This window comes from Hetaerina americana, unplaced genomic scaffold, assembly GCF_022747635.1.
Source record: "Hetaerina americana unplaced genomic scaffold, ioHetAmer1.1.p SCAF_486, whole genome shotgun sequence".
In the NCBI taxonomy this organism is placed as follows: Eukaryota; Metazoa; Arthropoda; class Insecta; order Odonata; family Calopterygidae; genus Hetaerina; species Hetaerina americana.
Genome location: NW_027287080.1, coordinates 7,831 through 79,919, shown reverse-complemented (window position 1 = coordinate 79,919; position 72,089 = coordinate 7,831). Strand labels below are relative to the sequence as shown.

General features: G+C 38.1%; 2 protein-coding genes across 2 annotated transcripts in view; one reads left to right on the top strand and one right to left on the bottom strand.

Annotated features, from left to right (window-relative positions):
* LOC139693404 (uncharacterized) overlaps positions 1-56 on the top strand; it is a 16,501-nt gene extending 16,445 nt beyond the window's left edge. The window contains exon 6 of the mRNA XM_071591534.1: positions 1-56. This exon is cut by the window's left edge and continues 2,069 nt beyond it. The gene's annotated coding sequence lies outside the window, so the exon portion shown is untranslated.
* Positions 57-26,465: 26,409 nt separating this feature from the next.
* Positions 26,466-51,326, bottom strand: LOC139693403 (kunitz-type serine protease inhibitor A-like). The gene is made up of 5 exons (XM_071591533.1): positions 51,119-51,326; positions 36,781-36,985; positions 27,805-27,980; positions 27,246-27,428; positions 26,466-26,816 (listed from the first exon to the last, which is right to left on the bottom strand). Exons 1-5 carry the CDS (start codon positions 51,204-51,206, stop codon positions 26,809-26,811), a joined length of 660 nt encoding a protein of 219 aa, XP_071447634.1. The 5' UTR covers positions 51,207-51,326; the 3' UTR covers positions 26,466-26,808.
* Between the last annotated feature and the right edge of the window lie 20,763 nt (positions 51,327-72,089).

Genomic DNA, 72,089 nt, shown 5'->3' with positions numbered 1-72,089 from the left:
AGTCTGGAAAATATGGAAAGTTGGGAGAAATTAAGTCTTAGAGCTGGGAAATTGAGAAAGCATCTATGTTTTGAGATTTTTTTTGGAATGAAGTTTTCAAAAATACATGGTGCAAATCTCCAATAATATGGTTTAGTTGAATATTTTCATAATTGGAAATCATAAATGTATGGCTATACAGCTAGAGGTCTTGTAAGTTTAGCACTTTAGTGCTAAATTTTCACTCTGATAAGTGCCTACTTTAAACATTGCATTTAAGGCAGGAAAACTGGGAAAAATTAAGAGATTTTTAAATCCAGAACTGCAGCAACCCTTGGTAACATGTTGACTGTGTCTTCCTTTTAATTTATTTATATGCTACTGCTGTCAAAGAATTTTGATCAAAATTTGGTTGTGAATTTGTTACACTGCTGTTCCTATTATATAAGAGGCTTTTTGGCATTTTTAATATTGAAGTTCAATCAATGCAGTATAATTATTTGAATTATGCTACCCAGAAATCATCAAAAAACATGGCATCATTAAAAAATTTAGGTAGGTGAAATTATTAGACCCTTTTCCCAAAAACTATTTCCTGAAATAATTCATCTAAATTCCTTAAAACTCCATCCCACCAGCGGTAAATGTCCTAACAATCATATTTTACAAAATGTACATTTTGGAAATTAATGTTGCTCATTAAAATTTCTGGAACAATTTTTATCAACTTTTCATTTTATGAACTTTATTGATCTCATAAGTCAGATAATTCCTTTATGCTCTGGGATTATTAGTCTATAGGTATGTTTTGCCTGAGGTGAGGTAGAACCAGCAGTATGTACAAGTTTGACATTAGGGAAGGAAGGGAAAGATCTCAGGAGATATGCTACCCTACCTACCTAAAAACACACCTTCATTTTGCATGATAAATTTGACCGAAACCAGTAGATTATTTTCATGTCTATTGAAAGACATGGAAGGATATTAAGCAGTGCAGCTGAGACCAGAATTCCAGGGTGAGTACATACTTATTTACGCATAGCTACCTATTGTACCAGTGTCACCTGCACACTAGTTGGGAGCATGTGAAATCACCAGCTAAATATTGGAGTGGAGGGGAAGCAGAGGGTAATGAGAAATCAAGGGCCTGTTTTTCGAAGATACAAGTCTACAAGCCTTGAAATCAGTCTTACGTATAATATCAGACATTCATATTGGCATACTCATAAGTTAGTAACTGATACTACAGTCATTTATGACGATCAACTGACTCTGTATCAGCCAATTATAAGGACCTGTAAACTAACATTAGCTTTGAGAAATAGATTGAAGAAATGCACTGCCCTCTGATTGAATGTTGATTTAATGTGGAAATCATGAAGTACTAAAAGCTGTTCTCACCAAAATGGTTACATTGATTTAAAAATTACATGTATGAAAAAATGTATTGAAATTTCAGTCAACATAAAAATTACCATTTATTTCAATTTTATAATATTTATAATAGCTTACTGCCCGACAATTTCAATTTTCTCCATTAAAGGGTTTTGGAAAACCTGCTTGTGGAAATGAATTGAACGCCATAGAGATAACATTTTTGCCTTTTAAAAGTGCTGTAATAAACATGGATAAAAATTCACCCAAATATTTCCACAAATAGGAATGTTAACCTGCCCAGTGGGTGATCTCAAATTGGTATTATAATTACTGATTCTACTATTATGATGTGTAATGATTCATGAGTACATGCATGTGTATATAACACTTATCTATCTATATATCTAAGGTGTATATAACACTGGAGAACTTCTACCAATATAACATTGATATGTATGTATTCTCTTCATTTACTTCAATCAAGCTTTTGACACTGTGAAAAAAAATAGATAATTCATGCATTGAGAGATTTTAGTATTTCAGATAAAACCGATTAAATTGGTTTAAATGATGCTGAAGGAATACTGATTCAAAGCTTTTATTGGGAGTAGAGTAAGTAGTCTCTAAGATAACTTCACGAGTAAGGCAAGGGGATGCTCAGCTACATTATTCATCTTGGTTTAGCACAAAGTAATGAAAGAATTGAAACTGGGGGACCACTGTTCATAAATAGGAACATGGGTTTGCACTTGTAGATGGATTAGCTCTGATGCCAAAAAAATATGTATGAATGGTCTTAAGGAAATGTTTTACACCATGAATAACATTGGTAAAAGAATGGATCTCAATGTCAATGAAGAAAAGACAATATACATGAAAATATTATCCCTAAAGAGTATACATGCACTGCAAGACATTATTGGTAACTATGAAATTTGAGGGCGTCAAAAAGTTTACTTATGTAGGAGTCTCCAAGTCATTACATCTTGCACGGCTGGGCCACATAGAAAGAATGGACAAACAGAATTCCAAAATGGCTGCTCAGTAGCCAGATAGAAGATGAAAGGTGAAGAGAGCAAGCCTACATGAATGATGGCTGCAGCATGTTGAAGAAGATCTGAGGGCGAAGGATGGAGAAGGCGTGAAGGAGATTGGAATGCAGACACATAATAGAGGAAGTCAAGTCCCACCCTGGGCTATAAAGCTGTGGATGATAGTGAATCTCCTTACATTCCATCTATACCTTTCTGCTGACAGAGCAAGATAGGTTTGGATTGGATTATGGTGGTGTGATGGTGCAAATATTAGAAAATGGAAAGCAATAAGTAAAAATATTAATAATAAAGAATAAGTCCAACTGTGCAACTATTAATGTGGAGAAACTCAGCTACAAGTAATTATCACAGTGTGATATGCAAACTATGGTTTGAAATGCCCGGGCTTATTCGCGGTGGTGATCAAATTTGCCAATTGATAACCGGATCAAAATAAACGGATATCAGAGTAGATTTCATTTTTAAATAAATAAATAATGGTATCACATGCTTTAATTGGATGGTAATAATGGAGACAATGGTAAAGATTGTTTCAAAACTTTAAACATTGCCGTTTATCGTTCAGGAATAAAAATTATAAAAACATGAGTTCTTGTTAGGAGCTATGCCGGCGGTTGGTGTGAAACTCTACCAGGTTCGCCTAATTCATTTAACCTGACAGAGCAAGATTAGTTCGAATCAGCAAAGTTTCCATCGTCCCAATGTGTCAGAACTGGCTCACGAATGTCCCTAGGTCTGTGTGGTCTGACTAGTTTGGGCGCATCTTAAAAGCATGCGCCACAATGCCTAACCAGTTTTAAAGCAGATATAGCGTCGTTTCTGAATACAGGATTTAACTCCCGATGAGATAACGAGCAGAGCCAGATCATTTGCATAAGACATGTCTAGCGTTTTGCCTAACCGCCATTGGTTTAACACGCTTTGTATAGTCATTTGTTTGTTGTTTACATTTATTACCGAATGAATTCTTGTTCAGTAGATATAGGAGAATGAAGTTCACCGAATATTGATGATTCTACTGCGTGGACTGCATAAGCGATAATAGCTTTTTGATTAATTATAACCATTGATTCAATTTGTAAAGGAGACGCTTATTTGAGTCTTTGAACTTTTTTAATCAGTGTTTTCAGGGCATGGTTGAGTTTGAAGCGGTAATTTCTTTTCGTGTTATAATCTAAGGATTGCAAACATCAACGCAGCTGTTAAAAGGTTTGCGGCCGTTTTATTTTCTAATATTTCTCGTATCTCTTGAAACAGATTTTCTGCCATGGTTGGCATATCTTATTTAAAGATAGTACCCAACGGTGGTGATGTGGACATATTAAAGAAATATCCGGCAACTTTTATTTACTACGTTTCTTCCTTAGCCTCCTAAACCTGCATTCTAGTTGTTGGTTTCTCTGATTTCAGTTTTATTTATCTTCAAAATCCGAGAGTAAATAAAATTATTTTGCTCCAGATGAAAAGTCATGCCCAAGAACTGTCGCAATCGCAAGGATGAGTAATTTTTCATTACCTAGGTTTTAACTAGTTCAGATACAAGTTAAGTAACCTCTACATCTATTAATTTACATTGGTTATCCTAATAAAAATTAGTTCCTGGGTCATTATACATTTCATAAGGAAACAATATATTGTGCATTAGTCAATGAGAGAGAGAGAGATGACATGCATTTGCTACCCAGAACGCATGATTCTGAAGTTAATTCCCTTTAACATATTTTATTAACTGTCTTCAATGTGCATCAATTTTTATAGTTAACATCATATGAGAATGAGGTTATTTGCATGACAGGGATAAATAACAAAAAAATATTTTAGATTTTTCTTTACGTAATGCACAAAATTCATCGACCGAGTACAAAGGTTTAATAAGCAGGTATGCTTTAAGATTATGATTAAGTATTAGAAGGAGAAGCTTTCCAATCGTGAGGAAGCAGGTTAAAGAAATGGCTCCCTCGTAGTATGGCCCCTCATCCCTTAAATTAGACGATCTTGCCTCAATATGTATGTCAAGCTTAGTGTTTGTATGATGATGATGATGATGAATGGTTAGGTTTTGTTCGTATATATTCAGCAGCTAGTGGCATAATTCGCAACTCATTAAATGAGGCCTGGATGGGTTTCTCAAAGTCAATTGCAATATAGCTGTTATGGCCTTCTCTGGTTACTGAACTTAAATAATCGTTTGGCACTGGCTCGAGCCAGCCCAGGGCGCCATGAGATAACCTAGATTGAAACTTGAATCATAAAAACATTTTAGGATATTTAGGCCAGTGCTAAACTACAAATATCTCACCTGAAAGAAAGTTTTATGAAGTTAAGGTTTTAATTTGTTAATATATAAGGATTATTCAATCTGAACACTCAAGAAATTTATGCTGTTAGCAGAAAATAGGTCCTTGTCACAGAGCTGGCAGGATGGATTTTTGCCTAATAATAATAATGGACCTGAAGGAAAACAAATGAGGAAGTGATAGGTATGGTTGGCGAGGAAAGGGAATTGTTGGGAGAAATCACAAGGAGGCAGGAGAAATGCATGAAGGGTATAGTGATTGGCAGTGAGATGTTGAAGACTGGTAGAGGGAACAATGTTAAGCAAGATGGTTGTGTCCATCCAAAACCTACCTTAACGGGTAGATTACCTAATAATAATTACTGTGGAGTAAACTTTTTGTAGTAGCTCAGGATTGGCTTAGGCATTGATTAGAATGGTGATATCATCAGAAAAAATAATGCAACAATTTCAGAGCGTAAAAATCATTCGCCTTGACTGAGACTCGAACCCAGATCCCTCAATATCCGGTCGATATTGGACCGGTCCGATCCGGAAATTGTTGCATTAAAATGCACATTAGCGGATGACTCCGTTAAAAGTTACTGTTGCGGCATCTCCCGCAGTTTCTTTGGAATTTAGAAAAAATAATGGATTTGGAGTCAAAGATACAACCTGGCATTTCATTTATGTAGAGTAAAAGTAGCCAAGGACCCAGGATAGAGCCCTGAGGAACACCTAATATCTTTGTTAGCATATTTTTTAACTGATTGGTAGTTTGCTTTGTCATTTGTAGAATCATTAAGATAGGACATTTCAACTTCTTCATGTCTTCCCTGAAGATATGATCTGAACCATTTGTTTGAGATGCCCAAAATACCATTTTTTCAATTTCATTAGCCAAATGTTGTTTTACAGTGTCAAAAGCATTAGTAAGATCCAAGGCATACCCTCAGGGATATACACTTGTTGTCCATAGCATATAGTACATTTTCAATGAATTCCAGTGCTGTAGACATTTAACTTTCCTAAAACCATGTGATTGATTTGAAAAAGTGTTTTTCTATGAAGTTTACAACCATTTGCCTAAGTTTTTGGAGGACAAGAGATCGAACTTATAGGTCTGTAGTTTACTTCATCATTCACATAACCCTTTTTGTGTATTGGCATAACTGCTCAACTTCAGGCGTTATGGAAAAATAACTTCTGACAGTATGACCTAGGCCTATTTATAGTGGACCATTCACTAAAACATTGCCTCTAAGATAAAATCCTATATAAATTGGTGATTTTTACAATTGAATAACTGATCGTAGCAGTTTTCCACTTGGTTAAATTTATTTATGACTGGTTTCGTAAATAAAGTTTATCAAGTGGAAACGTGCCATGATCAGTTATTCAATATGCTCGACTTCCACCACATCACGCCTGAAGCTTTGCAATTTGATTTTCATAAATGTTCTGCATTTGCTAAATGGTTCTAAAGATGAATTTGACTTTTTATGTAATAACATATTTCATATCTAGCCTCTCCATAATATGTATCATCGTGTATATTTATGTGTAATATCTGTAAAGCTAAAACAATATACTTTCTTAATTAACTCCTAGCCTAATGACAAGCTAATTCAAGCTTTTTTCATATAATTTCTGTTCGACCGTTTTTAGATCAAGGATATTAAAATTTAAACTTAAGATAGAAAAAATATTTTAGTTCTTATTTAAAAATTTACCGGATGTGTCAGAATAAAAAGTAATTTTATAAAAAAATATTTAGCACAAAAAGTTTTAATGAAACACCAAATATTTGTTACAACTAATATACAACCTGTTCATGTATTGAATAATGGAGCATATATTGTAAAATTTTATATATTTATCTCTATCATAACAAAACTTTATTCTTAAATTTCCATTTGTTTATGAGATAAAATGCATAATATGAAAAGTACTTGTCACGCCATCAGCATTTGCTTTTGGCCAAACACTCCCCATGCAAGCCTTTATTGCATTTAATGTAGACAGTTCTAGATATTTTTTTATATTTTTAAAGCTGTGTATACAACAATTAGCCTCTTTTTGCATACTTTTGATGAACTGTCCCTCATTGAAACCCACTCTTTACCCAAATGCTCAGAGTTGCTGATTACAAATGATAGCCTTGACTGAGATTTCCAAGGTACTTCTTAATTTTCCTTGTATAGAATATAATTGTTCAAAACCTTCCTAGATATTATATTAAATGTGTCCTTCTTCCCATATTTTATGCTCTTTCTTTCATCCATGTAAGTACGTAGCATGATATCAGAAGTGCCAAACCCCCAATACATTCATTATAATGGAAAATTATTCCTGGTTTCTGCATATCATTTCCATGTATGTTAGTCTTAATTTCCTGATTTATCGCAGTTGCTCAATGTGACAGAAGAACAGGCAATTTTTTGGATCGTTTTTCCAAGGAACCACAGGTAAGAACAGGTCCTGACCAAGAGTATAATTTTTGCAATGTTACAATTTTCTTTTTGAAATTTAGTGGAAGAAATTTTCTATTTTTTTTCTCATAGTACCAGTTATATAGATTCCTTGAGTATAGTTTTTGAAGAAAAGGAATACAGATAAAGAAATTGTCAACCAATACATGATAACCTTTCTGAAAATAATTCCCTCTTTGCAAAAGTTTCATTGCCACAGTATATTCCACAATCCACGCTCTTGTATTTGAGCTTTGCCTGCTTTACAAGTTGATATTCTCTATATGAAGGATGCAAGGCAATAATTTGACACTGTTGCTCAGCATCCAGAATTTGACCTCTTATTGCTTAGGTTTCCTGTTAGGTAATTGCAATAAGGGTTATATATTTTTAGTTTTGGTTGTTCTATTGTTTGATTTTTTTCAAAAAAAGAATGGAAAATTTTGGCTAGCATTTCATCTCACCTAAAGTATCAGACTATGAATAGTAACTTTGGGGTAGAGGTACATGGCTGGCAGTTCATATGAAATGACAGAAGAAAAATGAAAGAGTGTAATCTACATAGCAAAACCTACAGATGTGAAGAGAAAAATATTCTGGATGAAAATTCAAGGACAGTTAGCTGCAACTGTTGGATGGTAAAAGATACTTACACTTACTTTTGTTAATGTCAAATAAATTATTTATAAAAAGCTTTCCCATTTTGCAAGAATAAACAAACATCATAATCAGTTTAACAGAGATAAATACTTAATATTTATTAAATAACTATTTTTAAACTGGGTTAAAAGTAGAGCTGGTATATCGACACCTTGAGTTTTTTAAGGAAAATATGGGAAGCTGATATATTGACACATTGACAAAGTGTCTAAGGGTTAAGTTAAATTTATGAAGACTACCATGTGCTTTTGCCTTTTCCAGGTTACCTGTGAGTTGCAAGAAGAATTAAATTCATGGATGATAGTGACTTGTTGATAAATTTACTGCATGTGAAATGAGTCAGCCCAACAAATACAATTTTCTTGCATGTATTGCTGAGATAGTTGTTGCCCTTTGATTTTGATTGGAAATATTTTCAAGGAGGGAGGCTGCCACGAAATGATGGAGGGAACATTAAATTGTGATTCTAAAACCTCATTTACATAAGGCTGGGAGATGTGCATATCAGGTTTCAAATTATTAGTCTAGTAATTCCAAAAACTCATACTTACCTACAGTTAACCAGTCTAACTTCATGACCTAAACAGTACTCAATTTTTCATATGTATATCCTAGGAAGTGGGATACAATGGTCACTTCAAGATGTGAAATTATTATAGATACAGGAACATTGCATTCCTTTAAAACCCTAACAAATTCACTGAATAAGAATTGGCCTTGATAGCTTAACTAACTGAAGCACTTTGCTGGTCAAGACAAATGATGTGTGCATTGCTAAATTTCCTATTTAAGCGACTCACTGTATATTCCACAGCTCTTAAATTCTTTATAGGCAGTCGTAAATAATTCCATCTAATGAAAACATCATTATTTGTTGTAAAAAATGAGTTTTCAGTTGATCATTTGGTTTGTAATTAGAAATTCCAAATCATCATTTAGGTTCTATGAGAGGAATCAAAGAGGAAAGAGGTTGTTATAAAAAAGGCATATGAATAGGTTTTAAAGTCATGCATGAAGAGAATTCCAAAGAAGGCATATATATATGATGAGGATTGTAAAGAATGTGCATTTGAACAGGATGTAAATGAAAGCCTGTAAAGGGCCATTTCTGAAGAGGATTTCGAAGAAGGCATACATGAAGAGGACATCCGTGAAGGCATATTTGAAGAGGACACCTGTGAAGGCATATATGAAGAGGACACCCTTAAAGGCATATATGAAGAGGACATCCCTGAAGGCATATATGAAGAGGACACCCATGAAGGCATATATGAAGAGGACACCCGTGAAGGCATATATGAAGAGGACACCCTTGAAGGCATATATGAAGAGGACACTCGTGAAGGCATACGTGAAGAGGACACCATGAAGGCATATATGAAGAGGACACCCTTGAAGGCATATATGAAGAGGACATCCCTGAAGGCATATATGAAGAGGACACCCGTGAAGGCATATATGAAGAGGACATCCCTGAAGGCATATATGAAGAGGACACCCTTGAAGGCATATATGAAGAGGACACTCGTGAAGGCATACGTGAAGAGGACACCATGAAGGCATATATGAAGAGGACACCCTTGAAGGCATATATGAAGAGGACATCCCTGAAGGCATATATGAAGAGGACACCCGTGAAGGCATATATGAAGAGGACACCCATGAAGGCATATATGAAGAGGACACCCGTGAAGGCATATATGAAGAGGACATCCTTGAAGGCATATATGAAGAGGACATCCCTGAAGGCATATATGAAGAGGACACCCATGAAGGCATATATGAAGAGGACACCCGTGAGGTCATCTGAGAAGGCTTATATGAAGAGGATTTCAATTAAAGCAAATATGAAGAGGGTATCAATAAATTCATATATGAAGAGACCATCTAAGAAAGCCTTTTTGAAGAGTATTTCAAAGAAGGCATGTATGAAGAGGCCATCAAAGAAGGCATTTATGAAGAGGATTTCAAATAAAGAATAATTAGGAACTTCTATCAAGGTATCTGGAGGACATAAAATGGCATGAAAGGCATGTATAAGTGGATTTGAAGTATTGCGCGTACTAAGGATTTTTGAAAGAAGACACATAAGGATGGTATGAAAAGTATCGAGAATAGTTTCTGCGAAATAGATTTATTTCAGAGTTTTAGCTACAATGCCTCAAAGTTCTTCCAACTATCTCTTGAGCATCAATACACTTTTGCCGGTGACTTTTTTATGACTCCAAAGCTACCTGATAGGTGGACTCCGGTTGGTCCTTAGGGTATGCATGCAAACTTCTTTAATGACACCTATGGTGGTGTCATTGAGGGAGTATTTCGCTTTTGCCAATAAGAAATGGTCTGCTGGTACCAAGTCTGGGTTGTTAGGGGGTTTAGGAAGGTATTTTATGCATTGCAGAAAGTCTTTGCAAGCAGACACTTGACTCAGCTTTTAGTCATCTATCAAGACCTTAGGACACATTTTGCATAAATATTTTCCCTCTTCAAATTTTCAATGATAATGTTGTGCACTGCTATCTTATTAATGCCAATATATGTGGTCATGCATACACTTAACTGATTATATGAATTCAGCACTTTTCTTACACGTTGTTCTTGGTTCATGATGGTGACGGCCGTTCAATGCAGAGCTTGTCCTCCACTCTTTCATGGCCACCTTTGAAGAGCTTGTGTTAATTAAAAACTACAGTTTGTGACATGCTTACATCCTTGAACACTTGGGGAATCATGCCCAATATATCTATACCCAATTTCTTCTGTCCAACAAAATATTTGATGGCTCACCGCTGTCCAATTTTTTGCTGCATTTTGAGCTTGCACCAAGTCACTTAACAGGGGTCAACTAAAAACACGATCTAGCTTGAATGAAAGCCCGCAGGTGATTGGTGCTTTGAGCATGTTGAAGGTCAGCCCCCACCACCAAGCCTAGGCGGTGCAAGGGCATTGCTATGTACTATCACGTCAGGAAAAAGTTATTCCCGATATGTTTTATAAAAAACTTGTATGAAAAAGGTTTTGAGGAGGTCACAATAAGATGCATTATAAAGAGGAAATAATGGAACCCATACAGAAGAAGTAATCTATGAAGAGGATTTCAAAGAAGGCATATATGAAGAGAATTAAAATGGAGGTACATGTGACTTGTTTGTAACATAATGGAGGAAATGAAGAGGATCTTTATTTAGGCACAGTTCTAAGGCATCTATTTAAGAAGGGGTTTAAAGGAAGGTATATATGAAGAGTAATTCAGTGATTGCACATCTGAAGTGTCATCCTGAGAAAATCCTTCATAAGACTTCATTTTCTTGTTTACTCTTAATTTTTACATATCAGTTGATTTCAGCTGTAAATGTTTACTTTTATTTTCTTTTGTTTGGCTTGGCAATGGCCTTGGATAAATACTTGCCTCATATTCCAAATTTTTTGTATCATTCAAAGTGAGATTAGAAAAACTGATTACTTGTAATTAGAATTCTAACTAATGATATATTTCTCATAGGAAAAAATTTTTATATATTCTTTCAAATTCCTTTACCTGTAAGATTCTAATTATTTTCTTATGCTTACATACCATTGTTCAGAATAATGATCTACCCCAGTGTTAACATTGTCTATAAAGTCTCTGTGTGGTACAAAAATGTATTTCCATAATTATATCTGAGCTAATATTATCACTTATATTTTTTCTGTGGTACTTGTTAAATATTTATTTCAGATAAAAATTTGTTTTGTTAATGCTATTCAGCCTTTATATTTGCCTTCTAAAAATTTTAAGATATGAGATAACATATAATTTTCTTGTAAAGTTAATTTAAGTTCATTTGTTGTATTTCTTTAGTTTATTTATTAAGTTATTCTGCTTTTAATAAGGTGCGCAATAAATGATTACATAAATACCTACATACATGCCTACTACACTACATTGCACTTAATGGAATGTCATAATGCTTAGAGCTCCAAAATGAAACATTTAACATATTTTTTAAATTAACTGGTGATGTAATATCTGTAGTGTATTGCTTATCTACTGTAAAAACTACATGTAATAATGTGGAGAAAATTAACTACATCAATATAATAACCTATGAACTACAAGAGTTTATGGTAGGCATCAGAAACCTAGCAAAACTTGATTTATATGTTTGACTTCAGAGTGGACTCATCGCCTACTATGTCCACTTATCGTACGTCTTATGACGCCTTATCACCTACTATGTCCACTATGTTCCGACACTTTGCTCCAAGGGATAATTGTTTAATGTCATTCTCTGTAATAATTTAATCTTTTATTTATCCAATGATTGCATTACATTACAACACCAAATAAATAGTATGTATATCACATATGCTTTGCTTAGTGATGAGCTTTTCAGTGTTCCATGCCAGATTATGCAGCAACTGTGAATTATGTTCTTTTGTATATATTCTTGGTAATTTTTATTAGGAAACTCTACTCTGTATTTTGTATAATAATTCCTGAAAGTAAATACTCTAATAACACCACATGTACTGCATATCTTCTGCATGGTAAGCCTGGTGTGATTGGAGCCATTGGAACACCAATAAAACCATATCCCCAATCAATGTAAGTATTTTGTTATGATTTTCGCTTATGTTACTCACTCTTTTTGTAAATTTTATTATATCAATTGGTACCCCTTTTCATATTTTTCTTAAATATTGGTCCTGTAAATATTGTAATGGGACCCATGTTTTTCAATTTGACTGATTGAATGAAAAACAAATGAGAACACATCATAAAAGATAAATGAAAAGAATAGTAAAAAATTACTCATGGTAATTGTAAGGAGCTCAGACTTGAATAACATTTGGAAAGAATACTTCCTAGAATGATGTGAATAATTGTCTTATTAGGTATCATCGTTGTGAACACCTCCATTTCAGCATGAAGTTCATTTTCCTGATTGAATTAGTAAACACGTATTCAATGTTGAGGTAAAATTTACTTTAAGCATATACTGCACTGTATTGTTGCTCATATTGCTCTCATTTCCTTATTGGCATGGTCATATTTCCAAATTCTATTTCAGGTAATTAAGGTATAGTCTTCTCATATGACTGTCTCTCAAGAGTTTAGGCTATTGTGAGGAGTTCTATGCCATATCTGTAATTCAGGGATTCTAGATTTAAACTATAAAAAATAAATAAGTGGCTACATTGATTTAATTTTTACCCACAAGAAGATATAGCACTTCCTGTATTTGATGGCATGTAAGATGGACTCCTTTTTTCCAGAATTATGTTAAAAAAATCTTGTGTCTTATATGTGATAGTTCAAATTACATATCCATACTAAAAAGACTACTTTTCCACAGATTTTTATAATAAGGTACAACGTGTTTCACAAACTTACGGAATTATCAGATACAAATTTACTTAACAAACAGTGTGAAAATATATACACTCAGGATGGATTGGGGGGGAGGGGAAGGAGGACCTGAGAGGGGTGGGGGCGATTGGGTGCTTTGAGGGGTTGGTTTGACCAATTCCAGGCTAGTTTCTCAAAAAGAAGTGGGGAGGAGGATGGGAACAATTGCTCATTACAAAGTGTCAAGTTGGGGTTTGCTATGTGCCTCCTTATCTCCATTTTCTCAAGAGCATCCTTTTTTAATCCTTTTGGGAGTATATGTAATATTTCTGGGATAAAGTCACTGCTGTGGTCAAATTCTTGTAGGTACTAAGCAAAGAGAGAGTTGGTATTCTTATTTTTGTGACACCACTCTGTCCTGAGCATATATATTCTCACACTGTTTGTCAAGTAAATTTGTATCTGATGATGCTGCAAGTTGGTGGAACGCTTTGTGCCTTACGATAAAAATCTGTGGAAAAGTAGTCTTTTTAGTATGGATATTAAATACTTCCATGTAGTGAAGCCTGAAAGAGGAGAACAAATTGCATGTGCTAAAATTCTGTACTGAATGTTATTTTTCCCCAGATGGTCAGTTCTACCTATTTTGATTCAATTATATTTTGATCATTACACTTACATGTATATAATATATATTCAATTGAGGAATTTTGTTTGGATTGTTATTATTAAGCTTATTGCTAGTATGTGATATGAACATGGTTGCTTGCTTCTGTGATGTTTAAAGAGGTTCAAGCAAGATAGTGAACGAACTGGTCATGTTTTATTTCAACTCATTATAACAAAACTTCCTGAAGATCTTATTGAGTGGAATTTTTGGTTCCATAAAAATTATACAAATAAATATAACAGCCAGCAAGAGATTAAGCTACACAATTCAATTCAAACTAAGTGTCCTAGACTACATGAAGAAGAATGGAAACAGTAATTATTTTTATATTTACATAAGTGATGGTGCCATGTATTTGGCTTTTCTGAAACTTAAAGTTGAAAAAGGAACTATAACTTAAGTTGCGGGAAGTATTGCACTTACGTTCAGACTATAAAAATTTTTCTCTTGTGTATATTCTGCTGGAATAGAGAAATACACAATAAAAATTAGCCAGAAGAATATGCCTTTTTTGCATGAAAGGTCCAATCTCTTGCAAGAGTAAGTACTCTGTTAAACCATATGATAACCAAGGACTGTAATTTATATTGAATGAGGTGTTCTGTACTGGGAATTAGTAAGGATATGGTTGAGGCTACCAGATCTTTCTCAGAAATTGGTGGGATGGCAATGTTAATTGGAGGCCCTTCCAGGTATGGAATGCTATTAATGACTTCTCTGGTCATTCACAAGGTATTTCCAGGCTATTGTATTTTCCTTTCACTCCGGTATTCGGATGAGCCAAGAGGATTTCTCTGCATAGGGCCTTGGCCCAACCGTTCTGAGCAGAGATGCTGGTGGACTATTACTCCAAAGTCGGGTTAATCCTATTCAACTACAGATAAGCTTACCTCATGGGATATGCTGACATCATCTACTTATGATCTACTATCATCCCATAGTCTGAAGGAAAGGTTTACTAATTACCACTTACCAGTTCTGCCTGTTCGAACTAACCCATAACATCCCATAGAAAGACAACCTCCTCCCTGAACAGTTGAAGAAAGGTAAGAATTGGGAGGTAATGTTCTTGGTATTATATTCTGTTGATATCTTTTAAATCCCTTGAATGAATTCTTAGGTAATCTACCAGTTAAGGTAGGTTTTGGATGTACACAAAAACCAATCTTTTACCAAAAACTTGGGATTTTGTTACTCCTACCAAAACAAAACCCAATATCCTACTCTACAACAAGTCCCTCTTCTATTCTGTGTACTTCCTTACTCCCTTCCTCCCGTCCATCATCCCTATTCCATTCTTGCCCTTTCCTCATTTGTCTAACACTGTCCTCTTTATCACAGTCTTCAACATCCAACTGCCACTCCAATATGCTTTACATCCATGTTTCCTAACTCATGATTTCTCCCAATAATCTTCTACCTCACCATTCCTCGTGTGTTCTCCTTTGGGTCCATTTTTCCTTATCCACCCCCACATATCAAAAGCCTTGAATCTATGAATAACTGATCATAGCACTTTTCCACTTGATAAAATTTATTTTATGACTGGGTGTTGATGTATTACATTATCATCAGGTCCTGATTTCTTTTTCATGTTGGCTATTAAGAGGCATTAAAGCATTTCATTTTTCAGCATGGACTAGAGAATATTTTCTTCATCAAAATAACATGTGATGTGTAATTGCCAGTGACACGTGTTTTGGATTCATGCCACTCTCAAAACATCAATAATTTTCTCATTCCTAACCTATTTTCCTAGGACAAAGGCCCATATTTTTTAACTTAAAAATGCTGGCAAAGGTATTTTAGCCAATAAGCAATATTCTCATGCAGTATATGAACATTATGGGATTCTGCGAGAAACTGGCATTAAATGTGATTATAGAATGGCATTGAGAATGTAAGTTTTGCCCTAGTTTGTAAGCAACTGCTAGAAATTTTGGCAGACTTGGGTTCTCACCTAAGGATGAGGAGGTAATTAGGCTAGAAATTCCTCAATATGTACTGATTCTGGTTTCACAGAAATTTTTGAACAAATATACAATATGACACACATTACAAAAGAGGATAAGTATAGAGAAGGGTTATAACTTAAAAAAAATTCATGTACATTAGCATTTAGAAAATTGTAAGATTCGCTAAAATGTGGGAGAGAAATATTCTTCAAAATCAAAGGTACTGGGCAGCAAAAACAATTGTTTCTTTTTGTCTATTTCACGATACATATGTACTTAAAAAATGTGTAAATGCACCATGAACTAATTTTTATTAAAAGGACATTTCATTAATTCGCGCCAAGGTTATGAAAATGGCAGCTAACATAATTAAAGCTTAAAAAATAAAGAATTACTTCCAATGATGACAGTACTCCTTACTGAATTTTATCAGCAGCAAAATAAATTGTTGTGACTAGAATTTTAAGTAAGACAAAACTGAGCTCATAAAAATCACCAACTGAAGTAAGGATGCATATAGTATTACAAAGTTAAATACAATAGCAGATTACAAAGTTAAATACAATAGCAGATTACAAAGTTCTCAATACAATAGCTGTTCCAGTGTAATTGTATCTGAGTATTTGTTTGGAGTAAACATTTGTACATCAGTACCGTTGTATACAATCTACAAATATAGAATAAATTTCAACAATAGCCAAGATCAATATCAAAAGACATGCACACAAGAAAATAACCTTTAATGTTAATAATAATGTGCTTTGATGTTAATAATCCTTTGATTATAACGCCGCAGAATATACAAAATGTTGCCCAATATTGTCTCCGTTATCCGATATTTTAAACCGTAAAAAAAACGAACAAATGACAATATGAAAGCGTGTTGGTAAAAAGCAATATAAAAATGACATTTTTATTAATAAGTGCATATGGCTCTCATCTTTGTCGTACCTTTTCATTGGGAGAAAAATATCAACTTTCACAAATACCACGAACATAAGCAGCTGCCAAAGAGCGTCTAGATGATCGAATGAAAATTATTCACGATCGATGTATGAAATATAAATTAGGAAGGAGTAAACATTAACCTATTAACCATCTGTTTTCGCTACTCAATTTTTGTGAATTAAAGAGGAGATTTTACCAAGGATTGGTCGTCATGTGCGCCCATGATCCAAACCAAAAAGTATTTATTTGGCAACGACAACGATTCATATCATAACTTTCACAATTATCTGAAATTGCGAGTATTAATGCAATGCAAATCAATGTAATGCACCAATTATTTAAAAATATTGGAAATGCAAGCGATCTGGTGAGGCTGCAGGCATTTAGGAGATCATTCAGAGAATACGGCATAGCAGACGGACGACTTCAACCATCACTGTGTAATAAAGAACTTGTTATATAACTTTTTATTTCATGAAATTTTGCATAAACCAGGAATGAATATTAAGAAGAATGTAATATATCATGTGGCGCAAAGGAATAATTAATTGCACACCATTGCGGCTAATATATACTGGAACACGTAAATGACGAAGTGCGACGACAGCAAATACTAGCGGGGGGCACCGAAAACGCTGAATATCCGGCGTTTCAGAAACTTAGTATCCGGCGAACATAACATGCCAGGAGGTATCCTCGTAGAAGGTTCCACTTGACTCACACTCCTGCCACTGCGGGAAATTCCCCCCCCCCCCCTCGCTCCCGCTGGACAATACCCCACTGGCAGAAAAAACTGGGAGGCGGAGTTAACAGAAAATATAAAAGGGCATCAGCCAATGCGGTAATATCTCCCACTCCTCATTCAGGAGAGCGGAAAAAATTATGATTGGCCAGTTTTCCCTGATGAGAGTCGAGCACACACCTACTTGACCAAAGGGCCAATAGGCCGCCTGGGACTGGTGGAGTGGTGTGAGGCAATTTCCACAGTACTGGGAGCAGGAGTCAAGTGGGACCTTCTACAAGGATACCTCCTAAAAGGATACCTCCTAACGTATTATGTTCGCCGGATACAAATCTCGGACAATCCCGATTTCTCAGCGTTTGCGGCACTTCTGGCAGCTCTTACGAGAGCTCTTCTCCGTTTTCGCGTTTTCCTTCGTATTTATCACCGTATTTTTAAATATACTACTGAGCTTTCCGGTTTTTAATTCCTTTAATTTTTAATGCCAGGATTAGGTAAATTGCATTGCCAGAACTACAGTTTTATACTGAGTTTATAAAATGAGCGTTGCTTTTTTTATGCTTTTTTAATCTCACATCAAATTCCCCTAGTTTCTCATTCATGACAATTATTACCCTTGGATTACGATCTTTCATAAATGTCATTTAAGTCGTAATTCGATATCCAAATGATGAATTTTCTTTGATAATTTTTTTGCGAGTTTGCGAAAGAAAATTTTCCACTTGGACTCGACCTGCATGAGCTAAAGTTACAATTAATACCACATTGTTGTAAGGTAAATAATACTGAATGACATACAATGTGTGAGGACTCTTATTTTAAAACAAGTTTCAAACGAGAGTTTATTTATATAGTATTCTTAAAGCGAATTATTTCAAATTAATGAGAAGTTATTAATAATGGTCATACTATTAAATATACTAAAGTTGCTAAATTGAAACTTAAACGCCCAAAGCAATTATTTATTTTTGCATAGTATTTTGCGCTCTGCAAAAAGAATATCCGACTTCAACAATCGCTGTTTAGTAATTACATTTTTTGACCTTTTTATTTCATGAATTACTGTACCTGGGATAAATAGTATGCAGGATGCGATCTATCATTTAGTGTGAAGGACTACGCAAATGCATTTCAGGCATATGAACTGAAACACGAAGTTCGACGGCAACCAGAAAGCCTCTGCAACCGACCGCAAACGTTGAATATCCGGCGTTTCAGAAACTTAGTATCCGGCGAACATAACATGCCAGGAGGTATCCTCGTAGAAGGTTCAATTTAACTCACACTCCTGCCACCGCGGGAAAATTCTCCCCCCCCTCGCTCGCGCCCGCAATGCGCCATTGGGAGGAGAAACTGGGAGGCGGAGTTAACAGAAAATATAAAAGGGCATCAGCCAATGCGGTGATATCTCCCACTCCTCATTCAGGAGAGCGGAAAAAATTATGATTGGCCAGTTTTCCCTGATGAGAGTCGAGGACACACCTACTTGACCAAAGGGCCAATAGGCCGCCTGGGGCTGGTGGACTGGTGTGAGGCAATTTCCGCAGTACCAGGAGCAGGAGTCAAGTCGTACCTTCTATGAGGATACCTCCTAGCGTATTATGTTCGCCGGATACTAACCTCAGAAAATTCCAATTTGCAGCGTTTTGTGTGTAGCTTTGTGTAGTTTTGTGTGTAGCTTTTGTGTCCCAGTGACTCGAACGTCATTTCGCATTTTCCTTCATATTTATCGCAGTATTGGAGATTATTCTTGTAGAATACATTATATATTTTTCTTTATTATGAATATTATGCCAAGTTTACGAACAATTTGATGAAATATAATGTTAGTCACTTAATTGTTAAGTTATTTTAATGACATTGCACATCATTTTTTCTTCGCCGTTGAAAATATACAGTAGGTCTATTCTTTTTTATCAACAAATTTTTTCTGAGACTACCAAAAATGTATTTGCTTAATTCTCGACGCTTTTAGTTGGAATTAACGATTGTTCTTAAAGCATTATTTTCCTTGAAAAAATGCAAAGGTGTTAAAATTGAGCAGTTTCCTATTGTTAAAGCATGAGTTGATGTATTTATTATTTCTTTCACAATTATTAGAATTCTAATTTTATTTTTGCCTTTACTGATAATCGCCAAAATTATCAAGCCCAGCTTATAAACAAAGCAATCAAGTCAATTTTATAAAACCATAAAAAATCCCACCTCCAAGGTTCGGAAAATAATAAAGTCTGTCTGGTGAGAAAAATTTATTTGCTAAGTTCATGCACAGAAAATTCATAAAATTGTTGTTGAAAGTAAATGCCAAGGATTTGAATAAGATATAATTCATGCGGCCATGTGAGAAGTCACTTCATTAGCCTGGCAGTGTGTATTACAGAACATACAGGCAAATCAAATGCCTTGAATGCATGAAATTTCACTCCAGTGCGGCTGTTGAAATCCTTCCATGGTGATCCCCTCGTTTCAATCCAATGTGGTGAGTATCGACAGCATTGATTCGGCTTTTGCGTAGTCCAATATGGTAAGTAGTAACAGCGTGACCGCACCACTGTTGACTGGAGCCAGCTGCATATTGGGTCATCATTGTGACGACACCTAAGGCAGAATGATGCCACGCAGGACACAAAAGTTTATATCATGTCCAAAGCACATCAGAACTATTTGAAATTAGATTATCAATCCAAGCAGTTGAATCAATCCTCCTTGGGATTTATTGCACACAGAGGATTATAAACTCAAATTATCATATTGCAGAGGTGTTAAGTGATAAGGGTGATATTTGGAAGTGAACAGCATGGCCTCCACTTCAAACATAGATCTTCTTCTGTGCCCCAACAGGGCCAGAGAATATATTATATCCAAACAGACAAGATATCATTACTCAAAGAGTAGGAGGTGTTTTCCAACCATTCTTGGTTAAGGCTGGACGGTTAGTAAAACTATATTTTTGGTGGAACATATGAGAATCATACACAGCACCTGAATACAAGATTTTGAGATAGCCTGAGGTGCCCTAAGCATTGTGACTCTCACACTCAATAAGGAAATGAAATAAGCTTCATGAATAAGTGGAAAAAAATCCAAAAAGAAAGTCCAGAGAAAATCACATGCGTCACAAACCTACAATGTAAAGGTTAAAGAATGTTAGCATCCCACTCATCTCAATATTTTAGTCATTTAATGTGCAAAGTCATGAACATCAGAGTAACAACAAGTTTCACATATTTCATTTCAGTCTGATAAGCTAACATGCAAAAATTATAATGCAAAGAACCTGTAAAATCAAAAAAAATATAAATAGGATAATATTGTAAAGATTTTATTGAACCCAATCACAAAAAATAAATTGCATGCACGTGAATGCTGATAGTAGATATGACTTCAGGAGTGAAATTTTAACTAAAACCTTGCTGTTGCTGTATTTTAAACTTTCACAGAGCTGAAGACTTGGCATCAAATTGCCTTCTATCACAAACCTTAGTGATGGAATGTATGGTAATATATAAGTATGAGTAATTAATTAGTTTCTGATACTTTGGCCAAGAATTTGAATCAACAAGGGAAAGTCTCAGTAACTCGTTTTTTAAAACTTTTTAACAAAACAAAATGTGAAAAAGCTGAAGTATCATATTAAGTACAATTTGAAAGCACAACTATTTTAAAATTTGGGTTATAAGAATAGATAGTACCTAATATTATTCTAATAAGGAGGTCTGTTACTTCAGTGCATTAAAAATTTAAATGGTCAATTCCTCTATCTATCAGTCAAAGGACAAGAAGCATTCTAATTGATACTGCCCTTGAGTCTACATACTCATCTACATATTGAGCACAAATTGATCTACAAATTGATTACCTCAAAAAAAGCCTCACACTGCCTTCCTCCCCCTCATACTGTCCCCAAACTCCCATCTTCCCACTCCCAGGAGCCCAGCATCTCTCTCCTTCTCTTTCTTTTTAGTCGATTTTCAGTAATCTGCAAAATAAGAAGCAGATTCTCATTAATGATATACTATCACAATGTAGGTTACACAACTAACAAATTGACCGATTATTAGTTTTAATTTTTATACCCAAAATTCATCAGAATTTCTTTATCAACAGGCCAAACAAGACTTTGATTGTTCTACGATTTCAATTAATTTTCATTGTTCTTCAATTGCATGAGAGGCTCTTTTATTTTGATTCACTAAAATCAAAGTTATTTATTCATAAAAAGATTTATCGCTGATTGAACTTAACAATGAAAATGCTAGGAAATGGTCAGCTTTTTATTTTAAATGACCAAATTTGGTTCATTCCATGGTACATGAAAAGGCATTTAAATTCCTGTAAATTCCTCCCAGCTGATTGGCAATTCACACACAATCACATTCATGAATATTAATGATATTTATATTTTTATATGACTAATGCACAGTGTAGAATGTCATAGTTCAGTGGATAAAGCACTGGGCTAATGACTGGAGGCTTAGGTTCAATTCCATTGGATGACTTTGAGCACTCTCAGCTTCTATCAACCTGTGAGTTTTTTGGGCATGAGATCTTCCTGGGAGGCGAGAGATGGCATAGGGAAAGGAACTGACTCCTTATCCTGAACCGAATTTCACCCTCATTTGGGCCTAGTATAGCTTTATCCTTACCTAGAAAACCAACCTTTAGGTTGATAACTGTAGTTATGTATACTATAAATTAGGAAGTATGTGTTGAGAGGCTTTGAAAAACATACACAAAATAGCACCCACGGTTGAATGGATGCAATGAAAGAACTTTTGGAAATTTCCATGAATTAGAGTCAATGGATGGATGCTATTGGACTCTTGACCACTGTTTTCGTGCATAACATTTTGATGTATCACTTCTTTTAAGCTGAGAAAGCATAGACAGATTAATATCATATGTATTTTCTTTGTGAGTAAATGCATTATAATTATTTTATTCATTTTCTAAAAAAATTATTTGAAATGGCAGAAATGTATGGATTCTAATGTTTCCATTTTATGACTTAACCAATTAAACATATAACGCCATAGACTCACTAAATTGATAGTGGAGACAATTTTAAATGTTCTTCTATAGTAATGGTAGAATGGTACTATTCAGTATAACCTTGAAAATCCCATGACACAAAAGATTATATTGTTTCAGAATGCATAACAGCACCACTGCACTCCATATAGGTCAGCAGCTAATCCTCCTTTCTCTATCCTTAACACTCGAAAATTTTCATAAATGATTTGTAATCAACATACTATATGTGACCTTAACTATCAAGCAGTTTCAATTATGTTAGCAAATGAAGAAAAAAGGTCCAATGGCACTTCATAAGGGATCACCTTCAACCTCAAGTTTTCTGCTGAATAATAGGTACCACCGTTCATGGCAGCCCCCTGAATATGTGTTTGCAATTAAATACTGAGCCTCAGTGCTTTCCAAAATCTTGAATTTCCAATGAAGTAAAATTTATAGAAACTAAAGATTTAATTTTTCATATCACTCAACAATTATCAACAGCTAAAAATGTATATCAAGAGTTTCTTCATAATGCAGGAGTCCAATTTTTAAATGTTTGGACATGCAATGATTCCCCCTGGTCAGTAAGAAGGGAGAGAACTCTCCAGCTCTGAGCAAATGAGATGTAAAAAATGTAAATATAACACCCTGACAGTTACAGAAATATAAACATCCAATGAAAATGATAAAATATATCATGCATACAGTCACGCAAGTATTTTCAGTTGAATCGGGTGCCTTCTACATTTTTAATTTTTTGGTCATTTCTAATCTACAAGGGTTGTCTAGGAAGTAACCTCCGTTTTCGTGTATTGTGAGAGTTAGCGGATGTAACCGAATGGTCGCTGTATTTATGCACAAAATAGGTCATAAACCTTTATTCACAGTGGTTGGAAGGTTGCGCCGCTTGTCATTTGTTTACAATAGCAAGTCAAAATGAACAATACAATATAAATTCCTGCGAAATGTGAAGTTTGTTCAGTGATAAGGTTTCTACTTATTAAAAACTTCAAAGCTGCTGACATTCATCAGGAAATTCAGGCCCTGTACGGACAAAATGTGATGAGTGACCAGAATTGTGTATCAGTGTTGTCGTTCGTTTAAGACTGAACATAAATGTCTATGATGATGGCAGAAGTGGCCGCCCATCAATGGTGAAAAATGGACTGCACCTGAGAGTTGATGAAAAAGTTAGTAAAAACTGGCATATTATGATATCTGAAATCTTTAGAAAGTTTCCCACATATTTCTACGACTCTGTTATATGGAAACTCAACTGAAAAGTTAGGCCACTACAGGTAGGCCTGTGTATGTTTTGTGCTCATCTCAATGAGGAACTTAAAAATGCTGTCATTGGTTGGCTGCGGTCTCAGGCAGAAGAATTAAATGCTGAAGGAATTTGTAACAGAAACCTTGGTTAAGGATATTAAGAAAAAACTCACTAAATGTTTAATAATGGGGCATGGTTTTGTATGGCATGGAAACATTGGTTATTGGAGCTAGATGATCATTGAACTACAGTTGTGGAGAAGGATGGAAAAGATAAAATAGACGGGAAGGAAAACAAACAACAGCCAACTCTCTTCCCCCCTCCAGCACGGTCATGGAGGGGGAGGAGAGGTGAATGTTGAAAGAAATACAAAGGAGGCAGCAAAGATGGGTACAGAGCATTTTGATTGACAAGGGTATTCTAAGGCTGGTATTGATAGGAAAATGCTTGGTTAGCAAGAAAGGAAACTAATAGGTACGTTGTACATTATGAAGGGAGGAAGGAAGTAAGAGGAACTGAAAAAGGTTTAATGTGGTGTAGGATGTCAGGGTGTGTTATGCTAGGATAGGCAAGGAAATGAAATGTAATGTAGTACTGTTTCATAATCTGTGTCCATCCAAAACCTATCTTCAATGGTAGAATATCAATAATAAGATATATCATGGTTAGGCACAGATTTATGAGCAGGGTAATGAATTTATGCAGTTTCCTAGGAGTAGCTGTGAATTCAGATCATAATTGAGCTAGAATGAAAAGTAGTGATGCATTCAAAAAGATAACACAGGGAAGACAGTTGATGAAAAAGAAAGTAGTCCTGGGATGATTAAAATACCATTAGGATGTAGAGAAAAACATGAGCAAGGACAGGGAGACAGGCACATTAGAGTAAAATTGGGAACATATCATAAAAAAGATATTGTAAGCTGCAAAGGAAGCTATGGGAACACCAATAAGGTAGGCACAAAGAAAATATGGATAAAAGATTAGGTGATTAGGAAAACAGAAAAGAGAAGGAAGTGGATAAATATAAATGAGTTAGAAGAAAGTACTAACAGTTGAAAAATAAACAGGTAGGAAACTAATTTGAAAAAATAAGTGTGTTGGAAATATTCAGTGCGAGGATGTGGAAATTTCAAAAAGGGAAAAACTGGTGCAGTATACAGGAGGATTAAAACACTATCAAGAAGTTAGCAGTGAAAATCTGTGATAATAATAAAAGATAAGTCAGATAAAAAATTGTTGAACAGAAAAGATCCAAGAGAAACGGAAGGAGTATATAGAAGATTTGTTTGGCAAAGACATGGTTAAACATATAAGAAGATAGCATTGGTCCAGGCATTCTTGATGACAAGATAGAAAGGGAATTTAAAAGGATTTGAAATAAAATAGGGCTAGAGGGGTAGATAGCATTCTTGCAGAACTACTTTAGGGTTTATGAAAAGGTAGGAGAAAGTTTTAATGGACTAATTCATTGTATTGTGAGGCAGGGATTTGGTTGGAAGTCTTTTTCTGATCAGTTTTAATTTCTTCACCAAAAAAGGGAAGGGAACCCTTATCCGAGGATTATAGAACATTAACTTTGATTCCATGTGTAACCAGAAATTTTTAAACTCCTCAAAAAGGGAGTTTAGAAAGGTTAAAAGTTTCCTCGTTGGAGCAGATGAACTGGAAATCACTGGCCAAATGGGAATATTTTCTTCAAGAATTTTCTCTTTTTTAAGGGAGTTTACAAATTTCCAACCATAGTTAGGAGTGTAAATTCAAGTGAGCTCTGTCTCCAGCTCAGCACTCCACCTTCCAAATACATCCTAGTTTCAATCGACATGACAAATCTTTTCACAAGTATCCTGCTTTTTGAAGCAGTGGTAGTGGCTGAAAAGTACTGAGAGTAAATAATGAAATTAGATTGTCCTAAAATCATGTAAGTGCATCTTCTAATGCCTGTTCTTTGTATGCTATGGCCATTTTCATTGAATTCTCCTGTTGCTTGACACCTGAAGTCTCAGAGTTTCATTTCTCACTAAGCTCTACCATTACATTACTATTCCACAGACATTTTACTCTTTTACCACGTAGTTTAAAAAAAAAATAGTGATGCAAACTTTTCTAAAATTTTCTTTTCTGAGACTCCACTTTTAGAGGAGAGGAACAAAATGCAGAATTCTGCGAACAACCAACACATATTTTTTCATTATTTATCATATCCTTCAGCTTCAATAAAAACAATTTCCACGTATGGTTTAATTTATCCAAAACAAATTCTCAGAGAGACAATGAATTACTTCCATAACATTTAACAAGGATTATAATGTTCTTTCTGGTTTCCTGCAAAAATTGTGAAATGGGTCGAGTCAAGTATTTTTTTCTATCAAAATACTTAGTAATTAAATTATTCTTACATTTAAAAGAAGTGGACATTGTGGTACCAAGGGAGTGACTATTGGAGGAGTTTTTAACATTTAACTACCTTCTTTTGACTTGGTTTTATTTTGGCCTTGTTACAGTCAGAAAATACAAACCCCCCCTGAGGGATGCATGACTAGAGGCAGGCAAAACGTAAGCTTGTTTCTATTGTTTGTTGTATATAGTTGTACATCTACTCACTGCCTGACCACTGCTCATTACATTTCCTTCTGCAAGGTCATCTGTGGGCAATCCATTGGAATCCCCTCAATATGGGTGGTTTGTCATGCACTGATTTAATAACCCATCAAGTAAATAGTATTATTTTATTATTTACATTCATTATTTTAACAAAAATAGCTTACATAATAATGGTCATCATATGATTCAACAATAATGAAAAATAGAAGGTGGGGATAAAATGAATGATGTCTTTGACAATGTCATGCCTTTTTCTGAAACTGGTGTTTCGGCATTAACATCAACTTCCAAGCGAGGAGATTCATCCATGCTCATGACTTATACCTCACCACCTTGCTTTACAAGAGCGAAATATTTTTCATGGAAGAATGTTCAATCTGTCTGCCATTTACAATGGCATTTCTCTGAAGTTCATTTGGCACTTAATACACATAGCAAGATTACTTCCACTTCTTTAGATACCTGGAATGAAAAATAATAATTCATCAACCATTACACAACTGAAATAATATAAAAAGGATTGAATAGAACTTTTTGGTCTTAAAATATTTCTCTTTTATGTCATTAACCTGTCTTTTTCTTTGGTGCTGTAACAGATGTTATATATGAGCCCCATGAATTAATGATAATATAGCTGATTCCACAGAGACTGCAAATAATAAGTTGAAATTGATTTTTGCTCTAAATATACTGGTTACTATCCACCACATACATGTTTGTGGCATTTTCATTTCTTTAGGTGAAACAACTTTTCAACTCATCTTTTTTATATTTAATTTTAAGTGACCAACTCATATGTAGCTGCTAATTACATACGTATTCTCAATTTCTATCACACATAATAGCTCCTAAGAATTAATGAATATCTGCAAAATAATAATAAGGACCCACCAGAGCAGATGCGCAGGCATGCTTCCTTGGATGCAAAATTGTTTTTGTTCCCATCACATCCTCCAAATTGGAATTCACGACAAGTTTTTGAGTACTGATCGTAACTCCACCTTGGTAAGAGAGCTCGGCAATGACCTCTGGCTGCTGGGGGTTGTTTGCAGGCTGCTTGTGAAATGGCCGTCACTAGAGAAAGGAAGTAAAGGCAAGATAAATGGAAATAGAATTGACTGTTTTTAAGGAAAGTGTGGTGCTAATTATTCTGCCAGCTAACCTATTGACAGCGATCGTGGGACTAGTTTAATCAAATATTAAAAATATGCCTGAGGGTACTAATCGTCGCAACAAAATCTCACCACTTGAATATTCATCTCCGCGTTCATGTATTTTCTCAATGGAAGCCTTTTAAACCAATTTGCTGATAGCTGTATGTTACTATACAGGATTTCATAAGCTTTTCTTAAGTCAAGAGTGATCACTACTTCCACCTTTAAGCAACTAACTTATTTATTGTTGTTCACATAGTATTCAACTAAATACTAGGCGGGATTGTGAGACTCACCTGCTGGGCAAACACACGACTTGCATCCTCTTACATCTGTGTCTGACTTTGGAGCGGTCCGGCAGCCTCTCGCCTCGCAACTTTCGCCCAGTGGAATACATTCGTCTGGTTTATGGCCCTTCCTCTTGATTACGGCTCCGCGGCATTTCTTCTCGCATTCATCTCTCGTCTTGAACCTTAAATGGCAAAAAATAAGTCATTCTAGATTAGTCACTCTCCCAAATCTTGGACGCAGGAGAGAGAATTATAGGACAAAATAGGTGAAAGCGGTTTTTCGATTGAAAAGATATTCAAAGTTGAACCACGGAGCTGTTGCAATGTTGGGACCTAGGGAACTTTCACACAAGACTGGCCCCTTCTACCACCATTGGCTATTTCAAAAGTTATTCCTTTTCATTCTTTTATTGTTAAATTACGCATAGAGCAAGAGGGAAACGCGCTCTGAGCAAAGACGAAAAGGGAAGGAAGAGAAATACAGAATTATGGGAAATCACGTCCCACAACAGCAGAGACATAAAAATAAGAGTGGGCTGTCTTTCTGTGGCTCTCAATTCGGATCGGAGAGAGGTCTGAGACCGCAGATCCTGTTTCAAAAAGCGAATAATGATTAGAAATCATATTAATAATGCATTTATCTCTGCAAAAGAGCTGTTAGTTGCCCTTTTTTTATTAGTTGCTACAAAATCTGCATTAAAAAATCATTTCCCCCTTTACTTTAGGTATCTTACTGTAAGTCATGCCTACAGTATTGCCGAATGTAATACTGTAGGAAGGGTTAAATGCTGTATGTATTGCATCCAGCATTTAACCCTGGAATAGTTCGCACACACAAGTAAGTGTCGTGGAAAATATCTACTACATATTAAGATAGATGACAATCTCTTATAAACTAAATATTGGTGATTAAATTTGTTGAACTTCACTGACAACACGTGACCTTTCCTAGGTGAACTCAACGAGCCGCATTTGTAACATCATTGTAACGGAGATGAAGCCTAAACTTTTTTTTGCAGGAAGGACGTGGACTTAGAGATAACTGTTCATATATTTTGTACATGGGAACAAGAAAGCATTTAAGTATTCCGCGGATTTGAGTACCTCAGACTACTTCTAAGTCGCGACATTAATGCCGTCAATAATTATTGCATATAACTCTCAGAGCAACTTTTCGAATTTAACTGTGAGAGCACTCATCAATGCTATAGAGAAGGATTTTACCATTATAATTCCAAATTGCATTAGGAAACATGCGTAAATCATACCGATCAAAGTTAATTGCCATCAACATCCAATATCTATTTATTTCAGCACTACTCGTCCTGTCACAACCATTACTGTTTTCAACGTAACGGAAAAATAATTTTTTTTCATAATTCATTTTCGTGGAATCAAAATAAAGATTCATTTGCACGATTATATAGGATACTTTTTGAAATGCATAGTTACGTGTACTGCATCCGAAGGTTATGATTCGAAAAATGCTGACGGGTCTACATTTTCTAGTCTGTTGTGAAAACACCTTTATCATGCAAGAATAATGCTCTCAGTACATAACTCCATGTCTAATTTTCTCCTACTACCCATGTTCGTGAGAATAATGCCGCCATGCAATGTAAAGAGATCGATTAAAAAACTCCGATTAAATATTGTTGTAAATTAATTTAAACCAAAGATTCGTCCATTTCATCCTTCATTCTATCGTCGACATTGATGGTTGGTTATAGATGCAATGAGCCTTAATGATAATAGATCAGATTTTTCTTGGAGTTAGATAATGAAATGAATTGCCCGGAAGAGTCGACCATCAGGGAAGTTGCTGTCAATGAAAACTTTAGCAACACCCGCCAGCAAATATCCAAATCTGCAGGAAAAAGTTTGAATTTATAAATAGAATCATGCGGAAACGATCGTACTCAGATTGAACAGTTTGTTAAGGCCCGGTTTACAATTAAGGTACCACATTTTTATCATATGATAATGACATCGCATTTATTTCCCCTCGGCTCTTGGAATTCCTTTTCGGACAAAACTAATATGGAAAATTTCTCACAATTTCCTAGTCGGATTTGGTAAAGTTTAGGACTAAAATTCAGGGAGTCACCCAGAAAAGCGTAAACTTGACCTAAGATGGTGTTGAAAAAACTCCAATTTCTCTTTCCCGATGTGTGAGGCCGAAAATTCTCCCATTACCACCAATTCCCCGATACACTCGCTCCTGTCGGGCCACATTGGAGCGCCAAGCACCTAATGGTTCGTGGACATCGGCGCACCATCCACCTAGTTCAAAGGCTCACTCAACTGTCGGCAAATTCTCTTTCCCTAATTAGCATTTCTATATTCGGAAGAGCGACCGTGTGCCTTTCACCATGCGGAAGCTCTCTTCCCTGGGATTCTTAACGCCTTCCTGAACCTTCCGGTTTCGAAAATCACCACAAGATAGAGAAAACGGAAGTGAGAATTAGAGAGGGAGAGAGAGAGAGAGATATATCTCCTGGCGACTGAGTGAGTGATTTAGGGGCGACGGTCTTGGGAAGACGTAGAACTAGTCAGCGAAAGAGATCTAGTTTGCCTAACGCCTAGGCTCTGATTGGTGAACGGGTTGATTCTACCTGAGGCCCTTCATGAAGTAAGGAATGCTTAGCTCAATATAATCACAATCGATGCAACAACTCGACGCGATATTCGACTAATGCCATCGGTAGTATAATCGCTGGAACTCACAGGAGAGAAGCGGAGCGAATTCCTTTCTTTGCGCCGCGTCGTTTCACGTATTAATCTCTTTTAAAACACGCCGCAAGGTTTCATTTTAAATGAGGATTCCAAGATTAATTTTAATCAAGCATTTTCTTGTCAGCAACTAACTTATAGTAACCAAATGGCATCTTGAGACTGCCAATGAACGAACAATAATAAGAAATGTTCGAGTTGTTTCATACACACGTTTCCTCATCGTATTGAGCTTCCTTGACGACATAATATCCAATCTCATTTTAAAAATGCTTGTATTAACTATAATTGATGCACCATCCATATAATCACCAATGAGTTGCAATTTTAGGCTACTTAGTGCAAGGGGAACAAGGGGGCGAGGTTAGTGTACCGGAGTGGCAAGGTGATTGACTTGGACCCACATTTTAGCAACCCTCAGCGCGTGACCCACATAACGTTCGTTACTTCTTCTTCGAGGTTCAAGGGCAATGTCCTTCGAGAAAGCTCTCCTCAGTCAGTCAGTCTCTCTCTCTCTCTCTCTCTCTTTCCTTGCTTCACTCTCAAGCACTCTCGCCCAGTCACGAGCACCTCACGTGCAAGGAACTCTGATCTGCTCTCGTGCACATGACCTGCCTATCGCCCGACTCGCAACACTATCGTTAAGCGGGATAAAGAGCAAATATTAACCGAAACACTAATCATCCTGAAACCTACCGTAAGTTTCTTAGATTGACCTCTAAAATGATATAGAGGAATGGTAGGAGAGAATATGTAAATACTTTAGACTACCGACGGAGAGCATGGACTAAAAATACTAGAGGGATGAAACAATTGGATTAGGATTGTGTCTACTCCAATGAAAACACATCCAATACTAATATTGATTGCATTAACTTTTGGCCATTTTGAATTATTGCGGAATATTTGATTTTGTCCTCTTCCCTTCACAATGAATCGATTCAACTTATTTTCAGGCAGACAGAGATTTATGCAATTGTGCATAGAAGTGGGTGTGCTGTAATTGGGTGCCGTAAGTTATTTTCATACTGAGGTTCTTACGATGAAAGTAGAATTTATATCTTTAAAGTTCTTACTTCCTATAGGATTCAAATAAGGAAATTTATTTGGCTTAATTTCATATTTAGGCTACAATGTAAATTTAAATTCATATCTATAAAAAAATTATTCATACATTACTTGCTTCGTTACGAAGCAAGTAATGAATGAAGTAATTCATTCATTGCTTGCAATATAGCGTTCATAATTCAATATTTTTAGATGATACAAGCCTGAAGTTTGCCTATGGTGTGATTTTTAGACCTCGGAAACAGCAGTTCTTCTCGTATACAGAAAGCGGCTATTTTCCATAAATTTTTATTAAATATTACTGTGTTTATGACTAAGTACGATGTGAGCTCTATCCTAACATCTGTCATAAATATTTGCGCAATGTTACTCTTATCGACTAGAAAACTATAAAAAATGTGTCTAATCATATTTATTCCAGAGGTTAAAGTAGTCAAAGCGCACATACAGTACAATTGGCGAACACAATTTCTTACTATTCTCACCATTTGAACATTCTCAGATCAAGTAAGCCAATGAAAAACATGAAATTAATGATCTATCTTCATGTGTCTTCTGATTTGGTGGCATTCACAACAATTCTGAAACGAGTCTGAAACAAAAATAAATAGCCTTTTTTCCTTTAAAAATCATTATAACCGAATTATTCCAATTAAATGCCTCCCCGAAAAAATACGCTGACTCAAAGTCTTCAGGAACAATGAATAAAGAGGCAATAATTAAAAATAAAATGCTATCTAAACCTATAGTATAGAGGACACTAAGTTAAATAGTTGATATTTGCATGCCAAACAGTATAGAATCGGTAGGCATCGACCTCTAAAATCTATAAAATTAATCTCTTCTAATGCAATTCACAATTTTGCATGGGTTTCAGACCTTCCCAAATCTATGTTCCCAATTTTCAACTCCGGAAGCAGGATCACTGTAGATGGAAGGAGTAAGAGTGAGAGAGAGAGAGATGTGTTTTTTTTTGCCGACTCATTGACCTACAGTCGAAAGTTTGAAACCTGCTTTTACGACGAAGACAGGTATTAAGGTCCTTGCTCTTCTCGAAAAAGTTTCGTTTAATACACATGGCCTTCTCGAGGTGATTAATGTTGGCCGCTGATTTATAACCCTGCTGTGGAGAGGAAAGGGTATGCTACTTTAGTCAAGATCGGGTACAAGAGAAAATTCAACGAACACACGTGAAGTGATTTTTAAAAGATAAAATAAAAATCAGAGGAAATAAAAATGGCAATTTCACTTAATTGCGTCCATAATCGTTTTAATTATCCTTTAAAAAGATAGTAACAAAGACGACGCGCGTCATGGGTCCACTTTAATGATTAAAATAAAATGATATTCCTGGCAGAAAATGGGAATTCCCGCAGTGAAATTTTTACACTGAATAACTTTGCAAGTTCTTTTGTTTTTTACAGTAACTACAATTGAATCGCCGAAGTACAAGATGCTCCAAGGATTCAATTCAATGATATTTTGTCACAGGCTAATACCCTACTCATTAAATGCTTTCATATCTCTCTGATTGTATCTCCCATATTCATTGCTTAAAAATGTTTAGAATGATAAACAGCGTCTTTGAAGAAATATTTTGAAAGGCATTCATAATACCGTTGCAATGGGCTCTTTTTATATATCGACTTTGAATTCACCGTTATTTGCTAATTTATTTCATTATCATGTTGACTAATACAAGAACTAACCGAAGCAAAAGTTTTTGTATGCATAATAAATAATTACTTTGTAATACTGGTAGATATATAGTATACTCAAATAATAATTTGCAACGACGCAATAATAAAAGTGGAAAATCATTGATTTTAATAAGGTATCCGTTTTAATCTATTGACCGAGTAAAACCACACTAAAATTTGACTAGTACCGGCAATTCGAAGAGTTTTTGATAATTCACCAGTACATTTCTAAAAACTTAAAGCAGTCATGCACTAAAAAATGATAGGCTGAAACCGGGTAAACGCAAACGTATTTAAATAAGATTTTCTGTTTTTATTCCCTTAAAATAAAACCAATTATGATTAAATAGTAATTCAATGCATTATCAATCCAAATATCAATCAATCCAAGTATCAAAGAACATGTGCCATGTAATAAAATACATTGAGCAGAGAAGACAGTTCTTGTGCAATCGCCGAGGATACGTTTTACTATGGCATTAATATTACATTTCGACGAGAGCGCGATGATTGGTCGAAAACGAAAAAAATCTTGCTCGTATTAAGCACTTTCTCTAAGCGATGAATGATTATGCATATCACTTTCGATCAGCTCATCTTATTTTGTCACGCGTGACGCAACATATGTGGTCGTCCTGTTCTACTTGGCGACTTCCTACGCGTGAAAAATTAGGAGAGGGTTAGTAACCTCACGGTGACGTACTTAAAAACCGTTGATCTCCGCGGTGACGCAGGCGTGACAGAACCGCGCGCTATTGGGCAAACTTAAAATAGAAAGTTGTACTCGTTTGGCTGAATCCACTCTTTATTACTTCGTAAACAAACCTAACCTCCGCTATCTTGTAAATGAAGGTGTTTCGCCTCAGTAAAAAGGAGAAACAGCATGAAAATAATCGGAACCAAGAAATAAAAATGGAGGATATAAATAGAATTAAAATTTCCTTCTCATTCGAAAGCGTTCGACTTTGATTTTGTTTTAGAAGTTGATACAATGTTGTTTGAAATATGGTGATGAAGAGTGAATTTCCAAAACGGTTTTTTATGGCTAACTTTCGAGAACTTAAGGGTTGACTGGAGAGAAAAAGAAGCAAGCAATAAAAATAAGGGTGTAAACTGAATTTCATAAGGTAGCTAATGCCTCTTTTAATACACGGAAAGGAGTATGTTTTCCTCATGTAACTTGGTTCGTGGAAGAATAACTTAATTGGCTATATCTTAACGGAATAGCGATTCCTGCATACTCTCAGACAGTGAAAACAATTTGGTACGGGCCATATTGTCCCTTTCTGAAAATTATATACGCAAGAATTCAATTCCACCAAGACTGCCCCCAGGAATGTATCTAATGAGATGAATTATTTGCATTAGATGCATTTATGTGATTAATTGATGATAATGAGGGCACCGTTCAGTGGTGAATTTGTTTAATTTTCCTCACACATTCACCGGCTGCCTTTTGAAACATTGGGATAGGACGTGTTCGTATAATGGTTGGAGTTTCTCGATATAATTTAAATAAATCTTAATGGCATGAAAAAAGTAGGACCTCAGAAAAATAAAATTTTATGTCGTAAAAGTCAAAGCTTGCTCTAGCTGAGGCTCAAAATTTTTCAGACGTAAGGGCAGGAAAGGACAAAACTTTCCAACTTGACAGGTATTGACGAAAAAATGAGTTGTTTGCCGAAAGGTGTCAAGTCAAAGGGAGATTTTAACGATCGTTTTCGAAGAGACCGAGCCCATTGAAATCTTGAATTAGATAATGAATGAAACGTGTTGAAATTCACATAAACTCATCGTTAAAGGCACTTGGACTTCGGCGCAAATAGAAAAGGTGGCCGGAAGAGATATTTCTACAGTTGATACCAGAACATAGTCATTTCTCAGCACCTCATACGAAGAGGTTTAATAAATAGAAACTATTTGTAATCCTGGACTATTTTCATGAAAATTAAATGAAATTAAAATGTTTCTGTTGGTAGAGATAACTTATAATCTGTTTGAATTTGTTAGTTGTATCCACTATGGAAGACCTGTCCACACCTGCAAGTATTTTCCCGGGGTAACAAATTTTATAAGTGTTTTGTTACAACTTTCAATAAAGGTTTGCTCTTCGCGAGTCTTTGGACATTAGTTTTAACTATTGCGGGCAGCCTGAAGCTTTCTTTAAGTATTTTTAATGCACCCATACCCAGTGACTGCCCGAATCCAAACATCTGACTTCGATAAATAGTTGCCTACAGTGAGGATCTGCATGCTCATACAAAAGAATGGCTCACGAAAATTCATGATTTACATTCTTGTTGTGAAACATTTGCCTTTATATTTTTGTTTACAGGCATCAGGCCTGGCCGCCAAGTCACTATTACAACTTGCGTATCTTTTCAGAGAGTTTTTGTACATTTGTATGATTGAATATAGACGAACAGTTAGCATTTGTCTAACTTTGGCCGACACTCTGTCCAACGAACAGGAAGGACAATTTAGAGCAATTCAAAAGGTAAAAATGAGAGAATGATAGCGATAAATAATTATCAAGTCAGCGATAAGAGATATATTCTGTTAAAAATCCGAGAAAAAATAATTGAACGTTAAGGACCCTCAACAATCTTCAAGATATTGCGTTATTAATTATTGCTAACGCCTTTTGATAATATCTAGACGAAGAGTCGTTATCAAATACGTTAAGTCATAATAATTTGAAGGAATGAAGTTTAAAAATATTTTGCTTTGTGGTCATTGTTCTATTAGGATGTCATATCTTGCACTCATTGTTTAGTTTTGTTCTGTTTTACCGATTTTTGTTTGGCGTCAGGTTTCACGGGAGTGAATCAACACGCTTTATAACTCACCCAAAACTCGTAGCTCAGACAGGATTAGAACCGCGGGCTTGGGTCGACAGAGTGGACATGTGGGCATGACAACGTGCTTTTTGTGGGGCATATAAAGATATTTAGTCCTTATATCAACATTACCTAATTATTAAAGTTAAAAAAAATAATCAGAATTTGACCATTTCGCACAAATTTGTGAGAGGGATTAATACTCTGAGACACTTCAATAAAACGCATTTGCATTCATTCAATCAGCTGTCCTCGGACATTTCCTTCTTAAATTCTCAATTTAGAACTCAAACGTAAACACATCTTAGCAGTGATTGATGTCAGCCGCTTTCACTCAAAATAAAGATGCTCGACGTTGGATGCTCTCGGGCTAAAAATACTACGGGAAAGCAGTCTAGACTACTTTGTCCACAATTGCGACCCAGTAAAAATTAACGTCGGTTCAAAATTAGAACGGTGCACGCGAGAACCAGTTCCCTCCCCGCGGCCGTGAAATTCGCTCAAATCGACAAACTGGGACGTGCTCCGACTAGTTACGTATTAATAAGAGGGAATTCTTTTCGAAGAAAGCGGAGTGCTCCTTCAGTTGGTTGTTTGCTCCTCCCAACCACCCCCCCCCCTTCCCGATCCGAGCGACTCACCTGTTTTTGTTTCCGCCGCAGCCGCTGTAGATGAAGTTCTCGCATCGCTGTGAGTCGGCGGAGTAATAGAAGGCTCGGAAAAGGCCTCGGCACGGGCCTCCGTCTTTGGCAAGAAAACAGTCCGTGCTGGCTTCGAAAGTTTCGTCATAAGTTTGATCCCCGATGGCAACGGGGTATTCGTCGTCCTCTGCTCCCCTCGACTCTACTGTTGGTGCATCCACAAGAGAGAGACAGAGAAAAGATTTTTATTCTGCTGCACTTCGATTTTTGAACGAAAAACTTATCACCTTACATATATTGAACCTCCTTTGTCGTAAAAACTATAGCGTAATATTGCTAGGAAATACCAAAACCACAGTGGTACTAATAATTAATTAATAGGTAGGTGCTACAGTATAAAATTCATTCACAATCGTGGATGGTACTCGGAACATTCGGACAAGACGCGGCGCGGCGGTGAGATTTCAGAGAGGTGAGAATTAAAGAGGTGAGGTTTTCGAGGAGAGAAATCTTGTCGGCTTAAGACTACGCCTCACGACGCCAAAATGACATGAAAAATTTGGTCGTTAAAACAAACCAAAATTACCACTTTCACCACATATAATTTTACCATTTCACCGATTACGCTGGCTCTACACATACCATATCATTAGACCTTAACTTCGAGTCATGTGGCAGCTTATAAACTATCTACTGTATTTGTTCAGCTATGAGGATCCCAAGAAGTTACCTCTGCAAAGGTTAAGATGGAACAGCACGCACATTACTACACAAATTATAATTCATTACTATTTTATTATCAATATTAGTTATTCACCTTGGGTACAGCGGTGAATTACGTATATAAATAAAAATGCATTAATATGTGGCATTAAATAGAATTATTTTAACTTTACCTAACGGGAATTGTACTTTAGTTAAGGATTTTCTTTGCTTATTTCAATTAGATGCTCACTACGGGGCTTATAAATACTTAATATGTTACATTTAAAACAATTCTGCCAATCTAAGGCAACAGAACTCGGGATACAAAAATCTCGCAGCGTGCCTTTTTCGTTTGCCTTTACAGAGATGATTTTCAACCTGAGAAATGTCAACATTTTTACGGTCATCAGCGGAATACTGTGTTAAAGCAATAACCACAGCTTCTCCCACAGTTCTTGGAACAGAATTTGAATTTGCAAAGCATTAGTAACGTTATGGGACAAGTGCTCGAATGATATTCCATATTAATACAATCTTTCAGAATTTAACGTATTTCATCTTCCTTTCGCTTTTGGTTCAAGAAGGAATATGAGGGATCTTTTTGGTAACAATTTTAGTTCTAATTTTAGCGCCAGTAAATACCAACCATACAGGAATGAATTGAAATGAAATGCCTAATTCTGAGAAGGTAATGGAAGCGGAATTTAGCCTTCTAAACCTCTTTGAAATAGGAATTTATAGCGCTCCAGCTAGAAGGCACAAACCGTCCTGAATATTGAAATAAAATGTAGATACTGCGTGACACAAATGAACTTTTTTGAAAACCCGCGCTCTAAATTAAAATTATTTGGCATCCATGTATGCTATCGTTCTTTCATTACCTCTCAAGATTACCTAGAGCAGGTAATCTTGACCCAGTGGTAATCTGAACCCAGTGCCCACTTTATACGTACTACGGGGTGGTACGTGAGTATTCTTAAAGAATTTGAGAATTTCCTGTTGGATCACCAAACTTTAAATCATGTAACCGCACCGTGTGAGACCATCAATGACCAATCATAACATTACATGTGACGCCAAAGAAGTTTCCTTCCTCTCTGATCTCTATTTCCTCTGTTTTTTGTCTACCTATCGATTCCCAGCATAGAAATTTTTTCAATCACCTTCACTATCCTCTTATCAGTTACAGAAATAATTCATAAAATGGCATATCATGCTGAAAAAAATACCCCATGAACTGAAAATCAGCTAAATTACCGTATTTTCCGAAAGAAAGGTGACTCACCTTATAAAAATTAAAATCAGAAGACAAAGATCTTTCTGAATAGGAAAAATGAATCCCGAGCGACTGGTATTTACGACTGGTATGTCGACTGTCAATGAACGATGGTGTCTCTCCTAGTCATCTAAGAATAAATATTCTTGTGGGTGAAATTGCCGCTCGACGAGGAGAATTTTCGTGAAATATTAAACGCGAAAATGCATAAGCATCGTCTTTGTTTCTGGCGAGAGGAATCATTTTTCTTAAGGGCCTCGGCGGAAAGATGTCTTTCGAATCCATAGACCTGAGACCCGGCAACGCACCTTACTACGCCTGCCAACTTTCCTTTACGTAAGTTCCCTCCTCGCTCTCGCATTCCCGCGAAATTATCCCAGCACACGCGCCTCAGCCGTTTGACTGTGGATGCATATTTGAGCCGAATAAGGTGGATTATAAAATACGAACCTGTCACCCCACTCCCGTTCTCTCCTCATTCCTTGGGACTCGCTTCGATCCAACAAATACATCCCTCTCCCCATCGCCCTCAATTATTACACTTCCTCAACCTCCCCCACCTTATTGGGAGTGGGGAGGGGGTTAGATGCCGGGAGGGGGGAGAGAGGTAAGAGGGTAAGGGAAATAAGTAACACTACCTTCCGAGAGAAATCCTCGCGCTCGAATGTTTTCGAGGTTGAGAAAACGGGGAAGGAAGCCATTTCCCTCTTCCATATCCCTCCGACCCTTCGTCCTTCCCTGCACTCTTTCTTCTTGTGCCCTCACCCCTTTCTCTCCCCCTCCCTAGTAGTATTCCCTCGAAAAAAGAATCTCGCCGAAAAAAATATAACGCTCCACGTCCTCTCCACACCCAAAAAGAAGAGAGAAAGATCTTCACTCCCTCCCTCTCTTCCCCCTCCCCCCCCATTTCATCCCCTTTGCGTAGCCCGCATTCACTCGCGATATAACCTCCATCCACTCCCGGCCTCAGAATTCCGCGTCACACTCCACCAACGTCCACATCGCGGAAATATCAACCGACCCCTCTTGAAAGTCCCCCTCACTCTCTTCACTCCGAAACCCTAGTCCCCTTCCCTCGGTCTACCCTTTCCTCCCTCCGGCTCCGCCCCTGAGATTCCGTTCCTTCATCCCCCGCTTCCTCTTATCTCGCTTCTCATTCCCCCTCCCCATTCCCTCCTAATTTCTTCCCTCCGCCATCTCCTCTCCCTTCGTCTCGCTCTCTCACTTTCTACTTGGTTAAATATTCCAGCATTTTAATTATTCCGGCCATTTTTGACGCGAAGACAGCGCAGGAGATTGTGCGCGGAGCGGTCTCATCACTCTCCACCATGTTTTCACTTGATGTTTATAATTTGCCTCCTCTTTCCATTATTGCCCGAGAATGATCGCAGTTGGGGGGGGGGGTGAGGGAGGGTTGGAAGTGTATACTTGAGAGTCAATTTTAGGGGCTAGATGTTTTTTGAGCAATGTCAATTATGCTGAGGGACTCTTTGTGCAGGAGGTTTCCCAATGAAAAGTGAGTGAATATGGCCCGAGTGTGATTTTTCAAGTCCCTGTGGGTGAGGACAAATCAAAAGCAAACTTGGGTTGTGAAGAGGTCAAAAGTTTTTAAAGAACGAATTTGGTTCTGGGTAATTGGATGCTCTTGATACGGAAAGAAAATGTGCTGGACCATTAACTGTTTTTCGGTAGCTGTCTTAATGGAATGTCTAGTAATTAAAACGAAGGAACAAATGAGAAATAACAGTGAATCTCAGCAATAACTCAGATAAGGAAATATATCAAGTTAGACGAAAAACTAACGAGGCACATATATTCAAACGTAACTTCTATCTTCCTAGTATCTATGAACTCTGTGATGATAACTGATTTTTCGTAGAATTTTTCATGACAAGCTATAACATGCAGTTTTTCCAGTAATCTTTCAGAATAGAAGGATCGAAGTTAAGTCAATGAAGCTCTTTTACTCTTATGATTGCATAAAATATTATGTTGTTGAGTTGGACAATGAGTAATTAAATTTGTTTTATACCATAAAACTATATAAATGAGAAAACAATACAATTCTGACTGAAAGACCGGCAGGTTTGGGAATCTCATTATTGCCACTTATGTAACAAATCACATAATACCAGGATTCAAATTCTTTTTTTCATCCTGAAACAAGTATAAGGAATTTTGAAAAAACTACGTAAAAATTATAAGATTGGTTTATTACTCGCTATTTAGTCCACCTCCGTCATATACCTCTTCTTGTTCAAATCAATGTATTCATTCATAAAATAATTTGATAATTTCAATAAATCATAAATTTGTATGGTACTCCTCATAATGTCTCATCAAAAGACAATGAAATTTGAATTTTTTGACAGTTTCATTTACGGCTAAAGCAATGGGGATGCTGTCTCCATTTGCTGGAATTATATAAACATACCATTGCGAGTCAATGAGGAAATTAGTCCAGCATTAGATTCACAACTCTAAAGCAAACACCCAAGTTCTCCTTTTGTTAACAGTATCAAACAGACTGTCATGCACACCACTGAAGTTTCGTCTCTGGTGCTCAAATTACCAGCCCCTCCATCACGTTTCACCTTTATCCTACGCAAATTTTTCTCCAACGGAGTCGACTCCGTACCCCCCAATGCTGTAAAACCAAAGCTCATGCTCACCACATCCTCGATCACCCACGGAAATATTACGCGGATCTCGAGTCTAGGTGGAGTATATGGAGACGTCGGCAAACGGTGTTGAGGCGAAAGAACTAAGGTGGGGCCGGGAGGATAAAATAACCGAAGCAAGGCCCTCCCAGCTCACCCCCTTTCATCATCACCTCCTCCTCCTCCTCCCACTTTTAACGCCCAGACTTCGCACCCTGCACACACTCCGCTCCCACCTCACCTTGCGACCAATCCCGGGTCCCCTCTCGAACGTCCCGCTCCACCTCACCCCCTCCCACGCCCCCGCACCATATAACTACTACCTCCGCCCACCGCGTCCCGCCGTACCATCCTTTACGGTCTGCGGGAGGGATGCAAGGGGGGGGGACGGGGAGGTGGAGGAGCGGGGGTGGTTTGCAGATATCCACACACACACACACTCTCCCTATCTTCCCGCCTCCATGGCCCGACCACCGCAAAACTCTTTCCCCAGCTCCGCGTTTCATCCACGCCGACCCCACACCCCCGAAAATCCCAGCCACCCTCTCCCTCCTCCTTCCCTGCTCCTTACCCCTTTCCCTCCCCACCAGCGCTCGCCTCCCTCCCCAGAAACTCCCTCGCAACCTCCTAAACCAGTTAATATAATGCGCTCTATTAAGAGGGCGAGATTTTTACGAGGCGTCGTAAACACGTCTCTCCCTCTCTCGCAGGGCGGCGGGAGGGTGGAGGGGAAGGTGGAAAGGGGGCGGGGGAGAGAGCGTGGCGGTGCTGGGGAGGGTAGGAATGGGGGGAGACTGCGACATGGGAGTGCGGGGAGGAGGATGAGGAGGGGGAAGGGACGGTGGTTGGCCCAAGCGGTGGTGGGTGATAAGAGGAAAGGAGGAGGAAGAGGGGGGGGAGTGGCTCGCGAAAAGGAGGGAGAGGTTTCCCGGGGAGCATATTATTTGGAGGGAGAGAAATGTGACGGGTGGGAACGGCTAATAATGGCGGATGGGGGATAGGGCTTCCAAAAGTGTGGACAAGGGATAGAGAGAGGGTTTTATGAAGTGTGGGACCATTGAACTTAATAAGATGAATTCCGGAGAGAGGGAAGGTGGAAAATAAGAGGAGTATGTAAGCAGATACAGTGCCGGGGCGTAAAGAAAGGTGGGAATGAAGGAGGGGGCAAAAGAAGGATATTCGAAAGAAGTGAAACTTCCTGCGAAAGGAGATATATTGGCAATTACCTGCGGGAGATTTTAATGGTAGAATATTCGCATCGGGTGGATCGACTCCGCTTATAATCCAAACTTCTATTGACTTCGCCTTAATCCCACTCACATCACTTCCATTAACAAGTGCTCTCATTATTTTGGATCAATTCTCAAAATCGAAGGGGTTAATCTTAGTTTGGAATATTTTTTTCCTTTCAACATTTTGAAGGAGACTTTTGTTCTTGATTCATTTCAACGAAAACTGGTTTGCACGCACTAAAGTATGAAATTATTCTTCATTCAAGATTCATAGAATAGAATGCTGTTCTGAAATCCCAACTGGTGCGCCAACTAGAATGACTATTATTTTATAATGTTTTCATTCTTACGCTTGAATCTGCATCACGTGGGTCTTTCAATAACTCCTTAGAAAATTGAAGATAAGGCGCTTGTTGTATCGGGAAAGGTTTGGTTTCAGTAAGTCTCATCTTTCACTAGAGCGCTGCTAAAGTTTCAGCTATATCCATTTAATTAATTAATTTATATCCAGCTATATTCATTTCCATAGTTGATCGAAGCAACATACCTTTGTTTATTTAGAATAATGGAAAAAATTAGTTTCGTGCGGTGATTAAACACTTCAATTTGTTCGGTTCAACACCGAAAGAGATCAAAGCCATGTTGGATGAAGTTCATGGCACATTTACTACTGTATTTGCGACTATTTACAATTGGGTAAGTAATTTTAAACGTGGCCGTACCTCCATAAATGATGAACATCGTTCGGGACTTCCAGCGGAAATGACCTCCTCCGAAATGATTGTCAAAATCCACGTTATGGTTTTGAGTAATGAACGAATCAAAGTTCGCGAAATGGTCGAGGCTACAGGCACATCCCAAGGTACAGTTGTTTCAATTTTGCACGTAAAATTGTGGCTGAGAAAAATCACGGCAAGATGGGTGCCGCGTTTGCTTCCAGTGGAGAATAAACGCACATATTTTCGATATAAGGGGGGATTCACAAAAAGTGTACCGAGACGAAGGATTTGTTCAGCCGATGTAGACGTAAACACTAATAGACAAGGAGCGAGGAAAGACGTGGGAAGGCGAGAGGGTATGCTTTTAGGGCGGTGAAGGAGGAACACAAACAGCGGAAGTGGAGCAACACCATTTTGGTGTGTCGACTGCCGAGATCAATTCCCGCCGTAATTGTTCATCTCCTCCATTGATCCGATCACAATCCCGAAGACTCGGGATTCCGGTACCACGAGCGCTAGAAACTGACCATCTGACAATCACACCACTCACCAAATTAAACTTGGCCGAGAAAAAACTTGAGATCAAGTCTATCACGGTGAAGAGGTGAGAAGGCAGCATGAGATTGGACCGGGAGAAAGGAGCTGCGAAGGGCAAGGGAAGGTCAAGTCAGAAGGGAATTCGACGGAATTGGTGGATCCACGGGGAGAGCAAGTGTTAAGTTTTATTTCATTTTGTATGTATGTATGTATGTGTTTAAATCCAACGTTCGTTTCGCAACTGAAACTTTTTCCCCGAGCAAACTGGTCATTTATGAAACCTAATTAATATACTATATGAGCCAGCAGTTGAAAACTAAGAAGGAAGTGATAATTAGTTTGAAAAAGATAACTCCGGATAATTTCTGATTACAAGTAAGGGAAGGGGTTTTGATAGGGCAGAAAGAAGTTTTCGAAGTGTAGATAGTCGTTCATCGATTTATTCGAAGATTTCACTCGGCGGCTGGAATTCTCCGTTCTCCCTCCGGACCTGCTACTGTTATAAAGAAAGCGGGGGAGAGTCAAGCTCCGAGATCAGAGCAAAAGCATATGGAAAGGAGGAAAGCATACGCAATACTCAATGCTTCATACATATCCACCTGAGGGTTTTATCAGTCTCCAATCTCCCAGGAGACCTCATAAGCATCTCCCAGGTCTACAATATTGAGTAGTTCATTAATACTACTAATGAATTGTGACATTTGTAATTCTAATATTTAGTTTCTTCTTAAAAAAACCGACGCCATGCGAGATATGGGTAGTGAAAATTCCTCCGATTTCCTCGCAGAAAACCAATTTAAAACTGTCAGCAAATTAATAAAACGATATTTCTACTCTTTAAGAGCGGGGTTGGATTCCATTGAAATTTCTGCTGAAATTGGCGGTAATAAAAATTTATTTTTCAACGTATGGGTAAATGCGCCGCCTTTTCTTTCCCCCTGCACGTATCCTGTCTCGCGATAGATGAGTGAGACGGGCAGAGAAGTCCTAAGATTGGAGCGACTGCCGGAAATGAGAGGGCTACTTGGATGGGGACTTTTGCCGTCGAATTGAGCCTAGGGGGCATTTTTCCAGAGGATAAATAGGACCCGGATTCCTTCCGTTCTATTTTCCCCTGGGACCCCTTGTCGGCAGCACAGGTGTGGCTGAGTGGATGAGATGGGTCGTCCCACATTCCATTCCTCTCACTCTAAGGATTTAAGCTGGGAGGAAAATATAAAAGATGGTGAAGGTAGAATGAAGGCGTAAGAAAATGACGACGGAAGGGCTTAAAACAGGCAGATGATTTCGTAAGTTTTGCAGAGAAAGTGAATGAAAAATACGATTCTACTTAAGAATTCCCGATCATAATTTATAGGTACGATGAGTAAAGTATGCACCATAGCTAACAATATACATCCTGCTCATAAACTGCTGAAAAAGGAATTCAGGTATAAATTGCCACGTGTCAATTCATGGCCATAAATTGACACGAGGCAAGAATTAAATGAGAAAAGTATGGATAGATAAATAATTGGTATAATAAGTATATGAAAATGCTGGAATAAAAGCTTTTCGCTTACTATATATCAGAAAAAAATCAACAAAATTATCTGACGACAATGTTTCAGTATTTTATCAAAATCGGTATAACATTCTACACGTAAATAATAGGGAATAAATTAAAAGTAATGCACTCAAAGGTTGAGGTTGCATATTATCATTTGAGTTACACCCTTCCCTTGTGAACAATTCGGTGTTCCACCGATCCCTGTACAAGAATAATATATAAAACCCTATAAAACTGAAATTAACCCTGCTGTAGACTCTTGTAGAATGCCTGGGGCCTCGTAGTAACGTTACTTCAGGCAAAAGCCTCCGTTTCAATCTTAACGTGACAACTCTGGAGGGATAGAGCAAGCTCATACGTAGGCACGGAAGCGAGATAAGAAGAAATTGAAATATTCAGAAATTACTTGGTCCGTCTGAAAAGTGAAAACTGGAAAATGTATCAGAGTTAACTGCCTCGGGCAGCCTTGGAAAACTTACAGAGAGGAATATAGGCAATTTATTTTACTTTGCACCAAGTGCTCGTAACTTGAATAGTAAAATATAAAAAATTAGCTATTTTTTTTAAATTAGAGCTATTAAATGTTTTTTAGAAATATTTGTTTTTGTGCTTAATGTACGACTTCAAATTATATTCCATTGTCTCATTCAACTTTTAAAAAATATATTAAGTGTTAAATCTTAAATATTTTACAAAGTAAAATTAGTAGAATAACACTTAACGCGAACATAAAATAGAGACACTGCTTAAATAAGTAAATCTTCATGCTAACAACTGGAATCCGGAGACCCGACATTCATGCTGATACCACCACCCATGCAGACGCCACGGTTTTAGAATGGGCCTCATAACTAAAATGAATTTTAAGCATTATGCATGCTGTTGAGAAAACATTTGCGAGGGACATTAAATTAGATATAAAGGTCGTGAAACTGCGTTGTTAATAGAATTTATCGCATAGGTACATAACAGTGTTTGCCAGCCAACACTGCTGCAGCTACGACAGAGACCGTTAAGCCCACGACAATCGCGACTTTTAAGTGCGTCATCAAGTCATAAGCACATCGTTGACAGAGGATGTCCATATGCCAGCTAGGAAGTTTACTTCAATTAATATAGGTCTAGCCCTACCGAGTGACAGAAATAGTTGTTCGAAATGTTCAATTATTTTGATAAAATTAATGATCCTTTACCTACAGGTATATATGATTTTAACTAACGCTAACCTCGATGCTTATGTGTTTCATTTCAAACTATAAAGCAATTCATATAGTAACTCTGAATGCGTCCTAGCATAGGATGTAAAAGCGGCTAAGTCCTACCTAAAAGAAAATCATACTCATTCAATCAATGGACATTGAAGGCAAATGAATGTGATAACACCAATTCAATACCTAAATTGACAAACGCTACCTTGCTATCTAATCGGAGCGATAAGGAAGAGGACAAAGCTACAAGGTCGTATATCAAACTGTGAAATACATGCGTCATTTGAAATGTTTTGTTTGGTGCCGAAAACTTTTTGAGCTCTCAACGCATGAGTGAAAATTAAAACTGAAAGTAGCCTGTTGAACCTCCACTCGCCCTTTTCACAGTTCCTTGTCTGCTCACGCCCATGTCGACCCACGAGCGCACTTAATGCCAGATATCTCTGGAGCCGCAACTCGGAATGATTACAAATGGCCTCATTAAACAAATATCCGATAATATGTATATTTATGCTCGCATACATATTTGCATACTTTCTCTCTTGAAAGTGCATGAAACGTATTTTTAATTACTTATTTTCAATTTGCGTTGTCCTCTTCCTCATTAATTGTGTAACATTTGTGTATTTTTTTACCGAGTGTGTAATAATTTAAAAAAATTACTCCCTCTGCTTCACGCAAAAAACAAAAATAAACAAAATTTATCACGTAAGGGATGCAAACTAACGCATTATATATCTTAATACCTGAAAAATAAATATGATGGGCTTGAAAATTAATAGTAACTTGACTTCAATAAAAACATAGTATGTGAATTGAAATTAGGATGAGCTGTGATTTATTTCTGTCACCGAAATCTTCTTGGTCGGTCGTTTAGGAATAACAGGGAAATTACGAAGGTTTTGAAAATCAAGCGGACTTAAACTCTGGAATGGAAGCATGAGTATCACAACACATTACTGCATTAAACGATTTTTTTCATACATACACAATCGATTACCTTTGGCCAGCGATGAAGATCTGCATTGTAATTATGCACGTGTGTCTACCCAAGATCCCCACCCTAAGCCAGTAAACTGCAGCTATCTATTATAATCTGAACCAGAAACAACCTAGGTACATTTTTATACAGCAACAATCTATTACCCGAATAAACAGTTTTCGATGCCGCAAAGTTGCCAGAATATGTACAGGAAACATATTTAGAAGGCATGCTGCCCCATAAAGAGAATTATATGCATATATAATATATATTTATATATGTATATATATATATATAAATCTGCTCTTCTTTAAACGTGGAAATAATACCTAAGAATTTAAAGATTATTTTTCCAACAGAAAGATTCATACAAAATGCATTGTTCTCCGTATTATAATCTAAGCAGAGAAGCATGATTTGAAAGCACAAGGAGTCACACCTAGGTCACTATTTATATCGACATAGTAATGAAAGTTCGAGTGAGATTCTGCCATGATCAATGAACGAAATACTATATGTACAGGTTGGAACGCAATGCTCGATAGGCTACTGACTTCGAAATAAATATATTCCAGCATTGTTTTTCCCCCACACAATTCTCGACCACGATTAATGGACACTCAGTGATACGTACACCTTTCTCACAGTTTCTTTTTTTTATTTTCAATGGATAATGTGCTCACAATCGTACCTATCATGGGGATATTATGTTGAATCTCTTCAGGCAATTGTCACGATCGGAAACAAAGTCAAGAGTGCGAACGTGACTGAATTGACTGCCCAGTAACACGGATCTGCGTGGAAACAATAGATATCGCGACCGGTTGATTGTGCTATTTTAGGAAGCGATAACTATCAGCGAAGGCTTGCCGGGGTGAGATTATGAATATGATCTTTAAATGGAGCACTGCATGCGCGCAATGTCTCCAGATTTTTTGTTGTCTCTTCTCACGTCCGCTGCGACGAGGCTGAGCTTGCGGTAATAACTCCCTCCCGTTATGTTCTCTTTTCTTCGAGCCTCACCCCCTGCCCCCTTGCGTGTGTACCCGCGCGGTAAAAAGAGAAAGGAGAGGAGACGGAGCCGTGACGGTCTACGTCTTTCAAACAATGCTCCTCCTGAGCACATTCCGACAGCTTGGGGTGATGAGTACTTTCTATGCGTTGAAGCTGTAGTGTACGCGCCACCCAAAATTCAGTGCCGCTAATGCTGGGTGGAATATCTTATATCGGATTTGATAGATGGATTCAATGGTATTTTTACAGATAAAATTCAGTAAAGATTCGGAAACATTCGATTCTCATAAAAAATTAGTTTATCGCTAGGGAAAAAGAAGGCGAACAATTCAGGTAGACAGTAGTCCACGTGCATCCAAACGAGATTGTTGGATCTCAATGCATTAATTGCCGATGATTTTTCAACTTTATTTAATTAATATTAGTCGCTTCGTGTGCGAATCAGCCTGCCTGATATTAAAATAATGAAAAATCAATTCGATTGTATTGTATTAAGGATTATTTAAATTACTCAAATGTTATTAGGTAAGTCGGTATCTAACATAAAAATATAGCACTATTAGGACTTCTATGCATTTTTCTTACCAGATAAATTCGAATTTATGGAGCAAGCCATCAAACAAAACTTTCTATCATCAAGCCCATACTTCTCCTGACTTTCCATTATCGCTAGATATCCAAGGTACGAGGCCCTTGGGAAAACCCGAGCAAGACAGTGCAAGGAAATACTAGTCTTCTATAAGAGTGGTCTCTACTTCAAAGCGAAAGCAATTGACCCTCATTCGGCCTTCCGCTTTTTCTGAATCATCAACGGGACAGAGACTTGAATGGTAGCGAAGTGTAAATGACCTAAAACTACAAAAAAAATCAGAAATAACTAGGAATGAGGGGTAAAATAAACCTGTTTTACAGACGGCGTCAGTTGCATCATGTTGCGCTGTGTCCAACATAATTATTGCTTAAAACGTTGCAGAAATGATCAATTACAATCGATTCGGGGCGATTGAAAATAGGAAATTGCACTCCTACCATGTAAAAGATGCATCGTATTTGGGCGATACCAAAAAATTTGGCGGTAAAATATCATTTTGGCCCACCGCAGACAATATTGTTAGCGGAAACTACCGTCATAGCATCATTCAAATTGGGCGGTGAAATTCGGGATCGACAAAATTAGAAGTCACTCGCCATCCTGATCAAAACTTTAGCCCCATTTCGGGTTAAAATATTCATGATATAGATAACGATTTACAATTATCAGGAAAAATTTGCAGTTTTAGTTAAAGAATTAACATTTTACTGTCCAAACTTTGCAACTGTAGCGAGATTAAAGAACTGATATTGCATGCTTCAATTCTTTGAACAAATTAGTCATGGTGGATAGTGAAAAATAAGATGAAAAATGTCAGTGCCACTGCATATTGATAACAGATCCAAGAAAGAGGGACGCGTGTAATTGTCAACCGCTCAATCAATTTCTCCCGAGTATCACGCTGATAAATGCCATAAGCGCGGGAGAGAGTAATGGGGTCAGGGTGGAGTGCATCTGTATTATGTCTAGACCTTGGAACGAGACGGGAGTTGGATCAAGGGCGGATCAGCTTACATATATATTAAAATATTTTTAAAGGAATCGTGGAAGTAGCATACATAAAAATGAAATTGTTATAGCGTAGTGATTCATTAATGCTTCGGCTTTAATGCATTTCACGTCCAGAAGAAAATATTACCTAATGCCCTTCAGCGTGATCTAAGCCCATTATTTAATTTCTAGTAATTTTTAGAGAGGTCATCAGAATCTGCACTATCGAGGGATAGTATAAACTTAAAAAGCATGTTAGCTTTCATATCAATAAAAAAATTCAGGCCTACGGATGAATGCGAAGGACTTTAAACACCATTTCATTTAATTATTTCTTGTGCTTGAGTAATTAATTAGGTCGTCTTATATTTTGACTAAAACTTAGCTAGCAAATTCGAAGTAGAGAAGGTTAAGCCGACACTTTTTTATTTTTAGTAAAAAACAGACCATTTCATTAAAACACTAGACAATTTTCTTCATACGTCCATTCAGAGATGTTGGAATGAATGGGACATAAAAATAGGCAGAAAGTTTCCAAATTTCCTTATTACATATTAATGATGAATAATGTTTTATCCCTTGAATGCAAGTAATTCGACTCTAAATAGTCTGAATGCAACAATACAACATTTATTTGCATGGGAGACGCGAAAAGCAATCAGTGAATGCACTACTAGACAAAACCTTCGTCAGGAACACTTCTAGATACCAGAATTTTAAACCATAGGCTCAATTTAAATGCCACACAGTTTTCCCGTCGTAGGAAGAATGCGAGACTCGCCGGCGCCGCCTCGTACTGGGGCGAGAGGAGTAAAACATCGGGAACGTCTCGCATTCCACCCGGCCTTCTTATTCGGTCGTTGAGGTCACTCACCGACTACGGCGTCATAGTATGCCCTTGCGGCGACCTCGAGGGTGATGGCGCCCAGGAAGATGGTCGAGAACACCACTGCTCTCATCATCGTGCCCGGAATGTACAATAACCCCCTGGTAGTTCGGCGAAATCGTCGGTTGGTCTTCAGAGTTGGCCTCACGTTCTGTTCGCCAGTCTCTCGCAGTTCCGCTGTTGAGTAGCGGCCGGTCGCTGTGATGCCGGTTGAATGATGCCCGTGAGGCCCAGTGCGTGGAATTAAAAGGCAGAGGCGAAGGTGAAGGCGGGGAGTGGCGGGGGGGCTCGAAGGAGGGGGAGACGAGCAGGGACCGGGTCGGCCGCCAGCAGAAGCGGGAGGGTCGGGCTGAGTGAGGCGGGGCGGGGGGTTGGAGAGGGTAGGCAGGTGGGGAGGAAACTGGGGAAGTACGGGGTGCGAGGACCGCAATAAGGGTAGGAGGAAGCGGCGGGGAAATCCCTCCCGATCTACGGAATCATTTTGTGTGCTGGCTGCTAGACTTTCCACTCTCTCTTTTCCTCAAACCCTTTCCACCTTTCTGTCCAATTTCCTTCTTTTTTATCTTTCACCTTGTCTCACTCGCACGCATCCCACTGTCCCAATTGCCCTCCGCTTCCTCTTTCCCAAACACGGATCTTCCCCGGATTGAGAGAATCCTTTTGTCCTCAACTCACACTGTGGTATTGTAATTCAATATTAGGTACCTCGACGATCGACCACGTCATTTTGCAACCTTATGCAGTCTCTCCCATTCAGCAGTTGGATTTTCAAAGACTGTTGCTCCAAAAGAGATTTAAATGTTCTAATTATAGACATAATTTAGCGATATTATTAGAATATTTATCGATTTTGAGACACCAAAGTCAAGTATTGAGTGTATTGAAAACCGGTTTAAGTTTTCCACAATACGAGCTACCTGGTATCATGCCCAACTGGGTTGGTTTTGTGTGTAAAATGCCAGTCCCCACAAAAGTTCGACTCCTTATGCAGCTCTTGAAGATTGGAGTTTGGATAAAGATATTTAGCAGGCATAATTTCAGCAACATGCGCATATTTTCGCCATCTTTGGAGAAATTTGGTTTATCTCCATGCGAGAGAATTACTTTTGCTGTTGATGAGATACCTACGATACGAAGGAATATTACTTGGCTATGATATTATACATATCACTGTGTTAAAATAAAGCAAGGCCAGAAAATTCCACTTGAGATTTTTCGTCTTTCCACTGCTACTCTGTTGCTCTCCAGCAACTTGGGAACATGTTTTCGAAAACAATAAAATGCTTAAAAGCAACAACATCATTCTTTTAAGTAAATATTTTGAATACCTGATAAGATTTTTTTTCGGATAAAACTACAGATAGCATTGTATTTTTGAGCACCAGTCTTCTGATTTCCATCACGAATCTCCATCATTAAAAAAAACTCTAAATTGATTAAAATATAATCAAAAAGCTAAAGGATGCAGTGCAGAATATAAGCAAGTTAGCATTGCCCAAATAAGCTTCAGGATCGACTCATGATGAACGCAAACATCGGTAATGTCTCTTAACAGAAGGATGAAAAAAACCCTCGCGGAAGCTCGGAGGCTAAAGAACCCAAATAAAGCCGCGGTGAAAGTATTGAATGGGAAAACACGCCTCCGCATTGTACGTGTTTGACTATGCGCGTGATGGAGGTGACGTAGAAGAGCTACTTTCCTGGTTGGGACTGAGCGACCCCGTACGTCACACGTACGAGGGAGGGAGATGATGACGAAGCTGAGATAGACTCTTTCGGTCAGATAAGCCGACGTGCCACAGCGCTTTGAAAGTATACGGGATTTGAAAAGCTCATATCAAGTCAAGGAACTGTAAGTGGGGCAGTTGCGTTTAACCGGGGAGGATATTAAGAGGGGGTCATTTTTTCCGTTGGTAGGCCATTGATCCCCGTGTGTGGCAAAATTCAATTTCCAGCGAAGAGCACTTCCAAGATCACGTCAAAACTCAATGGCTTATCGTCAATGATTTTTATGCCCTCAAGTCCCCTGCGGAGCTAATTTTGTTGGTGATAGTGTGTGTGACGTACGTACTAAAAATATCCAAGCCCGTATTGGTCCTCATTACGTGAATTTCTCCGATATATTCAAAATGCTTGTGACGCACGAGGCAACGCCAAGTTCAAAGGTGGCCATAATGTGATGGGCACGGAGGATTGGGCTGTCGTGTGTATTATAAATTTCTAAATAAAATGTGTTTTTGCACAGTTTTGATTATTAAAAGGTGGTCTCAGCATTTATGCTGAGGTGATAATTGTCTCCCCCTTTATATTTCTTGCACCAGTCAAACACCAAAAGCATTGGCGTTCAAAAATTTACTGCCTATCAAGTGACTATTAAATCCATTTCAAGCGACGTTATGACTTCATCTTAGTCACTTAATATAGCTTAACGAACTACAATGTATTATTCTCAAACTATTTTACATCACAGTTGTATGATTATTTATATAACTTTTATTGATGAAATTACACTGTTACCACTTTTGCTCAATTGGTATACATATTTTCTTATGACTCACTTTGAACTACGTAGATATATTGAAAACACATTGACTCGTTTGAAACATATTAGGAGGAACAACTAAAGGGGATACCTCGTGGACGGCCAGAAGACAAGTACATACTGTAGGGCAATTTAAGAACGATGTAAAACAGAGAAGCTATTAGGGTGTGATAGAATTAACACGGAATAGAAGAGAATGAACGGCTGCCGTAAACCAATCACAGGATTGAAATACTAGTAATGGCACACTTTGATACAGTAATTGCAAATCTACACTGAAAAATGTCAAGATATCATTCAAAGTAATATAAAGAAACCTTTATATTTAATTAGAGAAAAAATTGACTCACTGCGCTATAAGTGAGAGTTTTTACTTCAAAATTTCAAATATCCAAACCCTACCATGTTATTAATTCAAAAGAAACATTACACAGCCATGAGAAACTGATTGAAGGGATGAAGGTTTTAATAAATTTCTGTCTAATGGTGGATCAAAACATCATGTAGTTATTTTCATTTTTGGGTTGTAATAGCCAAAACTTTTGATCTGTACTTCCATAAAAGTTATATTCATTTATTAACTTAATATAATATTATCTTTCCCCTTGAAATCGGGAAAATTTAAACAAAAGTAATATTGAACTGACAGGAAATATCAGTGAACTCTTATTTGAGCCAGAAATATCTGCCAGGCTGCCTGAATAAAGGATTAACTTACATGTAAAGTAAAAAATGTTTTGTTAGAAGTTTGCAAACGATCCATAAAAACAGCATAAGTAATAAATGTTGCTTTCGAGTTTTGGGCATGGTTGATATCAGTAAAGGAGGAAAAAAAGACTGGAAGCACGTGTTGCTAAATAAAGAATGGGAATGGAATTCAGAGGAAAAATTGCCCTGAGCTCTAAAAAGAGTAAAGGGGAAAGAACTTAAGAGAAATATTAAATAGAAGATGCGATTATTTACACCTTGAACAGTTGCAGTTGTCTCTATATCTTCTTTTTCACTTTTTCAACAATTTGCTGAAAACGATGACTGAAGGATAAACGGACCTCAAAGAAGTGGAAAAGAAGATTTGCAAACACGAAGGATAAATCTAGTGTTGAAAAACTAAAAACAAGGAAGTGAATATTGTGGAATTATGTCTGTAAACGGTATTCAATTGGGGAGATGATTTTTTAGCTAATTCCTTCGAATGAAAACCCCAGGAGAATAACTGTTTCCGAATGCGCTCTCTAGTCTGCAGTTTACAAAGTACAGTAAAATGCGTTCATAACGATTAAGCATGAAACGAAATCCCTCCAACAATGAGGTGAGTTCTCGGTCTGTTGGACTTCACTATGGTCGCACATATTAATTACCTCGCATATTGCGAGTACGGATGAGACGGAATCCCCACTATAGCGAACCTTTCTGTGTTCCCTTGGCCACAGAAGTCACTTAACCGCTCCTTCCATATCGTAAGTTGTTCTCACGCGTTGCTATCATTTCAACCTCCCTTAGAGCGACTACGTGTGGCACTACTGCTGTTCGAAAAATTCTGTCCTTCAGGTGTTTGACGCAAAGGAAGTACCCCTTGAGTACTCCTTAATGCTCTGCAATTTTTTAAATTAATTTTAAAATAAAAAAACTGGCATTATTTTATCAACTAAATTGATGAGAGATGAATGAGACAACATCCACTAAGGTGGATGCTGCTGACTCTAGCTTGATAAAATAGTTTCACATGCATGTCCTCTAATTACTCATTCTTCGCTGTTTTTAGTTTCTTTCTTTTTACGCGGTCCTCAACTGCAGTTTTTCAGTGGAATCTCTTTGAGCTAAATCAGTAGAGAGAGTAGACGATGAGATGTCGTATTTCTTTCCTCTTTCCTTTTTTGAAATTTTATAACTATTGTCCTCGTCGTTAGGAATTTCTATCTTCACGTCGATGGATAGAGTTTTTGTCTTTTTTATTTTTTCTAACTTCACTTCTGGCCTGAACAGATGACATTCTCGTGAACCTATTACCATGATTGTGATCAAACAACCTTACTGGTTATCGATTTTGTGGGGCCTGAATCCTACTTCCGTGATGGATAAATTGGTAGAGGGAGGAAGATGTACGAGCTCAGTGGAAATCTTACTCGCAACCGATCAGCGTTCTTGGCCTTATATATCGAGTTTCGTGACGAGCTCTTTCATTTCTTTCCTCACATATACTCGTAGCAAATACTGATCTGGTGTGGCCAGAAAAAAGTCTTCACTTAAGTCTTCACTTGAGTTTCGATTTTAAATACAGGATACCATACATGTCCTGGGTAACAAAAATCGCGCTTGGTATCTCCATAAGGCCGTCCCGAATGTGGAAACGCGCCGGTCATACGTTGATCTCCGCCGATATTCCAAATTCCTCATTCGCCGTGACTATGAAAACTACGCTCAGACTGTTTCCTCCAATATTTCCTCCAGCCCCAAAAAATTCTGGTCCTTCATCAATCAGCGCCGTAATCGTCCTCAAATTCCCGAAGCACTCTCCTATGGCACCAAAAATGCCGCGGGATCAGAGAGACCCAACCTCTTTCTAAATTTTTTTTCCGATTGCCTGCTGCCTGCTTCTAACCTCAGTATTACCTCTGCCCATTCCCTCCTTCCTAAAATAAACCATTCCCTATCCCACTTACAGACAGACTCCCGGGAAGTCTTTCAATATCTATTGAAAATACGCCCCCACCGCTCACCCGGCCCAGATGCTCTCAGCCCTAAATTTATTCGCAATTGCGCTTCATCCCTCTCACAACCTTTAGCCATCTTGTTTAATCGCTGTTTTTCCCTAGGAACCTTCCCTCCTCAATGGAAATGCGCTAATATCATTCCAATACATAAAACAGGTCCCAAGAATGATGTTTCAAACTATCGCCCTATATCATTGCTTCCAATCCTGTCTTCCGTTTGTGAACGCATTATTCTCAACAGGATTTATTATTTCACCTCTCCCTTTTTATCTCCTCAGCAGCATGGTTTCCTCCCAGGCAGATCATGCCTGACAAATCTCACTGTCTTTCAGCACCACGCCGTCATGGCAATAGACAAATCAAGTCAACTTGATGCCATCTACCTTGACTTCTCCAAGGCTTTCGACGCCCTCCATCATCAACTCCTCCTTCATAAACTCAGCCAACAGTTCGGCATTCATGGTATGTTCCTTAGCCTTCTCTCTACCTTTCTCACCCACAGAACTCAGCGTGTGATACTCTCGGATGCTTCTTCCTCTTGGTCTCCTGTCACGTCTGGGGTTCCCCAGGGCAGTGTCCTTGGGCCATATCTTTTCAATTTATTCGTTAATGATCTTCCTTCCCAACTCCTTTCCTCCCAGGTCCATACACTTCTCTACGCTGATGATTGCAAGATCTACAAGCAAATTAATAACATATCTGACTGTACTCACCTTCAACTTGCCTTACATAAAATTTCCCTATGGTGTGACACCTGGGGGCTTAACTTAAACCCTGGAAAATGCAACATCATGACTCTTGCTCTGAAAAAAAACCCCTTGATGTTTAACTACTCAATTAATTCAACTCCCTTAAATCGAGTAACAGCAATTAAAGACCTCGGCGTTCTAATTGACCAGAAACTAAATTACTCCGGCCACATTCAGACTTTAAAAAATAAAGCAATGTCCCTACTAGGCCTTCTTTACCGCTTCACAGAAATTAAAGATCCAATTGCACTCCACTCGTACTTCTCATTAATTGTCCTTCCCATCATATCATATTGCTCCCCCATTTGGTCCACATCATCCCCAACTAACCTTAAATCCCTTGATTCCATCTCTCACTTCTTTACCAAAATAGTCCAACACCGAGTCCCACATTACCGCAATATGTCCTCAAATGCTGTTCTGTCTTCCCTATCCATTTCTAGTCCCCAAAGCTGCAGACTTAAAGCTGACTTAAAACTCCTCTACAAGACCCTAAACTCGGCTATTGATTGCCCTGAACTGCTATCTTTCTTTAACTTCAGAATACCAACCCGATCCACCCGCACCCACTCCCTACTCCATCTGCCTATTCCTAGAATATCTCTCACCAAGCGCTCACTGTTATTTCGCCTCTCCTCCCTTCTAAATTCACTCCCTCACACTGTCGACCCCTTTAACCTATCATGCAAAAACTTCACCACCCAAGCTTTATCCCACCTTTCAGTAAATTAAAATTTTCCCCTGTCCATGCTTGGTTCTCGTTGTTATTGTTATACTGTTATTGTCTTTGTCCTCTTTTATGTTTGTTATATTTGTCACTGTAAATTGGCGCCACTGCTGTATGTGAACAATGTTTTAAAATAAAATAAAATAAAATTTTTTAAAGGAAGCGGAACCTGTGAAGCTCACATCTATATTTGCAACGTCATAGTCGACGTACGTTAAATGCCTCTAGCTTTACACTATATCGATGGTACGAGCCAAAACAGGAGCATATATCTATGTTAAGAATAAAAATTGAAAAACAGGCTATGCTGCAGGATGGAGTTAAATTGTTAAGAATCTGTCGCGTTAAAACGGACGATTAACGGTAAAAAAAAAGCCTGCGATCCTACGACGTGCATGGCAAAAAATGTTGTTCGGATGTAACGAAATCCCGTTTACTAATAAATGAAAGGCCGGTTCTCTCAAATTAGTCTTTAGGGATTTTTAATGTAGGTTGCAACCAGAGACAAACTGAAAGTAATAACATGAACAACTTTAAAAAATATTTAGTTTATCCGGCACATCTTTATTATTCATGTGAAATATCATGCGTTGGCTATAACTTTCAATGAATTTAGTTCGAATTATGAGATGCTTCTGGTCTACAATGGTATTAAAAAGGGGTCCAGTAAATTTTGAATTCAAATTTGTATTCAGTTCTACCTAGCTGGAAAGTATTTTGAAATTTAAACAAAATTGCATTCAGGATGTTCCGTATCGAGAAAATTTTGCACATTGTTGCAATGGGTGGGTTAAAAATTGAGTTTAATGATATGCTTTAGCATGGCTCGTCGATACGTGTCTGTGTGAAAGTGCGGGTGGTTGCCATTAGAAGCCAACGATGGGGTCACTTCACCTTGAGCCCCGCACGTATCCCCAGGGACACCGTGCTGTCAAACGAGGAGCTATTTCCCCAACCAATGCTGGGAGCATTGACTCTAACGCATGATATTGCTTGAAAAATGCGGGGTGTTCTGGTTACTAAGGAAAAGCATTTCCATTCATAATTGCGCAGGCATGAGGAGTTAAAATATTCTCCGTATATTCGCTCAAGAGTGCCAATAGAATGAATTTTAAGAATAAATGTAAAGCAGCCACTGGGTGATAAACTTCATTGTAGTTATTAAAATATTGTTTGTATGTGATGTGGACCGCATTTTGTAAGTGATGTGGAAGTTTGTTTGTATGTGATGTGGAAGTGCCATTGTATGTAAGAATATTTTGTCTCCTATCTGTTTTTCTAGTGCGTGTATGTATGTTCGTTGTAGGAGTGATCATTGATCAAACTTGACCGTTGCCACCAGGACAATTGCCTAATTGCAACGCAATTCCTAAATAAATAAATAGACAAACATTCGCATATGCAATGCGCCTTTAGGGCTATACATATCGACTCTGTTAGTCTAAAAAAATTAAAAATAGGAAAATTTTGCTGGGGAGCTATAGTTAGCGTGATTCTAAAGTATCGAGAGACAGGATACGAATATAATAATATTTCATATTCGCTCTTTACTTTAATTCGCGTTTGATTTTGTGCAAACAATGACAAGGTGACGAGTGTAAGAAGATGCTCAAACAAGCATGTATGAAAGTGCAAACATAAAGTATATGGTTTTGCATGCAGATGAAGCAGTGCATAAGTGGAATTTAAGAACGGAGCCTATCGCAGTCGTTTATAGTGAGCCACACGAGGGGCTTGCATGATAATTATCATTAAATATCTTGAACAGAGGTCAGTTGTATGTTATTATAAAATAAAAAACTGTAGCGAATTTAAACAAAAGTCTACGCAGGATCACCTAGGGCATTGAATAAAACAACACAGAAGTATTATGTGAAAAATTTACGAAATCAGGGCGATTTGGTGTCAGCTAGAGGTATTATAGAATATTTAATGGGATTAATTGAAATTGATGGAGTTTTATGATCCTCGATCGGTGCGGTAGCCTAGTGGTTAGAGAGTTAATTGCTGATCGAAGGGCCACGGGCTCGAATTCTAAGTTATACCTTTCGACTGCCCCACCTAATATCCATGTGGTGCGATTTCATTGTTACTATAATTTCATGGGGAACCTAATGGTGGCACTGATAAAGGAACTCCACCACCCGTACCCCGACTCTCTGAATTTCGCGACCCGTTTGAATTTAGCTCGGGGTGCTTGATCCTTATCTCTTGATACCCGATCAATATAATAATATAATCTCGAATATGAATGACATGCTTTAGGGTTTATAATTCGGCGCTTTTTGAACTTGATAATTAATTCAATTCTTCAGAGCCTATCAGTTATATTGTGAAACTTGTCCAAACGGATCCATGACAATACCTCAGGATTAAGGAAGTCATTGTGAGCACTGTCTCCAGACGTACCGGTTACCACGATTATCCACGGTTACCCTTTTCCCGTCTTGCCCTCCATTCCCTTCTCTCTTAGCTTCGAAAAATATCTGCTTCGCTTCTTTTTTCGCCATATCAATTGGTAACACTTTTCGGCCACTGCACATTCACCACATCTCTCTCCCTTAATCTATGAGTCTCTTTCTTTATAAACTTCATTAATAGCAGTGTATCGTCGCGTGTTGCTCATCTTTCAATGTTTCCCATAACCGCTCATTTTTTCCTATCCCATTATCATCACTCCAAGAATTTATTTAAATTATATAATGCCAAAGTGTAATGGACTAGTTTTTTGGGAAATACATTTATTCTCCACGGCATATCAGTTTCTTTATTAGTAGAGAGGAATGTCTTAAATGCTAAAATATAAACGTAGTCATTACCCCAAAAATAAACTGTGTCTTTTCACATCGGTGCAAAGTGTTTCGCACAATCGAGGACCGGCCGAATGGAAATTTACCCCACCGTTAAAGAATTTCATGATTTTCCTCTGTCAGGCTTACATTTTAACAATAATATCATGAAATATACTGGTCAAAAGTAATTAAGCCTTGCTTTCATAATCTGAGTTGGTGTGAGTGGATTGGAAATACATGGAAATAAGAGAAATGTTTTTCGAGGAAGACTCAAGGACACCTCATGATAATCTGGTTTTTGGTTACCACCCGCCACCATACCTGCGGGTGAAGAGTGAGCAGAAAAAGGTTGAAAATCGTAGGTGAAGGTTGCCCGTCGCAGGTGACTGTATCGGTAATCAGACAATGGAGTAGCCCCCAGCCCCGTGTCATTGGCCCGTAAGTCCTAATCACGCCCAAGGGATACGCTTCTTTAACCTCACATACTGCTAAAAATATTTCTTTTCCTCGGATTACAGGCCAATATTAGTGACGAAAAACTAATGCGGCGAAATGACATTTCATCTTTTGCTACTGCTTCAAGGTACTTGCTGAATTGTGAACCGATAGGCCGGCAAAAAAAGGCAGCTGCAGGCTCGGCTTCGGAATCTTGGGCGTCCTTTGCGAAATATTTTTTCGAAACACTCAACTCGGGCGATGTGATTTGAATCATTCTGATGGCGTGCTTATTGAGGACGGCCGTCTCACTTGGGACCGCCAAACTAGGGTCAAAATCACCCGCGTAAAATGCAGGCATTTACGTTTTTTCGGCGCGTTTCATCCACGGGTAAGTATTAAAATTCCAAACCAATCGCCCGGGAACGCAGTTCCCCTTCCCGTCACCTAAATGGATCAGCTACATCCCACGCGCCCGCCTTACTTATGGGGTGGCCTCTCCTTTCCTTCCATTCGTTCATGCAAGCTTCTCGACACCCCCCAACGTCAGTCGGGCCTTCTCTCTCGATCCATCGGCCATTCTACCTTCCGCCTCCTCTTCCTCTCCTCTCTTCTTCCTCTATCCTCTATCTCCAGTTTCGTCGGCTCCATCTTTGAACACCTGTCCCCCCATGCAGCCGACTCTCATGCATCTTACTTCCCCTTTACACTACCACACTAAACCCCCGCCCCCCTCTTCCGAGCGCACACACGCGCGCGCCGTGTTCCTTTCCCCTCTCCCCCCCGCTCGCCCTCTCCCCGATCCCTTTCCGTGCGTCTGAGGGCTCCTCGCTTCGAACGAGACCGCTTGCACGATCGATGCATACCCAAAAGCGATTAATCGAGAGGGGTAGCGGTTGGGAGAAGAGAGAGAGAGAGAGAGATAGGAGCTCGATGCCATGTCGGCCGCGGGGGAACCCAGACTACTGCGGGTCCCGCAAATTGAGGTGCCCGAAATTTAACACCGGTGCCATCGGCGACCATGATTAGAATTCGCAGAGGAAAAGCTGCACAGGAAAGGGATCACGGTGGGTTCAGAGTGGAAAAAAATATATTCTTCTTATCCAGGAAATCGAATGTTATTAAAACCACGGACAAAAAGTCTATGAGTTTCAGTACCGATAAATTAAATAATTTTCATTTTTTAAAAATTTCCGCTAAAACGAATTGTTTTCGGTCCTTGAGGGTGTGCTATTCAAAACCTTAGCGAGTTTATGAATTATGGCAGAAAAATATTTGATTTATTCACTTATAAATAGTGGATTTTGGAAAGTTTAAAACAGCTTCTATGGTGTCAGAATGAAAAGTTTGCAGATTGTACGAAACAATAAATGCAGTACAACTAGTTACATCACATAGGTGACATTATGATACCAGTCCTACCGTATTCCATCAAATGTGAACTCTATAAATTGTTTATTTTAGTTACAAGATGAGAAAATACAAGTTTGACCCTGAAACCAACAAACAAATCTCTGCCCTTATTGAATCTGGTCCATAATTTAATTTGGAATGATGAAAATAAAAAGGCACACTTTTTCATTATTTGATGCAAAAAAATGTTTGCGCATGATTTGCAAAAACAAACTAAAAACAGTTAATTTTAATTTTCTATTGCTGGATGATTTAAAATTCTTAATTAAGAGTCCAATAAATTCAACTTGAGACCCGTAACATTTGAGTTTACTCGTATCACACATTAATTAAAAATGGGTTTTTCCGGAGAAGGGATCAAATTGTTTCGTTTCCATGGGCATTTTACGTTTCTAAAGTTGTGAATTTTTATCCGTATGAATTTTGTCCAGATAGAAACGGACCAAAGAATATTGCGAGAGAGTTACAAGGAAACATATGTGCTTATAAAATGTTGAAACAGTTACAGTCCATAGAAGTCTACTCGCTTCGCCAATCTCCGGTGAGTGGTACACACAAGCTTAGTATAAAAAGTATCGGTAACAATTTTTTCCTGGCTTGTGCGTGAAATGCTGAATTCAGGCCGTCGGTTTAGTGTGCGCATGATCGCAGATCGTATTGGCATTGATAAGATGACAGTGCATACTATTATCACGGAACATTTGGTGATACAAAATATCTGCGCTAAACTAGTCCCGGAGGTCTTGGTGGTCCCGACGGACGGCCAAGAGCAGAGTCGAGGGTCTGCTTGCGGAGACCTTCTGCAACAGGATCGCGATGATCCCCCAACCCCCTTTCAGTCCCAACTTGGCACCAGCAGACTATTTTCTATTCTCAAAAGTGAAATCCTCCCTCAAAGGGCCTCACCATAGGACTCTAAGTGCCGTCAAAGAAGCTTGCACGCGTACCCTTTAGGACCTTCCGGAATCCGCCTACCAGGGGGCCTTCGATTTGTGGAAAAACCGCTCGCATATGTGTGTCGACGCTCAAGGGGCATACTTTGAAGCATTTTGAGACATTATAGCGATATCTGAAATAAATATTTTTTTCTAAATTCTCCCTGATTCTTTATGTACAAATCATATATTTTTGTCTGCATTATGAAATATCCTGATGCAAAATTTAAACATTATCTTACTTAAATATCACCGTATCTATTTTTTTATCAACACAATTGTTTCTTTTCCTTCAATTAGACAATATAACGAGGCATTCAAGTTCATTCAATACTGTCATTATTTCGAATATTTAATTTTCTCTTGAACGCCATAGTGCTGCATAGTAATAGTCATTTGTATGACTTCGTTACATTAAGAGTCTCATTCAAAGTTTAGGAATTAACGAAGGTGTCCATAAGAAAGAGTCGTCATAGGAAAATTCGATCTTATTATGCCATAGAGTCAATAATATGTGGAATACAAAATATTAGTTTAAAAAAATAAAGAGATTCCAAGTCTGCACAGAAAATTGGAAGGTAGAATTGGGAGAGGGGCGAATTGAAGCTCTGCCGTAAATGCTGTATCGGAGAATTGTGGAAGACGACGAAGAAAAAAATAGGAGGAGGGAGTGGTAAGAAGAGATGGATGTGGATGAGAGAAGCAGAGAGGGAGAGAATAGTTTGAGGGGGTGATTGTTCAGGGGAAGGATGAAAAATGTATCTCTTTTTGTACCTTCTGAGCTTATAAATCACTCTCTCCCGAAATTGATGGACTTCGGCGATGGCGTCTCGAGGTAGAGCCGCTCCACATGTACGCTTTTTTTTGGAAGGGTCGTGGCGATTTAGAGGGAGTTTATCACGCGGAGAATTTAAAAAAAAACGGTTTTCGAGTAACGAAAAATAATGCTACACAGTTTTCCATGCGCTTTATCCTCGCAGATAAACGGGGTGGTTATGGGGTTCCGTTTCACTCATTTCTGTACTCGCCCGCGGAGCGAACACGGGAGAGTGAAAAGGAGAACAGCAGTGGATGATAGAGGGCCATGCCCTCCTGTCCCTAAGATCGATGAGGCACTGATTTCGTTAGGAAGCGGAAATCTAAAGACGAAAATTTAAAGAAATGAAGAAAATTTTCCCTTGTCAATGGCAGCTCGTGATTTTGAAATGAACGTTAGCCGAGCGTTTACGACAATTCTCTTTTTAAATTCAACTAATATTAATACACTTGCATTATTTTTAAGATATCCTTAAAATAATATTAACTTTTTATTCCTTCGGAAAATTATCCTAAAACTTTTAAGTAGTTATGAAAGCTTTTATGATTTGATACTCTATTCATATAGTTTATTGTGTGTTTCCTAAAAAAAATCGTACCACTGAAAACATCAGCAGAATCCACAATATACTCAATAAAAGATCGTTATGTTTGCCAAAAACTATTCAAGTCCTTTTAATGAACCCTTTTAGACCCTTAACGCCATTCAATTTTAACTCAGAAGATGTTTAGAGTCATTTGAGGCCTAGTGTTATTTCTATTACTCACTGTTTTATTTAACACCCAGCATTTCCATATAAGAGAAAGAATTGGAGGGAATATAATAATACAATTTAAATCGGCTTCCACGTTGAAGCATTGCGACCCAGGAGTGAGAGTTTGCGCTTCTCGTGTGACGCATGCATAAGTGGTGAGCTGCATGAAATGTTATAAAAAACGATATGCATGCCGAAACTATAAGAATTTTTCATTTTGAAAACCGACACCATTGCAGATTTATCGTGCAAAATACTAAAGCTTCCGGTGAAAATATATTAGACATGGCTTGCTAAGGAGTGATATTTTCGCTCTCGCTCTCATTGCCAATCGCTCTGCTGATAAATCACATAGAGGTCGCTACTACAGGAGCATCTTTGCGTTTGCATATCGTAAATATCGTGCGTCAATTTATCCTCTAATGATGTTATTGCGCAAATGGAGAGTGTTAATTTTGTAAATCGTGATTTACACGAGGCTATTTCATCTCCAATGGCTAGCGTTTGTGTTGATGACGAGGGATTTTCGTTCCATGCAGAAGAGAAATCAAATCACTGATCGTCTGTGATGGAAGCTGAACGTGTTCAACTTTCATCACTCAGACAGTTGGTAATCCCAATGCTAAATAGACGCATTTAGTGAGTGATCAACATTGAAAAACGAAATTGCAGAATTTATGTAGCAAATAAACTCGCCAATTACCTGTCCGGTAGCGATTGCCTTGCTTCGAGTAGAGGTGAATGAACCAGTCGCATAAATTCGAGCTAGTAAATCGCTGGTGGGTGAGAAATTAAACCTTGGTAACAACCGATATCAACGGTACAATCTGAGTCATTGATGCTCTCTTTCAGGCGGAGGCTGACTGTATTGTTACAGATGTTTTAAAATATGTGATTATGATGAATATTTTTGCGTCAAATGGAAATATATAGAAATAATTTAGGTTTTGATTCTTCTTTAACATTTGAAATAAGTAGTGGTAACTTAAACCATTAATTTTCTCAATGAATATTAAAAACTAAACGACAAAACTCGTTGCGCCAAAATTCTCTTGAAACTATAGCTCTCATATTCTCACCTCGGCTATGCACCGCGTAGAATGCACACAAAAAGTTAAAGCAAAGGTCGTTACGGTGCCAAAATATTTATGAAATTTATGTGGTAAAATAGAATTGTGCAACGGCATATTGCTACTACCATCATAGAGATTTACGCAAGTTTTTCCGCACTATAAAACATCGTACCAACGTCTAACCGCACAGTGAGATATCTAACAGGCTGCGGATGCTAAATTCGTTAAATATATGTGATAAAGCAAACCAAATATCCACAGGCTACCATTTATGGCTATTTGAAGACAATATAATGATATTACATTCTTTGATATAAAATATAAACATCTTATTCTCAATTTTGAGTCTCATATTAATCTATTTGTCAATTATTGTTTCATCAGTGGATCTGAGACGACTCTGGTCAATCATCATTCATTTTTATCAGAAAACGTCAATTACTATTATGTACATAATTAATACCTAACTCAGGTTGGAAATATAGGTAGTTAATATTCGAGAGAAAAATGTAAAGATACGCTATGAATGTAAAAATATGCTATGCATACCCATAATTGCGAAATATTTTTGAAATCCGAACTTTCTTTGGTGTTTAATTCTTACGGAACATTTCAAGCTCTTGAAACATGCGGCTTAAGTTGTGTGATGAAGGAATTCAGTATAAAAAAAGTCCGAAAAATTGAAATTAATGAAAATGTGTTTTAGATTTGTAAATACAGCAATGCCCGAAAGAAAGGAGAAGTTTCCTGAATTTCCATGTAGACTACTCACAAAAACGAAGAAAATACCATTATTTTTTAACAAATGTTAAAGGGCCACTTCACATTTTATAATACTATTAAATGCCAAATTTATCCGTTATTTCTTTCATTCTCCTAATGAAACTCTCTAGTAAGAGGAGAACGACATCGAAGATTTTTAAATTGTCGTGGCTAATCACGAAAATGCGTAATGTGCAACAAATACCCGAAATTTATATCTCTCATACTTTAATCGTTGACTGGCATCTAGGTTTCCGTTTCTCTGCAGTGCACCGAAAGTGAAGACGTAACTCACTGGTACGCGGTTTAGAAACTTTTAACCTAATCGGAGAAAACCGTACCTTCAGGTTTGGATTTGAAATGTTCCTCATTTGCACACTCCTGTGCTATGCAATGAACTCTGTGCCCTTATCGCCACACCTCTCGACGCATGGTGTCTCCTCTCTCTCTTCTCCAATTCCCTTCCTTCAATCCGACCTTCCCCTCCTCTCCACGGTGCCCTCTTCCCCCCCACTCTGCTCTGCCCTTTATAACTCACCTTTACGCCCCCCTCTCTCTCGCTTCGCTTCGCTCCCTTTCCCACCTCGTCCTCGCAAAGCAGCCAACCAAACTCCCCTCCTTAACCTTATTTCCCCACAACTTCCTAGCCTAATAAAACTGCCTCCCTCGCACTTTTCCTCATTCGTTTCCCATCCATCCTCTCCCTCTCTCTTTCTTAGTCCCCTCCTCATCCACCACCTTGTTCACTGTCCTTACCTTATGTCTCTCTCTCTCCGTTCTCCGTCTCCTGCGAGATCTTCTCCCGCTTCCCACCTTAAACATCTTGCCCTCACGACCCGCCGTGTTGCATCCTCAAGGCAAAACTTCCTCTCCTCCCCACGGTCTCTCCTCCTACGGCTTTCCGACCCAATCGCTTCCTCCACAAATCCAAGGGCCCTCCGCGACGGAGTCGTCCCTCCCTCTCCCCATGCATCCTCTTCTCCCCTTTCTTCCGGTCTTTGGGAACTTCTCCGTCCCGGACCCAGACTTTGCCGGCCTCGTCTTTCCATTCCCCCACGAAACCCTTTTCCGCAACCTCGGTCCACTCTCCCCCTCGGTCCTCCCTCCCACGGTGGCGGGAAGGGACTCCTCGATCTACGCATCCCCCTCCCTAACCGTCCCTCATTCCTCCCATTCGCTGTCCCCTTCCGCGTCCCGTAATCCGTTTGTTGCTTTTTATTCCCCGACTCCAGTCGTAACGTGAGATAAACCCGATCAGTCCGGACCGCTCCGTCCACTTCCCCGGGCGTCATTTGCACTCCCTGGGGGGAATAGGGAAATAACTTGGGCGGAACATCCTGTTTTCTAGTAGGAAGGTACCTTAAGTTCATGAAATAGGATTAGGATAATTATCAACCCCGATGGCCCCGTGGTGACACGCGGTCGCAACTTAAGAGTATGGATGTGATTGAATCTTGGCTAAGGTCACTAAATCTGGAGCTTCGTCCATTTTATTAACTGACATAGCGAGATAAGGAAAGGCTATGAGTTCTAGAATTTCAGATTTATAGGGGATAGAGGGATAATTCTAAAAGAGCCAGAAGGTTGAAAATTTTAGTCAATGATCACATTCATCAAATGGCCTAGGGAAAGACAAAATATTCAATTTAAAAATACTCATTTTCGAAATCAGAATCAATATTATTTTTCAATTGAAAAACAATGAAAAATATTTTTGGTAACGATAACTTTTTCTTTTGCGAATTGAATTATAAAGAGTGGAACCAGCTGCCTGATGAACTCTTTAAGCCCTTACCCAAAAGCATTAAATCATTTAGGCGTGAATGCAAAAGGTATACATGATGGGATTGTTAAATGCAATACGGCAGAAGGTGTATGGCTGTATCAAAATATATTGTTTTTCTCATTTTTTTTTATTTTGTAAGTCTACTATACGACTATTTAATGACACTGTGATATGTTTTAAGAATGACTACTGTTTGTTATATCATGTCATTGCCACCCGGCTTATCGCCTAACAGCAATGTATCCCAAATAATAATAATAATAATAAAATATTAAAGATATGGATGCGGGCATCCATTAAAATGCATAGAAATGATTTTAGGAAACGGCGTCCTTATTTATGCAATTCCATTTTTCCTATCACTAGGAAATCTGAAAATTTAGTGCCAAAATTCGAAATGATGATTCAATCGTCTTATTAGTATGCTCTTGATGAAAATCCAACACCGTGGCAGGAAAATCTGATCGCACATGCAGGTGAGTTAAAAAAAACATAATGCTGACATAAATGAGAATGTAAACTGCTCTACGAATCTTAGGATAGAAACTTACTTTCAACCTTAAAGAAAAAAAGGTCTGCAAGATCAAAGAAGTATACAATGAAAGTCATGGAAACTAAAATTAAATTTCAAGAGAAACTGGCATTCACATTATTCATTCATAATTTCGGAAAGATATTTCAAGAGGAAATTCCATTTAAAAATTAAGATTTTAATCACTATGTTCTTAAAAAAATATTAATATTACGCACACATGGCTGAAAACATCTCATGAGATCATGTAGTTTTAATTGTAAATTACTGTAAATACTGTCATTCTTGTAGATATTTACCTGTATGAAAATAGGTGTTTAATGTGATGCCAGTACTGTAATAATACATGTGATTGTGTAAATTGTAGTCTCTGGGAAATGGGAGTGGGCAGATGGGAGGAGATTGACGACTAATCATCACAAATAATGTTGACAGTTTTGTGCAAGCAGAAGGAAGTTGGTTACTGTAATATTTGAAATCTCACAGATTTGATGGAGATGAGAACAAAACATTTGTGACTGCATTGGAAAGAAATGTGAGGAAAATGAAGATAGGTGTGTTGGGGATGAGAATATCACACGGAACTGATTAGGGAGGCGGGAATGGTTCCCTATGTGATATGTTGTTCATAAATGTGTTTGAGTGGCGAAGGTGTGCTACTTGTCATTAAAAAGCAGAAAACAAATTAATTGGCCACTGAATCATGACTGCACTGAGAATTAATTTGTCCAACGGGTACCCCATATGATGTAGTCTAAATGAGATACATAAATAAATGGCTCCTCAGAACTCCTAAAATTGAAAGAAAACACCTCACAGTTTTATTTTCAAACAGGAAAAGACAATTTATCATATCATATATCTATCTTTGATCTAAAACAAAGCTTTTTAATTGATAGCTCCAGGGGTGACTTTACTAGTCTATAGCTTATACTCAAAGGCGTTTGTCATGTGAATCTCAATTGTCTGGAAAAATAGATTTTAGTACGACATGGAGTTCTACGGATATAGGCTGAAAATTACCTAATATTTGCATGGCTCGCTTGGCAAACTATTGAGTCATTATAGCAAAACGTGTACATTCAATTTCCTCGCCTCCTTTGAAGAAGGATGCTCCTTAACAATCATCTTTTCTGCCCTACTATACTTAGTACTTTGGTTGATTTTTTCCAGTCGATTTTCTATTTTTCATTCCCCTTCACTCGCACATCTTAAAATCTACGAAATATGGTAAATGCTAATTATTTGGAACAGAAAATCATTCGCTGATTACTAAACCTCATGGTGAGTTGCGAAGTGAACTTCCTTGTTTCTTGCTAACTTAGGAAAATAAACATGTAATGACATGCAAGTTTTTCAAATGAAAAACCAATGAGTTTTATGGGGATTAGATTCATTGGTGCTAAAAACTTACTTGAGATAGATATATCCGCTCTTCGATGGCCCTTAAATACTCACGGCAGGGCAGCATCATTAGAATGTACATATTTTTCGTAAATTTGTCGTTTTGAGAAATGTGATCCTACCACTATAACTATTACCCCTCGCAATAAAAACAGCGATCCAAACTGAATCACAAGCTTTGAACGTGTACTGAATACGGATAAGAAAGAAACCATCTCGAATCATTCCGAAAGTATCCGGCTCACGTGGAAATGTTGCGGAGTCTGAGGCAGTTGTGACATGATGGGCATTGGTTAATCGGTTTTGGGTATTAAAGGAGTTATGAGAGGGAGGGGACGGGAACGATTCGCGGAGGGTATTAAAAAAATAGTCGCGAGGGGTGAAGAGATATTTTCAAATTATTCCCATTTTTTTTAGGAGGAAGGAAAGAGGGAGGATGAACTTGGCACAGGGATCCCCTGCGAGGGGATGAGAGAGACGTAATTGGTTATGGCAAGCGAGTTTAGCGAGGAGAGTGGAGAGATCGAAGAGGGGTGTGGGGGTAGGGGGCAAGAAACGGGGAGGAGGAAAGGACGAGTGGGCTGAAGTTTTTAAAAGAGTCGCGACGGTGCTGCTTTACGAGGAAAGCGTTCATTGACCGCATTGGGAGACCTCAGGTGTCGCAATCCATTTGCCCGAATTACATCCCAAAGAAGTTTAAAACGGGATGTCGGGAGGATCGGGAAGTGAGGCCAGTTGGGGGAGTGGGGGGTTAACAGAGGCGCGGGACGGAACGGAGGAACGAGATAAAGGGACGTTTAAGATACACACGAAACAAAGAGAATTTTCAAAGAGGTGGAGGAGCGGTGGGAGGAGACGGAGTGGGGGTGGAGGGGTGAGGGGGACGAAATTATATGGGAGGGGTGAGAAACGGATGAGGGTCGCTCCTGGGATTTCGTCTTTATCGCTTCCCTGGGTTTATTCCACAAGGGGGAGGAAACTTTGATACGGACGGCGCGTGGGATGGCGGGTTGGTTCGGGGTATCTTGGGAGGAGGGAGGGGAGGCAGCGGCGGGGGGTAGTTGAGGAGGTGGAATGCATGGAAGTGAAATGGGGAGGTGGCAAAATGTGTACGACGACCGGGACGGTCTCGACGGGAACTTTCGAGCGAACGCTTTGTTTAAAAAGAAGCCGGAGGAGTGAAAGAGGGATTGTAACAATCGCCTCGGTGATGGAGGGACGGTCGGTGAGCCTAAAAAGGGGATTCGTAATATAAGAGATTTCAATAATGGAAAAAGTGGAGGGAGAGGTCATTTCGGTGCTCAAAAGCGAGTTCTTTCCCCCCCAAAATCCCTTGTTTTCCATTGAGAGCGGCAGGGTTTAAAAAAATTATTGTTGTTGGATAATGCGCCCTTCTATTTTGCTCGATGATCACTTTTGTTCTCTCCGGCATATTTTTTATTTACATTACCCCAGCCTCTCTTGCAAGGGAAAATAATGAATACAGGAAATGAACTTTGTTTGAGTTAGGGCTAAGGTCGAATGATT

Coding starts and splice junctions, on each gene's coding strand:
- LOC139693403 (XM_071591533.1), bottom strand. CDS start 51,206: ATGATGAGAGCAGTGGTGTTCTCGACCATCTTCCTGGGCGCCATCACC. Junction 36,986..51,118: donor ATACTATGACGCCGTAGTCG/GTGAGTGACCTC, acceptor ATGCACCAACAG/TAGAGTCGAGGGGAGCAGAG. Junction 27,429..27,804: donor GTCGTGTGTTTGCCCAGCAG/GTGAGTCTCACA, acceptor TCCTTTCTCTAG/TGACGGCCATTTCACAAGCA.